The sequence below is a fragment of the Cynocephalus volans genome, chromosome 5 (genome assembly GCF_027409185.1).
Source record: "Cynocephalus volans isolate mCynVol1 chromosome 5, mCynVol1.pri, whole genome shotgun sequence".
Classification (NCBI taxonomy): Eukaryota; Metazoa; Chordata; class Mammalia; order Dermoptera; family Cynocephalidae; genus Cynocephalus; species Cynocephalus volans.
In genome coordinates this window covers 44,595,079-44,664,834 of record NC_084464.1, presented here as the reverse complement: position 1 = coordinate 44,664,834, position 69,756 = coordinate 44,595,079, and the positions used below count along the sequence as shown (strand labels likewise).

Genomic DNA, 69,756 nt, shown 5'->3' with positions numbered 1-69,756 from the left:
CATATTTATTGGTGTATAGTTGTTCATAATAGTCTCTGATGATCTTTTGTATTTTGGTGCTATCTGTTGTAATTTCTTCATTTGCATTTCTGATTTTATTTATTTGGGTCTTTTCTCTTTTTTTCTTGGTTAGTCTGGCTAATAGTTTGTTGACTTTGTTTACCTTTCCAAAGAACAAACTTTTTGTTTGATTAATCTTTTGTATTATATTTTTAGTCTCAATTTCTGCTCTGATTTTTATTATTTCTTTTCTTCTACTTATTTTGGGTTTAGTTTTAGCTTGCTTTTCTGATTCCTTGAGAAGCATTGTCATGCTGTTTATTTAAGATATATATATATTTTTTATATAGGCATTTATTGCTATACAGTTTCCTCTTAATACTGCCTTGGCTATATTCCATAGGCCTTGGTATGTTGTGTTTCTGTCTTCATTAATTTCAAGGAATTTTTTGATTTCCTTCTTAATTTCTTCTTTGACCCATTGGTTGTTCAAGAGCATGGTGTTTAATTTCCGTATATTTGTGTAGTTCCACAAGTTCCTCTTGTTATTGATTTCTAGTTTTATTCCATTATGATCAGAAAAAATACTTGGTATGATTTTAATTTTTTTAACTTTTTGAGACTTGTTTTGTGGCTTAATATATGGTCAGTCCTGGAGAGTGTTCCATGTGCTGATGAAAAGAATGTGTATTCTGCACCTGTTGGATGAAGTGCTCTGTATATGTCTGTTAGGTCCATCTGGTGCCATTTAAATCCAATGTTTTTGTAGCTCAGAACAAAATGCCTGAAACTGGATAACTTGTAAAGAAACAACATTTATTGCTTACAGTTTCAGAGATTGGGAGGTCCAAAACCCAGGGAACACATCTGGTGAGGGTCTTTTTCTGGTGGGTGGAGACTCTTCACAGCAATGCAGGATGTTACATTGTGGACAGCTTGAGTGAGAGAGAGCTATCCTGCCCATTGCTCTCTTTATAAAGCCATCAGAACATGCCCATTACCACCCATGAAACCATCAACTTATTACTCCATGAATGGATCGATCTATTCATGAGGCATGGTCCTCACAATCTAATCATCCCTTAAAGGGCCCACCTTTCCATTACCATAATAGGATCAGAGATGAACTATTTGGGTTTAATCTATGTGGTGTCTTTGAGCTTCCTGGATTTGAATGTTTATATCTTTCCCAAGACTAGGGAAGTTTCAGCAATTATTTCATTAAATGAGTTTTCAATATCTTTCTGGTGTTCTTCTCTTCTGGAATGCCCATGATTCAAATATTTGTTTGCTTAATAGTATCCCATAGATTTTGTAAGTCTTATTCATTCTTTTTTATTCTTTTTCCTTTTTTTTTTTTTTTGTCTCCGTGTGTTATTTCAAAACTGGTATCTTTAAGATCAGAAAATTATTTCTTCTGTTTGAACTAGTTTGTTGTTGAGACTCTAGGCTGTATTTTTATTTCATTCAATAACTTTTACAATTCCAAGATTTGTATGATTTTTTTAATGATATCTATCTCTTTGTTAAATTTCTCATTCAGACCATGATTTGTTTTTCTAATTTTGTTGAGCTGTTTGTTTGTATTCTCTTGTATCTCAGTAGTTTCCTTAAGGTACTTAATTTGAATTTCTTTTCTGGCAAGTCAGCAATTTCTGATTCTTTGGGATCAGTTACTGTAGTGTTATTTTGTTTTCTTGGTGGTGTCATGTTGCCTTGTTTCTTCATATTTCCCTGCATTCATATCTGTGAATTTGGTGGAACAGTCACCTCTTTGAGTTTAGTAGAGTGGCATGCATAGGGAAAGAGTTTCACTGGCAAAAGCATCCTAGAGTGCCAATTAGGCAGGGTGCAATGGCTTTGTTCCAGATGCGTGCAGTAGTGTAGACTCTGTGTGGTTTCTTCAGCTGTAATCCACTTTATGTCTGTGAGTGACTCAGTGATCTATGATTGGGAGGTTTGTGGTGGCAGTGGCCCAGCTTTGCTGGGGGAGGGATCACTGGGTTGGTTCACAGGTTGGGGGTGTGCACATGCACGTTGTGGGTCATTCAACTCAGGAACTGGGTCACTGAGGATTTGGTTGCTAGATCGATTCTCAGGCTGGGAGTGTGGGCATATGGAATGTCATGGTCTCCAGGACTGGTTTTCCCATTGCAGAGTCACTGCGCTGCTTCTCTGACCAGGTGTGGGCCATCAGGGGCATGTCAGCCAAGTTGTTTCTCACTTGGATGCATGTGTGTTTGATGACTTAAAGACTTGGGGGTGTGACAGCTGAGCTGTTTCTCTGAGCCAGGGGCATGTGTGTGCTTTGGCTTCACTAGCTGAGTGTGGGTCTGCTGTTGGCCCTTCCACTGTGCCACTTCTTGTGGTCCAATGCAAGGTCATGCTTCCGTCATTGGTTCAGGAGCTGATCTGCCAAGTTTAGAGCTGATGATCTGCCTCTACAGAAGTGGGCAATGCTACTAAGTGGGGCTTCAGTGAGGGGGCCTGTCTAGCTGCTTCTCAGGTGGTGGGCAGAGTTGCTGGGCAGGCCTACAGTGATGGGGACTGACTAGCTGCCACCCAGTTAGTGGGCAGCACCACTAGATAATCCTGCAGTGAGTGCGCTAGTCCAGCCACTTCTTGGGAAGTGGGTGGAGTTGCTAGGTGGGCCTACAGTGAGAGGGCCTGTCCAGCTGCTTCTCAGACTGTTAGCAAGGCTGTTAGGAAGGCCTGCAGTGAAAAGGCCCAACCATCTGCTTTCCAGGTGGTGGGCAGTGCTGTTAGACAGACCTGCAGTGAGGGGGCCCATCCAGCTGGTTTTGGGTGGTGTATTGGGCTTCTAGGCAGGCTTGCAAAGAAGGGGCCTATCCAGCTGCATCTGGGACTGTTGGCAAGGCTGCTAGGTGGAGCTGTTCAGGACTGAACTGCCTGGTTGCTTCTCTAGGAGGGCACAGATGCACTTTATTTCCACTGGCCATAGGGCATATTCATTAGGGTGGAGACCTGTGAGCAGTTTTTCCAGGTTGGGGGCTCAGGCACATGCAACTCAGTCAGCTGATAGGGCTGAGGTGTAGGGGGAAGATTGTATGCCCAAGGAGAGTATGCGTATATGATCTTTGGCTAGGGATGTGGGGGTGTGTCAGTTCAGCAGGAGTAGGGCTGGCTTCCCAGACTGCAGAACTAGAGTGACAGCCACTGTGAGGCCAGGCTTCAAGCCACCAGGATGAGGATGTTGTAGCCTCTTGCATGAGTGTGCTGGGATAAGGGCAGAGCCTTAAGGCTGGAGAAGTGCTGTGGCTACTGGCCCCAGGGCAGGGTGCATTTTTCTGGCAACAGCTCTGGTTTTAATATGGCGCTGTCATGCAATGGTTGGGTCATGAGGATAGTGGGTGGGAAGTACATGTTTGTGCTACTGTCCTAGAGCAATGCAGTGTGTGTATTCTAGGCCCCTCCTCATATTTGTCTCCAGGCTTGTCCTGCTAAAGGATCTGCTGGCCTCCATGGTAAGGATGTGGTTCCTCTGTCCTTTGGCGGAGGAAAACATGGAACCACGTGGGAAAATTCCTCTTGTGCCATTCCTGGTGTTGGAAATGCAGTGGCTGAGGCCATGTGCCCCTCTTTCCTCTATATGCTGCCATCCTGGGTTTTTGTGCTGCACAGGGATCTCACGAGTCTCCTACTGCACTCCTACTCTCTCCCACAGATGCTCCCATCAATATTTAGCTGTCTGTTAGCTGTTCTAGTCTTTCTATGTGGGAGGAGCATGCCCTGGGCACCTCTAGTCCACTATTTTTGGTAATTTTATTTCTTCTTTTTTTGAAATGCAGTAGTACAGATTTATTCAGTATGTAGACAATATCTGATGTGCACATGGATTCTTTTAGGTTGCCATAATTCCACCTCATTCATTCATTCATTTACCACATTAATTTTTCATGTAACACATAGTTTTTAATTTTAATTTTTATTGAATCATAATTGATTATACATATTTTGGGGGTTCAGTGTGGACATATGTTGATCAAATCAGTACTACTAGCATATATATTGTTACGAATTGTACTTATTCTTTATGCCCCTTGTCCAATATCTCCCCATCCCCCTTTCCGTCCCCTCTCCCCTCTCTAATTACTCTAGATTTCTTCTCTCCCTCTGAAAGTGTAATGGTTACTCTGTTGATTTGTTGCCTAGATGATCTGTCCAATGCTGAGAGTTGTGTTTAGGTCCCCCAATATTATCGTAGAGCAGATGCTTCTTCTGTCAGTCTGGAATGTGCTTTGTGGAGAGAGACAACCTCTTCTTTTCTTTGGTTTCTGCTCGTGACTCCCCTTGTGTCAATGCACTCCAGTGGCTGGCGGACCATCTGCATGGTGGTTGTGGCATCTAGCCACTTTCACGGCAGCCGTGGTTATTGTGGTGGCTGTGGTGGGCCACCCACATGGAGGTGATGTTTTTGACATGCCCCAAGGCGCTGGTGGTGTGCCTGGTTGTGTGTGGGGGGGTCCTCTCCCTGGCTCCATACCTCAGGTCACTGGGCGGGCCCCCAGGCCCTGGCAGTGTGCCTGGCTATTTTCTATCCTTTAGCTTTCAAATTGCCTATATCATTATATTTGAAGTGCATTTCTTGTAAATAGCAAATAGTTGAGTATATATTTTTAATCCACTGGGCCAATCTCCATCTTTTCTAATTGATATATTTAGGCCATTACATTTAAAGTAATTATTGTTATGTTAGGGCTTAAATCTGACATTTTGTACTTTTGCTTTCTATTCTCTTTGTTTTTCATTTCTTTGTTTTCTTTTTCCTTCCTACCTGAACAACTTTAAGAATTCCATTTTAAGTTATCTATGGTGCACTCAGCATCCGGGAAATGCAAATCAAAACCACACTGAGATACCACCTAACCCCAGTTAGGATGGCTAAAATCCAAAAGACTGTACGATAAGTGCTGGCGAGGTTGCGGAGAAAAAGGAACTCTCATACATTGTTGGTGGGACTGCAAAATGGTGCAGCCTCTGTGGAAAATGGTATGGAGGTTCCTCAAACAACTGCAGATAGATCTACCATACGACCCAGCTATCCCACTGTTGGGAATATACCGAGAGGAATGGAAATCATCAAGTCGAAGGTATACCTGTTCCCCAATGTTCATCGCAGCACTCTTTACAATAGCCAAGAGTTGGAACCAGCCCAAATGTCCTTCATCAGATGAGTGGATACGGAAAATGTGGTACATCTACACAATGGAATACTACTCAGCTATAAAAACGAATGAAATACTGCCATTTGCAACAACATGGATGGACCTCGAGAGAATTATATGAAGTGAAACAAGTCAGGCACAGAAAGAGAAATACCACATGTTCTCACTTATTGGAGGGAGCTAAAAATTAATATATAAATTCACACACACACACACACACACACACACACACCAGGGGGGAGGGGCGAAGAAGATATAACAACCACAACTACTTGAAGTTGATACGACAAGCAAACAGAAAGGACATTGTTGGGGGGGAGGAGGGAGGGAGGGAGGTTTTGGTGATGGGGAGCAATAATCATCCACAATGTATATCGACAAAATAAAACTTAACAACAACAACAACAAAAAACAAAAAAACCCCGGAATTCTATACCCAATAAATAATAACTCTCCAAAAAAAAAAAAAAAAAAAAGTTATCTATGGTGTGTGTGTGTGTGTGTGTGTGTGTGTGTGTGTGCGCGCGTGTGTGTAGCTCTTTATGTAGTTCTTTTAGTGGCTGTTCCAGGTATTACATTATATTTACACAACTTATCTATTGGTGTCATCATTTACCAGTTTGAGTGATGTGTAGAAATCTTATGTCCCTTTATGTCCTTTTACCCTCCCCCACTTACAATTGTTTTAAATATTTCCTCTACATACATTTACAACCACATCATACAGTATTATAATTTTTCCTCAATCATAATTTAGATAACTAAAGAAGAGAAGGAAAGTCCATTTTTTTGACCCATGTTTTTCTTACAATATTCTTCCTTCCTTCCTGATGTTCCAAGGTTCCCTAATTTAGCCATTTTTTAAGGGTAGGCATGCTAGTGACAGATTCTCTTAGTTCTCCTTCATCTGAGAGTGTCTTAATCCCTGGATATTTTGCTAGGTAGAAGATTCTAGGTTAACAGTTCTTGTCTTTCAGCACTTAAAAAATGTCATTCTACTTCTTTCTGGCCTCCACAGTTTCTGATGAGAAATCTGCTGTCATTTTTCCTGCTTTAGGTAAGTGTCATTTACTTCTTGCTGCTCCCAAGATTTTTTCTTTGGCTTTAGTTTTCAGTGAATTACGATGGTTTGGGTTTGGATTTCTTTGTGTTTGTCCTATTTGAAATTTATTCAGTTCCTTAAATCCGTAGGTTTATGTCTTTTGACAAATTTGGGAAGTTTCCAGCCATATTTATTTGAGAACTTTTTCAGTCGTACCCTCTTTTTCCTCTCATTTTGGGGTAACATGAACCTTAGATCTTTTGTTACAGCCCCAGTGGTCCCTGAGGCTCTGTCCATTTTTTCCAGTCTGTTTTCTTTCTTTTGTTCAGATTGGGTAATTTTTATTGTCTTGTCTTCAAGTTCACTGATTCTTTCCTCTGTCCCTTCCATTCTGCTGTTGCACTCTTCTATCATGCTTTATATTTTGGCTATTGTATTTTTCAGTCCTAAAATTTCCATGTGTTTTTCTTTGTATATCCTATTTTTATGCTGAAACTTTCTATTTTTTTATTTTTTTCACTTTCCAAGGTGTTCATAATTGCTCATTGAAGCATTTATAATGGTGGCTTTAAAATCCTTGTCAGAAAATTCTAGCATTGTACAAAATTTCAGTTTCAGCATCTATTACTGTCTTTTTCCATTTGGTTTTATATATTTGCAGTTCTTGTTAAATGAGAGTCCTTGTCTGATTTTGATATCAGGGTGGTGCTGGCCTCACCAGGGTGGTGTCAGGAAAAGTGAGTAGGGAGCCAGGATGTTCATGCCCTCCTGGTGGAAATGAGCCCCCTCTATGCAAATCCGCAAAGCATTGGTGGAGACCTAGACTTCCTCCCCAACCCAGCAATAATGAAGTATCTGTTTTTCTCTCCTCTGGGGTGGTGTCAGACAATGCCTACTGGAGAGTCAAGATTTTCATCACCACCCAGAGCTAATCAGGCAACCACCCCTGACTCCTATTTCCCACACCTTTTCCCCACTCTCCCATCCTGGTGCCAAAAGAGGTCATGTGAGAAATCGTTAAGAGGCACTGCAGAGCAACCCAGCTTCCCTCTTGGAACTGCAGGTCCTGCCAATGACCACAATGACCTCTCCCAGAGCAGCCCACTCCAACAGGGGAGCTGCAGAGCACCCCAGGGTCTTTCATGTGGAAACAGGGCTCCACCCATGACTCCAGTGACCTTGACCAGAGTGGCCCACTGTAGCTGAGGAGCTGCAGAACAACCCAGTGTCTCTCTTGAGGGTGTAGGTCCCTGCTCATGGCCCCAGCGACCTCACCCAGAACAGCCCACTTCAATAGTGAAGCTTCACAGTGCCTCAGCATTTCTCTTGGGGGTGCAGGATCCCACCCACAGCCCCAGTGACTTTTCCCAGTGCGGTCCGCTTCAGCTGAGGGGCTGTAGTGTCTCTCTCAGGAGTCCGAGATTCCAGCAGCAGCCCCAGCAACCCCAGTTAGGTTCACCAACTCCTGCTGAGGACGTGCAGCATTACTCAGAGCCTCTTTTGGAAGTGCAGGACCCATCCTGGAGCCTCAGTGACCACACTCGGAGTCACTTGCTTAAGCTGAGGAGCTGCTGAGCAGTCCGTCATCTCCCTCAAAGTTCAAGGTTCTGGCTGCAGCCCCAGCAATCCCACACAGGGTTTCCCATTTAAGCTGAGAAGCCGAAGAGCACCACAGCACCTCTATGGAGGGCACAGGATCCTGGCCAGAGCACCAGCAAACCCACCCAGGATCACTAACTACAGCTGGGGAGCTGCAAAGCACCCCAATGTTCTCCCAAGAGCCCAAGACCTTGCCCATAACTCCAGTGCCCCAGCTCAGTGTCACCCACTCCAGCCAGAAGCAGCTGAGTGCCACAGTGCCTAGGACATACAGGCACTCATAGACAACTGAATGTTGAATATAGTCAAAGAAATCACATGGAGGCTACGCTACTGCAGTCGCCTGGAACCGAACCTAAAACACCCTACCTCATTAACACTATAGAACACGTCTATAGGATAGAATGTCTCCCTTCAGAAGCTACTCCAGGGAATTAGAAGAAGCAATTGTTTCATCAGATGCTGAGACATCAACATAGGGATACAAGAAACATGGTGGGGGTGTGCGCATGTGTGTGCGTGCACGCACACCTGCGTGTGTTAAAGGGTGTTGGGTGCCTTGTTATAGCCTGGTGAGGGTGGATGCCTAGGCTCCTCACTTGGCCTTTGCTGGAGGAAGTGGAGCCACAGTTTTTTCAGTGCTGTTCGGCTGGAGTAGAGCAGAAAATTTTTTGTCTTGCTAGGCTGCATTTTGCCCCTCCACCCCCGCCCTTTTCTCCTTCTGGCTTTTGGTGTTTCTGGGCTACTGGCTTCTTTGGGTCCATGTCTGAGACGCATGAGGCAGAGAGAAAAGCCAGGAACTCACCATTGTGTGGTTTTTTGGGTCCTGAAGTTCCTAGTCAATCTGCTTTCTTTTCTACACCTTTCAGGGGTCTTATGTTTATTTTATACATAATGCCCAGGGTCTTTAGTTGTACTTAGCAGAATAATAGGAAAAAATACATTTATATCTCTCAAAAGCAAAAGCCTCCCCATGCATTTTGAAGTTGACAACAAAATTTTTATAATAAGTTTAAATAAATGCAAGTTTATGGTCAATTTTGGCATTTAAAAAATAAAATTGTTCCATCATTTAAAAAAATGTATGCAAGATTTTATACGTGCCATCATGTGTTTCATAAATATAAACATTCAGACATTTTGTATTGTTCCTTTTTTCTTAATTCCACACTCAACGTGCCCACTAGAATCTAAATTTATACTTGCAAATTTATTTGGTCAATCACCATATCACACTTCTTTGCAACAACAAAGTCAATATAAATTTAAAGTTTCTGTGGCCATGAAGTTCTAAAAGTTAAAATGTTTTCTTCTGTTTAACATATTATTGCATTTAGGGATAGTACACAATAGATCAAAACAGTATACATTTATTACACATTTTGATAAACAATCATAATCATAAAAAGTAAAATTATATTGGCAATGAGTCTCATTGAAATAGATAGGACTTTTTTCCAATTAATTTAACGTATGCATGGATGAATAAAACTTATTTCTAGCATTTTGGGACCCTGATGACATGAACATTACATCTTTTATTATAGCTCCACCGGTCCCTGAGGCTCTGTCCATTTTTTCCTCAGTCTGTTTTCTTCCTTTTGTTCAGACTGAGTCATTGTTACTGTTCTATCTTCAAGTTCACTGATGCTTTCCTCTGTCTCCTACATTCACTGTGCTTTATATTTTGGCTATTGTGTTTTTCAGTTCTAAAATTTCCACGTGTTTTTCTATGTATATCCTATTTTTACGCTGAGACATCCTTCCCCCCCCATTTTTCAAAGTGTTCTTAATTGCTATTTGCAGCATTTTTATGATAGTGGCTTTAAAATATTTGTCAAAAATTCTAGCATTTAAAAAAATTTCAGTTTTGGCATGTGTTTATTGTCTTTTTTCATTCAGTTTGGTATATTTCTGGCTCTTGATATGACAAATGATTTTCAGCTGAAACTGGACATTTAAAGCATTATGTTATAAGGCTCTGGGACTTCTTCTGACACTGCTCCTACAGGGCAGGAAGGTGAACTTCCTTCCCACCAAGTAGCGATAGCATCAGTTTTATTCCTTGCTTTTTAAAAATAAATTTTATTGTGCATATTTAAGGTATACAACATGATGTTATGGGATGCATATAGATAGTAAAATGGTTACTACTGTGAAGCAAATTAACATCCTTCATCTCACATAGTACATCTTTTTTTATTGTGTCAGGAGCAGTTAAAATGTACTCACTTAGCAGTAATTAGCATTGATTTTATTTTAAACTTTCCTTATATATATGTAAGTACTTAGAAATTTTATGTACATAAGTAAGTAGATGGGAATGAATGGAGTTCCATTATGGCAATTTTGCTTAATTAAATTTCTGCAGAACTGTATTTCCTAAATCATGCAATAAACTATCATCAAAAATTATTTTAATAATGAAATCACTCACAACTTGAATAGATCCTCTTTCTATTTTGTTGGAAGTAGAGTATTGGAAATCACCTGACTTACAAAAAGGATTTGTTCCCCATTACTAGACTCATTCATTGTGCCAATTTGTGGGAAGTAAACCTAAGTGTAAACATATGTGTTTAATCTAATTAAGTGATCACAAGAGATTATTTTTTTAGCTATAGGCTTTTGTGAATTTCAGAAAATGCTTCAAATCATTTGACTTAGTTACTCTACTTGCACTCTGTAAAATTCTAAAATTTTACCTCTTTGAAAAACTTAATGTCAATAGTGATTACGTTGCTCTGCAGTATCAACTTAGGTGATTTTATGACTTTAGGCTAATTTACATTGAGTTAATTAATGAGTGACTTTTGATTACGTGCAAAATTCTTAAAAGAGAAATAAGTCATAAAGAGAAAAAATCCTGGGTCACCTAGTGGCTTTTTATGAAGTACATACTCTTGTCCCTATTTACTTTTTGCAAAACTCAAATTAAGGTGGTAAATTCAATGTGGTATATACATTAGGGTATTGTATTGATAAGGTTAGTTACATTTTAAAGCTAAAGTTGAAAACTTTAAATATGACTGTCATCCGACTATATGCATGGTTCTGTATGTTTACAACACACACATAATGATGAAATTAAAATTAATTAGCAAAAAAGGAGAGGACTTGTAATTCAAAATTGGTTTTGGAATATTCACTGTACTCTTAAAAAGAGGTAGAATAAGGTTTTTTTTTTCCTTCAGTGTAATCTGTGCAGCTAGCAGAAGTTTTTTAAGTTTATCAGAATGCTCTCACTCAATATCTTGATAATTTTTACGGATTTGTGCTAATAATGTCATGTTGTTAAATTATTTTAAGAACAAATAACAAAAGCCCTTTGCTTCTGAGAGATCTAAACCTTCTTATCATTATTGTTACCTTCTTTATGTTTATTTTAAAATGTTTTATTGTCACTGGTTATTGATAGAGCAAAAGCTATAACAATTGCTCACTCTCAGGTACCTGTGCATTTATTTTAATTGTGACCAGTTTTCTCTGAAAATTCTTTTTTGTTTTACCTTCCTCAAGCCCATACCCCGAATTCAGAATATTAAAACTGTCAAGCTATTTTTTACACCCCCAAATCTTTGGTTTTTCTCACTAGGTAACCGCTACCACTTGGCCACTAGGTGGCGCTAAAGGCCTAATCTTTCACGTTATAAAATGTAGGACGGTCGAAGTAATTAGGCTTTATGTATTTTAAATTAATTCTGTACTATCAAGAGCTAACCTGTGTGTCAAACCCACAATATGGTAAAAGATGAAAAATAAGAAAATAGGAGCTCAACCTTTTCTAGGTTAATTTTGTCCAGGTAAAAATATTAATATATTTCTGAATTCTCTATCGTGTTCCACTGGATTAGAAATCAAGTCGAAGGGATACCTGCACTCCTGTACTTACCGTGGCTGTATTCACAATAGCTAAGATTTAGAATTAACCTAAATGTCCATCAAAGGATGGCTGGATAAAGGAAATGTGGTATATATATATATATACACACACACACACACATACACAATGGAATACTACTCAGCCATAAAAAAGAATGAAATTCTGCCATTGGCAGCAATGTGGATGAACTTGGAGAAAATTATGTTGAGTGAAATAAGCCAGGAGCAGAAATAGAAATACCATATGTTCTTATTCATATGTGGAAGCAAAAAAAGTTATCTCATAGAAGTAGAGTAGAATAGTAGTTACTGGAGACTAGTGGGGTGGGGGATGGGGAGAGGGTGGTCAGTGTACACAAAATAGCAGAGAGATAGGAAGAACATGATCTAGTGTTCCATAGCAATCTAGGGAGACCACAGTCAACAGCAAATCACTGTGTGACTTCAAGTAGCAGATTGAGAGGATGTTGAATGTTCCTAACACAAAGAGGTGACAAATGTTTGAGGTCATGGATATGCTAATTACCCTATGATCATTGCATGGTGTATAAATGTACCCAAATATCATATTGTACTCCAAAAATATATAAAATTATCATGGGTTTATTTAAAAAAAATAAAAGAAAAAATTTTCAGAGACAGAAGTAGATTAGAGGTTATCAGAAACAGGGGCAAAGAAATAACAAGAAGTTATTGCTTAAAGGGTACAGAGTTTATTATGTTTAAGATGATGTAGTGGATTGAATTATGTCCCCCGCAAAAGTCACTGAAGCTTGAATTGTATCCCCTACGTTTTATGTATTAGAAACTTAGCCCCCACTGTGACTGTTAAGAGGGTGGGAAATCCTATTATGGTCATTGAAAGGTGGAGCTTTGAAGAGGTGATTGGATTGTAGGACCTCGAAGTAGTGAACGGATTAAAAGTGGTGGTCAGGGGCGTGGTTCTGAGGGCTTTAAAAGAAGAGGAGAATCTGTCTTTCTCTCTGCTTTGATCATCTTGCAATGTGAGACCCTTGGGTCACTGTCACCACCACCAGATGGACTATGGACTTCCCAGCCTCAGAAACTGTAAGCAATAAATTTCATTTTTCTTTATAAATCACCCAGTTCTGTGTATTCTGTTTTAAGCAACACAAACAGACTAAAACAGATGATGAAAAAGGTCTGGAAACAGACAGAGGTAGCAGTTGCACAGCATTGTGAATGTAATTAATTCCACACAATGGTATGTTTAGAAACGCTTAAAATGGAAATTCTTATGTTATATGCATTTTACCCTAATCAGAAATGGAAAAAAACATTATTAATATATGTTTTGGTGACTGCATGTATTTCAGGAAGGGTAAAAACATACTCTTGTTCATGTTCCAAGTCTGGCACAGTGACTGTTAATACATTAATTTATAGGAAGATTTTGTTTCTGGGTTAAGATACACTTGTCGATTGGTGGTAGGACTCCTCATACACACGTATAGGATGGATCAGAAGACCATGGAAAGTTGTCAGTGATCCCGTTGTCTAAACTGTGCTCTTCCCTTTGGAGGAACGACTGGTAAGTCCTGTGAGATAGTGACGTATGGAAGATTATATACTCTTCTATTCTGATATTCTCGGTTGCTGTAATAAATTAAACAGAGCCATCTGGTCTTGTCATAAACAGATGCTTTGTGCTTTTTCCTCATGCTTGCCTGAAGGCTTGACTATAAGCCACTCATTAAAAATTGAGTCTTTTGAGAGAAGCAACAGAAAAAGACAATCTCAGCTGCTCAGTGGAAGTGACTTGACCAGGTATTCTTGACTCTTGGTATTGCAGGGAATAGACTTGAAAGAACAAACTTACCAGTTTAAACTGACATTGTCACCTACTGACATCAGTCAGATTGTACCAGAGGACTTAAAAATTGGACTTTATACAACTGTTTTAGTACAGAAGCAGATGAATTCATTAACATAGTTTTCTAGCCCAAGATCGATGGAACAAAAAATAAGACTGGATAAAATTGTTAGAGGATGTTTAATTATGATGATTTATCTTTTTGCAATTGGTCATAAATTCTTTTATTTTGACATGTATAGTGCATTGTTTCAATACATGTATATCCTGCACAATGATTCACTTATGGTAGGTAGCATAGTTTTGTACCTGTTAATCCATCTCTTCTCCTCCCCCTCTCCCCTTTGAGTCTCTGGTAATCTTTATTCTACTCTCTACTTCTCCTATAGTAAATCTTAATATAGATTACAAGGTATAAATACTCAGGAGACATTAAGGATGATTATGACCTTATTAATTGGAATTCTGACAAATGCTTTTACAATATTTTAAGCTTAGGAAAATCTCAGCTATCCTTTGTTAAAGGACATTGAGTGAAATTTTGCTTTTTATAACACTTGTACATCTATAAATGATCAAACATTTTTGTAGACAGCATCACTGATATTATATGAGGATTCCATAGAAAACTTGGTATATAGTTCTTTTCTGCAAATAATATGCCTTTTATGGGGAGCTTTATTTTTTGATAGTAATGTAGTAATGTGCAGTGGTTCAACACTCTTTCTATTTACAAATTTGGAAACGTGCTCATGCCAGAAATGTCACATTTAAAAGGAAATCTCATTCAGTTGGGTATTAAAATATTTAAAAGCAAAGCAAGGAATTCAGTTCATATGTGGAAACAAATCTTACAAAGCCCTCCTAGGACACTGGTTCATAGCTTATTGAGTTTCCACCTGACAGGTGGAAAAGGATGTTACTCTGACAAGCCAGGATCTCTGGTGAACTTTGGGCATCTCAGGAAATGGAATTTCTCCACAGTTATAGGCAATGCAAGCAAAATTCTGAGGATGTGAGTTGAGGGAGGGTTCTCAGAATAAATGAGTTGATGAGTGACAATAAAAATATTCCTGGTTATGATTAAAATTATGACCTTTTTGGGTAAAGGCTTCCAGACAGTTGTGACCTGTCTGGCCTTAATATCGTAAGACCTTTGCTTTGTTAACTATACAATAAGGAGGTCTTTACATCTTAATCCTAAAGCAGGCCAAATATGAGACTATCATATTAATGAGGCTGAATTTGAATATTTCTGAAGAATCTTATTTGATCAATTATGTACCTTAAGGTCAGGAATTATGTAGGAAAAATGTCCCCAAATTAGAAATAAACAAAATTGTGCTTGCTTGATTATCTGATATCATCCTTGAATATTTTCTCATAATCCTGCCTGATCAAAACCTGAGTGTTTTAGGGATTGTAACTTTCCTCCCAAGAACCCAGCCGGTCCTGTATGATTAGAGGTTAATCTGTAGAAAGCTGATAAAGTATGACGGCTTTGCTTTTTCTCTGGTAAAGAAGATAATGCCATGGTTATGATTTTCTTGCCTGTAGTACATCAACCATTTTGAATCTAATGTAGTAACCTTACCTTACTGACTACATACATCTCGTTTTTCAAGTACTCTTTGAATCAAGTCTCCTGGTTTCCTCATTAATGAGTTTGATAAAACTTTGAAAAGTCTAACAAATTTCTCTCAGAATTAGGTGTTCAGAGTGGAAATGCTGGAACAACAGATGGGAGGCTCGTCTTGCATCTGTAAAGGCCCAAACTACACACAGGACAGGTCTGGAAAGCCACATTCCTGCCGCTGCCCGGGGCCTCTAGATGTTGCTGTTTGTTGTGTTGTTAGGAACGGGGCTTCCCTGAAACCTCTGCTGAATACACCTCCTGAGCCACTTCTGTTCCAGGGACTTCACCTTTTTACCACTGCTTCCCCCAAAGCCAGTTGCTGCTTCTGTCACCTTCGTCAGAGGAATGAACACAAGGTCGATCCCCATTTCCTCCTGTGGCTCACTTTTGAAGTCGCAGGTGGATGAACTTGAGTGGTCGGACCTAGTTCCTGTATTTGTGTCCTAGCTTCAAAGTGGGCTAGGGGAAGTGAGTTTTCCCATTTCTACTATAGGGAGGCAGAGCTCATAAGGTAGGGGACATTTCACAGTACGCTAAAGGTGTTCAGATGTGATGGGCAGCCAGGGGGCACACCCCGTGTCCATACACTCCCTTTCTAAATCCTCAGCTTCCGCTGAGCCCTTTAATTACATTCCCACCAGCATTTGTCTGGTGCCCATCCTCGCAGGTGCTGTGTGGGAGAATAAGTGCTTTGGTTTATGTGCTGCATTGGTGGCTCCTAAAGCCCAGTTAACTCACTGACTCGCAGAGATAGTAAAATGCTTGTTTTTGTTGTAAGCCATTTCGTTTGGGGGTGGTTTGCTACACAGCAATAGATAACTGAAACATACGAGTATGTGTGCATTTTTCTGTGTGTCTGGCTTCTTCACTCAATAATGTTTCTATGAGACTCATCCATGTTGTTGAAGCCTTAGTGGTTCATTCATTTTCATTGTTTATATGGTTTTTTGCTGTATAAATACTCTACATTTTATTTTTCCATTTACTGTTGAAGAACTATTTTGTTAAACCATTTGAGAGTAATCTGTGGACATTATGACACTTCACCCCTAAATATTTTGTCATGTATACTTTAAGAGCAAGGACATTTTTCCTGCATAACTACAATACCATTGTCATCCCCAAGACACTTAAAATTAATACAGTATTATCAAATATATAATTCATGTTAAAATTTCTCGCCTTGTCCCAATAATGCCCAATAGTAAATGTTTGTTATTTTAAGCTATTAAATTTTGGCATCAGTTGTGATATAGCAATAGATAACTATTGCTTCTTCCAGCAGGGACTTCCGAGAGGAATTGGTGATTCATAGTTCTCAGAATTCTCTGTGTCTGCTCATATGTCCCCATTTCATATCGCAGAGTCCCAAATCCATCCCAACCAGCTGCATTAGCTGAGCATAAGAGCCCCTGTAGGGTTATGCAATTAACATTTCTACAACTTCACAACCTTCATCATCAGACCTTAGGCTTGACCCTCATCCATATTTGTGCTAGGTTACAAGAGAAAAGGTATCCTGTAAAACTGCAATAGAGAATTTTACAATTTTTCATTCATGTCTTGAGTTTGGATTAAAAGGTTTTAATTTATTCTTTTTCCTTTGTATGCTTTCTAAGGAAGTATGAAGACCTAGCCTATGCAGGTTGGGACAAAAACCTCAACTGAATCACCTGGTATTTGTCTGGTACTTATCCTTGTCTAAAACCCTGTCGTATGTTACCTTGGATGTAAGGTTGGTTCAGCTCTTCAGTGATGATTCAGCTGTCCTAACTATTTAATACTGAGTTAATTTCCTTCCTCAACACTCCTGCCACATTTACCTTGAAGTTTCACCTCGAGTTTTGTGATGGTTAATTTTATGTGTCAAGTTGGCTAGGCTATGGTTCCTGGAGATGTGGGTAACAGTCTACATGTTGCTGTGAATATATTTTTTAGACGAGATTAACACTTAAATCAGCAGACTTTCAATAAAGCAGATAACCCTCTCTAATGTGAGTGGGACTTCCAGTCAATTGAACGCCTACGAGAAAAAGTCTGAGGTCCTCCAAGGAAGAGGGAATTCTGCCTCCAGATGGCCTTTGGACTCAACTGCAACATCGACTCTTCCCTGGGTCTCCAACTTTGTTATAGAATTTGAACTTGCCAGCCCCACAATCATATGAGCCAATTCCTTAAAATAAATCTGTCTATATACACATCCTATTGGTTCTGTTTCTCTGGAGAACCCTGACTAATGCAAGCCATTTCCTAGAGAAGGCTATTTCCTAGAGAAATCCACCCTCTCCCAAGTCAACAGTTTAGATAAAAATCAAATCCCCATACATCATCTTTTAGTTTTTGAATGCATATATACTTATGCTATATATGGAATTCTGTCATAAACATTGTTGGGTAAAGGTGAATACTGCTGAACCAATCTCCAATGTTTTGAATAAGTCCAAAGGACTTTTCTTGTATTCTATACCCATAGCCAACAGAGTTAATTTGGTAAGAAGAACAAAGATAATCCATATATTTTAGTCTGTTATATGAAATAGAACATGCTTATTAGATTCTAAAAGATTTATAAATAAAAAAATAAGTACATATACATTGGAGAGAGAGGCTGCAGATATAGGGAGGAATCTGAGTAGTAGGACTCTTAATCCCTACTCTCCCTTTCTAAATCCTGATCTTCAATTGAACACTCTAATATTTAGTTGGTTGGGAAAAATGGGAAATTATCTAATATTTGTCATGGAAATACAGAAAAAATTTCTCTCAGAGCTATGATTTTCTTTCAGTCATTGATTTTTTTTTAACCTCAGATGCAAATGGTGGAATTAATTATATTCCTCCGTTTATGAAATATGGCCATCATTGGTCCATATAAAATCTTGTGTTTATTATTTATTCCTTTTTATCCACATTTTTCACTTCCAATTTCCTTCCTCTCACTAAAGGCGACCATTCTAATGTGTTTTATATGTATCTCTTGTTGTATGTATTCTTGCAAAATGTATATTGTTTCATGTGTACATATCTTTAAAGTGAATGGTTTTGTGCTAAATAATTCATTGTTTTTCTTACCCTTTCGTTTTAAAGATCCATCCACAATAGTGTGTGTACATTTAATGTACTTCTTTTAACTTCTTCACAGTACTCCAGCCTGTGAATTCACAACGTTTTTCCTGTTTCTGTCTGATAGACATGAAGGTTGCCTCCACTTCCTTGTCACCACAAATAATCTTACAGATAACAGCCTCATGCAAGTCTCTTTACGGAGGACATAGGACATAGGACAGTTGAGGGGGTGGAGTGGAACTGTTGGGTCATAGAGTGTTTTGCACACTTAATTTGATTAAGAATAACAAAATTCTTTCCAGAATGGCTGTGCCAGTTGACATTTTCACTAGCAGTGCAGGAGGCTTCCTTCACCCCTATTTCCTCACCAACGTTTGGCATTATGTCTCTAGTGTTTTCCGGTCTATTAGGTGTAAAGTAATGTATCAGTACTGTTGGAATTTGTCTTACCGTGATCATGACTGAGTTTGATTTTCTCTTGAAATGCTCATTACTCTTTTATGTTTTCTCTTAAAACTCCATATTTATAAATCCCAAGAGTATAATCTCCATGTTTATGTCCTTTGTGCATTTTTCTCTAGGGGCTGCTACCTTTATGTTATTGATTTTCAGATATTTATTGTATATTCTAGGTATTATCCCTGGTTGGTTTTAGATAATGTAAATGTCATCTCTCATTCTGTTTTTTGTTTATAAGTATTGTCCATGTCTCCTTCATTAAAAAAACTCTTTAATAAAATAATAAAATATTTTTCAGTATGAATCTTGGAGGTTTATATGAAGAAGTTCTTCCCTTCCACTGGTCACAAAGATAATTTTTTACTTTTTATTCTACTAAATTTAAGGTTTCACATCATTCCTCTTTTATGACTTGAACTCACCTGTAGTATGCTACTGTATGTAGCACAGGTCAGCATCCAGTTTTATTTTTTTTATATAGTGAGCCATTTTTCCTAATAACGTTTACTAAATAATCCATCGTTTCCTTATAACTTATGGTGCCAACTTTCTTACATATTAGACTCCTGTATATATATGGGTTTGTTTCTTAGCTCTTTATTTCCATACCTCATTTTGGAATTCTGTTCCCTTGTTAATTAATCTTTTCTTTATAACTACTGGATTTATGGTATGTCTTTTTTTACAAAATAAAAATAGAAAGTCTTCCACTGAATGTCTTAATATTTCTTAAGACAGTGTCCCTTTTATATCGTTCTTTTTAAAAGGATTGCTTAGCTATTTGAGAAAACTTACTCTATTATATATATTTTAGAATAAATTTCCTCAAAAAGGTCAAGTGGGTTTTCAACTGGAATTATATTAAATTTAAAGATTAATTTTGTGGGGGACAACTGATATCTTTATGAGACTGTGGTCCTACCCAAGAACACAAAATGACTCTCCATTATTTAAAATCATATTCAATGACTTTTTTTAGAGTTTTACATTTTTCTATGAATTCTCGATTAAGTCAGTTGCTGTTTTCTAGTTTTTTGGTTATTGTAAATAGTTTCTAATTTTTATTGTATTTCCTATTGGTTATTCTGGTGTAGGGAAATATTATTAATTTTTGTAAGTTGTTCTTATGGCTAAAAACCTTGATAAATTCTTTCAATAGCTGCTGCTTCTGTTTTTTTCCTAATAGTCGCATGATCTTCAAATAACAATAGCTTTATCCAGTCCATTCATTTCTTTTTCTTTCCTTGTGCATGAGCTGGAAGTCCAGTGCTATGTTAAACTAGTAATTATAGTGGGCATTCTTGTCTTGGGCACCTAAGATTTTTCTATTATGTATATTGCTTGTTATCGATTTTTTGAAATAAAATATTTACCCAGATAAAAAAGTTTTATTTGATTCCTGGTTCCTTAAATGTTTTTGAAAAATCATAAATGGATATTTAACATTGTCAACCATTGGATATTTAACTTTTTCTTTTTTAGTCTATGAATATGGTGGATTATAATAATAAATGTTATTATATTGAGTCATCCTTGCATTCCAAGGATTTTCCATTTGATCTTGATGTATTATTATTTTTAGTACTGTTTAATTCAGTTTGTAAATATTTATTTTTTTCCATTATGTTCAAGGCCTATTATTTTCCTTCCTTGAATTTTCCATACTTCGATTTGGAATCAAGATTACACTAGCCTGATAAAATTAACTGGGCAGCTTTTAACCTTTTTTCTATTTTCTAGAAAAAAATGCATTAGATAAGCATTGCATGCTCCTTAAATGTCTGATGGACTCAGCTGTGAAATCATCTGGGCACTTTAAAAAAAAATTTTTTTATCAGAGGCTGTTGAGAGCTTTTCCCATTTTTTCCGTATTTACTGGTATAGGCAAGTTTTGCATTTCCTCTTGTGCTAATTTTGGTACATTGCACATTTCTAAAAATTTACCTCACCTAGGTTTTCAAATTTATTAGCATATGCTTCTTCATAATACTCTTTATTATATCTCTGTTGTATCTGTAGCTAGACACCCATTTTCATTGTGTTTTGTTTATTCATTTTTTTCTCTTTCTTATCCACGATCAGTCCTGTTCTAAGTCTGAAAATCTTACAGATATTTTTAAAGATGCAGCTTTTGGCTTTGTGAATCTTTGCTTCCTGGTTTTTGTTCTCTATTTCACTGCTTTCTATCCTTGTCTTTATGATTTCTTATTTCTTCAGTTTTGCTCAATTGCTTTTTCTAAATTTTTGAGAATTTTTAGGTCACTTATTTTTAACATCTCTTGTTTTAATAAATGTATTTGAAGCCACTTAAACTCTTTCTAAGTACTGCTTTAGCTGCATCCCACAATATTTGATATGTAACATTTTTACCACCTGGCTCCTTTTAAATCCATGTTATTTATCAATATTTTGTTAGTATACAGACCATGAGAACTTTAGGTATCCTTTTGTTATCAAGTTCTAATTTTATTATAGTATGTTGCAGAACATAGATAGTTCAAAGATACTGATACTCTAGAATTTATTAGAGTTTCCTTTATAAAATAATGCCTATTCTATTTCAGTAAGTTCTGTGTAACTTGAAAAATTATGTATACAGAACTGGCCAGTTAGCTCAGTTGGTTAGAGTGTAGCCTTGTAACAACAAGGTCATCGGTTTAGATCTCTATAACCCTACACACACACACACACACACACACACACACACACACACACACACACACACACACACACACACACACACACACACACACACACTTTGTTTTATCAGATGGATTTGTTTTAATGAATTTATAAATCCTGTAGCTAATTTTATTTCCTTTTTTGCTTTCACTACCCTGTGGCTCTGAGCCAACTGTTTTTATGCACTGATAGCTGGCTGATAAATTTGTGTTCTGTTAAACCAGCTCTCTGGGGAAAAAACAGGAAGTTTTGACTTGTAGCATTGCTCATGCTGATTTCTATAGTATAGATACTTTCAACATGGTTAATATCAAGTTACCAAAGGTTTACAACTACCTTGCAAAACTCCTGAATCTTTTATTATCTGCTTATGCTAGCTAGTATAAGACAGCTCCAGCATACCACTTGTTTTTTCTTAAAAGACACTCATGTTATAAATTAGTTTTACCCTTTGGCTTCACTTATTTTCTTAGCTTTATTTTCCCTTTGCCCCATTACTACTTCTCCTTCTTCTTCTAATATGCCTGTCCCTGTAAGCTGCTACAAACTCTTTTTGGAATGAAGGGTACAAGGACACAATTATTTGGCCAAAAAAAAAAAAAAAAAAGTAATAAGCCTTCTAATTTTAAAAGGTTTAAATCTTAGTTGAGGGTATGGCAGGTTGGCTCAGCTGGTTAAAGCACAGTGTTATAGCACCAAGGTCAAGGGTTCAGATCCCCATACCCGCCAGCCACAAGGAAAAAAAATCTTAGAAAATCTTAGTTTAGTTCTTAAAGTCTTTGCTGTGCTGTTTAGGGTGTGTCACATGCATATGAAGCTCAGGGGTAACCGTGTACTCATGAAGGTTCAGACCTAGAATTAGGGAATCCCCTTCTCCAGCTCTCTCATTTGGGAGATTCCCCTACACTCTCCTGCCCACAGGGGCCCCTTTTTCTTGGTTCCTCTGGCCAAAAAGATAGTGTTTCTCTTGGAGTTTTAGCACTTGTGCTAGCACCGCAGTGCAGCCCTGTACCTGAGGCCTGACTTCAGAGCAAAGCTGGGAAAGGAAAGGAAAAAAATTGAAAAACCACCCCTGGGAGGGTTGCTTCTTCAAGTTTAGACTCTCTTCACAACCCACCTGCTTTTCTTTACTTTTCAGAGTCCTCGAGTACTTGCTTTTTGTATACTGTTCAGAGTTTCTAGTTGTGACAGGGGGAAAGATTGGCTCTTAAACAATCATTTTAAAATTCAAAATAAATATCATGTCTAGAAACAATTCGAGGCTCTTGTAATTTTACATTTTTTCCACACTCTCAAGGGCATATGATTGCTTTAGAGCACTCTGAATTTGTATGTTTAGCCTGACATCCTACTAGTACTTCTGTTAAATATGCCTGTTAACTGCTCACTTATTAGCAAAATGGCATTCAGTGTTAGAGCTGTGAATTACCTTGGAAATCACCAACACTTGCTTTTGAAAGAAGAGGAAATGAGGGCTCACAGAAGGGGAATAATTTGTCCTGTCCTCAGGAAGTGCATGGCAAAGACAGCACCAGAACTCGGCTTTGTTTAATACAGTTACTCAGGTATCTTGTAACAACTGCCTAAGTGCCAACAAACGTGCTGGGCTAATTATTGCAGATTTCAAGGAGATGCTATGTGAGGCTTGAGGGAGAGGAAACTTTTATGTAGTGGCAGAGGAAAGGCGTACAATAAAATTAAATCCCAGATCCCAGCTTCTGAACTTGTTCTGTGACCTTGGTCAGGTGACTTAATCTTTCTAAGCCTCCATCTATCCTTAAACAGAAGTAGTAATACGTATATAGGCTTTTTGTTGTTTGGCTTCTAAGAGATAAAATTTATAAAGCTTTTAGCCATGGCTGGCTTAATAAATGTGGCTTTTTTTGATTATCCTTATTACTCTCTGAAATTCACAGTGCCCCCAAAATATTTAAGCATTTTCATACATTGATCTTTCATGTGAATTAAAGCATTATGAAAGGAATTCTTTTACATGTGAGTTTGCTGTTGCTCTTGGCTGATTTTCATGTGTGTAGCTGTCTTGTCCACTGATCAGTCTTAGCCTTAAAGGAGTGGGTCCAACTCCTCCCATCTCCTCACTTGTACCCTCAACCCTTGGGTATCAGAATGAGAATTTTTGTTGTTTGTAATATTTCAAAATCACTCAGTACAACATGCCTGTCTTGCATGGGGCTCTTTCTACTAGTATACTCTCCCCTTCTTTCTCTGGGAAAGATGTTTTAGACCTGGGACAAAATAATTAAAAGGGTATGCTGACATCTTGGAGGAAAGAAGCCCCCTCCCCTAAGCTTCATCTCTCTGAGCACCCATTTCCCATTGACCATTGACCATACTGGGATCTGGTCCGAGAGAGTTTATTACAAAACAAGGAAGGAAAGTCTGAAGAAGATTCAGTCATCATAGAATTTCGGCAGCTCGTTGCCCAAGATTACTTGATGGTCCACACCAGCAGCTGTAATAGTGACCAGGTAGATGACACCTCCACTAGAGCCATCCCGGCTCATGGCCAGAGCGATAGCTGCAGAGGGTTTCAAGTGGGAGACAGGGAGAGAGAATGGCTTGGCTTCAAAAATCTTTTCGTTCCCCTCCCGTCCATATGCCCACTACCAATTTCACCTCAAAATCCATCTTCCAAATTTGGAACTAGATAGAGGTAGTGGTTGCACAGCATTGTGAATGTAATTAATTCCATGCAGTTGTATATTTTTAAATGCTTAAAATGGCAATTATTATGTATGTTTTACCACAATAAAAAAAAATAGGGGAAAAAGAAAAAAAATCACATCTTCCAGAGAGGCATGCTTAGTGGTGTGCTGGTAAACCACCTTAAAAAGAAAAATCCTTTGTATGTAGCATCTGCTGAGGTCCATGGTATAAATACTCCCACCGTGATTGATTTCAAGTTACAAATAGCTTAACAAGCAGCTCACAAATCCTTGGATATTTAACAGTCAGTTCTCATGAGTTGGCCCAAGCCAGCCCCAGTACACCACTCGTTCTTACGGTGACTGTATATATTAATTTGGTTTACCCAGAACAGTCCTGATTTATCCCTGTTGTCCCAAAGTCCCAAATAGTTTAGCATTTATCCTGCCCCCTTTCACTCTCAAAAGAATCCCAGTTTGATCAGTAAATTAAACGGTCACCCATGTATTCCTCTGCCTATTCTTCATAATCTACTTCCTTTCCATGTTTAAAAACCCTCCCCAGGTACCCAGCCACTTGGTTAGTTACCATCTGTGGTGAAGCGCCTGCACTCCTCAGGAGACATGCCTGGTTTATATGCTGCATCCACATAACCGTAGATATAGGTGCTGCCAGAGCCACCGATGGCAAAGGGCTGTCGAGTCAGCATTCCTCCCAGTGTTCCATATACCTGGGGGAGGCATCCTCAGGTCAGACTAAAGGATCATCAAGTCTCTCCTTCCCACTGAGACAAGCAGGTGGTCTCTGTACCAGTATCTCATATCCGCAGTGGTTGAGACTGTAGCATGCTTTTAGAGGCAGTGTCTTTGGAGCTCATTGCTAGAATGACATATGACCCCCATCTCCATCTATAGGGGAGTGGGGAAGTCCAAGGTGGGGAGTGTGTTGGGAAGGACTCACCTGGCCGCCTTCATGCTGGTCCCAGCCAGCTACCATGAGATGTGCAGACAAGTCCTCCCGATATTTGTAGGTGATATTCCTCACCACGTTTGCAGCAGCCAGAACAAGTGGAGGTTCTTCCAGTTCCACCCTGAAGGAAGTGTTAGGAATAAAGGTTGATATAATTTTAAGTGTCACCTTCCTGTGCCATTACCATCGTCCCCACCAAGTAACACCTGAAACCTACAGCTGCAACAGTTCAAACTCTAGCTTCCCTCCCACATGCACAGGAGAACTAGGGTCCCACACCACCAACTGGTAAGCAGCTTAAAGTTGTTCACCTTCTTTCACTCAGCCCCTCTCCCCATCGCCCAATGACATAACTCTTTTGGCTGCAAGGGCTCTGCCCTTATGGGTAAAAGCAGATAAGCTTTACTTCTGTCCCAATGACCCTGATTTTTCATACTGTAGCTGCCTGATACTTTGGTGTGCTACTTCATAATTTTCTTCCTGATTTTCTATATTAGGATAGTGACTTACAGTTTCCAAACTGCTTTCACATACATCATTTGATTTTCAAAATAACCATCTGGCCAGATAGGGTAGATACTACTATCTCCACTTCACAGTTGCAGAAAATGGCTTAGAGAGATTCAGGTGCCAGTTCAAAGCTAACAAAAGCAGGAGCTGAAACAAATTTTCATTTCCCAATGCAGTGCTCCTGGAACAGGACACCGTATAGGGGTTCAGGGTTGGGGGAGCTCTAGCGGGTGTGGAGTCAGGATCCCGGAGCTTCATACCCATGGAGCTCCAGCTGGTAGGTGGCCATGTCAGCCACAGCCTGAGCGTCGGCTGCTGAACCAGAGAGTGCACAGTAGATGCGCTGGTGTAGGGGGGACAGCTTGTCAAACACTCGGTTCACCACCGCCTCTCTGTCAGGATGGGGTCAACAGTCATCTGTGTTAGAGTTGCAGGAAACTTTGAGGTGGATCACCCAATATGTCTCAAACTTACTTGACAAGAGAATAGCTGAAACTTAATGCTTAGGTTAAAGCTGGAAGGAAAAAATTGTCTCAGATAAACAAATCACTGCAAGTATTCATAAAAATTAGACTTAATTTATAATGAAGCAAAAAGTACTAAGTTAAGAAAAATGTGTCTGATCAAGTTTTCTTTGCTATTAACCATCTTAAGGGAGTTATATCCTATGAAACATAATGCAAGTGATATCGATCTAATTCCATGTACTCATTTTGCACATGAGGAAACTGGCTAAGAGGGGAGAGGAGACAAAATTCATACGACACGTGATAAATGAGAAACCAGATATCTGCTTGACAGAACCAACTTTTTTATCTCTAACCATCGATGGAAGGACGCCCCCTCACAAATCTATCTGCTGTCCCCTTCTCAGATCCTATTCCTTTACACTGGTCCATGTACACTGCAGAGACAGACCACATTCAGACCCCAGATACTCCTCCATGAATTCAGACCCAAGCACCCACCCAATATCTTATTATAGTGGCTTTTCAGAAAGGTCAGCTCCATTTCCCCAAAGCTCCACCCTACCAGTATTTTTGTGAATGGGTAAGAAAAATGTATATTTGGGGTTATTAGCCTTCTTCCAAATGTATATCTTCACTGGTACTCACCCCGCAGACACCCGGGAATCAGAGCCCACCACAACACCTCCATCAAACTCCACTGCCATGATGGTTGTCTGCAGAGACACAGAATATGGAATGTCAGAGCAGGAAGGTCCTTGATCCGCTCATGTTACAGAAGAGGAAACATTCCCAAAAAGGAAGGTGGCTGGCTTGGGGTCACACAGTAATTCAGGCCAGAACTGACTCCCAGTACAGTTTTTTCCCTTCACCTTTCCACTTTCTTCATTGCTTCTTCTGGCCGCAGGGAACTGTCACAGCCTGGCTGTGATACAACACAGAAAGAGCCGTATCCATAAGCCCCAGTTTCCTAAGTGGAATCCTTTCCACTCTGAAGAGAGAGGTGGGGATGAGCTCCTAGAGACAGAAGTGCTCCCTCTGAGGGGTGGGTTCAGGGGAGAACCTCCCAACCCCAGCGAAGAAGCCCCACAGTGAATTACCTCCACCACATGTGCTCACTGTCTGTGCACATGTGCTACAGACCCAACACACAGCAAGTTCCTGTGAACCTGGGAAACAGGGTCAGGTCTTTTTTTGGCCCAGAATCCTCCACCCACCTCCACCTAATCAAAAGTGAGTTCATTCATCTGCTGAACGGTGTAAAACATTGAGGAGGTCAGTGGTTAGCATGGCCAGGAGTCAAGGCAGGAGGGAAGTGACAAGCAACACACAGATGATTTGCAGTGAAAGTTTCACTGAATGGGTTTCTGATCAAGAGCTAAATAGATATATCAGTAGCCAGGGGAAGAGCTCTGTACCAAGAGAGGATTTGATTGGGGAGTTTGAGCTGACTTTTCTAGGTCAAGAAAAGAATCAAGGAAGAGTGGGGAAGAATAAAGCTATACTTTTCCTACTCCTGTTGAATAAGAAGGAGCCTTCAAGATCCTGGATTTAAAAGAGGAAACTGAGTCATAGAAAAGGCAAATCATGTATCCAAGGTCACCCAGAATAAATAGGAGACCTGGGACTAAATCCTAGATCTAACTCCCATCTCTTGTTTTGACTTCTGCTTCCTACTTTCCACTGCTCATTTGGCAGTGAGGAGAGATTTTCCAGCTCATAAATGGTTTTACTGCTACCTTTCTCCCCACTCCATAAGTTACTCTGGCCCCCAGAGATACTACCCTGATTGCACTTTCGGACATACTGACCTAGGGAATAGAGGGACAAAGAACAGGGGTAACATCCTTGAGGCTATTCTTCTATAACAAAGCCGCCCCAAGCCAAGAGTGGTGGCAGTATTCTGAGCGCAGAAGCCAGCCAGTCTTGGGGCCACCACCTGCTCCAGGCACCCATCCTGAGCAGGCGCATCCACCCAGCGGGCGCATGGGAGCGGGTAGGGAAGACACAGGGAAGGGAGAATGGCAGCACCTGGGCCAAGCAGGAGCCTTCTGGGGTCAGGATGGGGAAGGGCATCACGGGCTCACACAGAACCCCCATTATCGGTGCTTTGGGCTACGAGTTACCCAGGGAGAAGTACATGGAGGGTGTGTCTGAACAGCTGGTCCTTCTCAGTAAGTGCCCATATTCTCTTCTCCCAAGTGCTGTTCTACCACAATCAGGGCCCCATTTTCTCATGTGTTTGCACCGTCCCCAATCCCCTCTCTTGATTTAACCAGCCCCCACTGTCTAGACCAGAGTGAAAGCGAAAGCGCTTTACAGCCGCTTCCCCTTGACGCCTCCGGTTAAGCGCCAAAGCACCCCCTTCTCCGCCAGCCTCGCGTGCCCCGTTCCTTCACGGACCCCTAGACGACCCACTTCAGAACAGGGACACCCTGTGTTCACTGCGGAGTGCAAGCACTGGCTGCCGCAAGCCACCTTCCTACGTTTCACTTCTTGGCGGTTCCAAGATCCCGCGCCCGCTCCACCTCTTCCACCCCTTTGCTAACCCTCGAGCCCAGACCCATTACCCCGGTGTGGACTTCTCCGGCCCGGGGTAAGTCCGGGGTTGGTGCTCCCGCCCGCAGCATCTCAGCGAGGCGCCGCGATGCTCGCTGCTTGGGGCACTGGTTTGCGACTGGGACGGCGCGCTGCGCTCAGCCCATAGCCCCGCCCCTTCACGAAGCCCGCCAGGGGGCGCTGCGTCCTCTCGGTGAGGCACTAACCTGTGCCAGGCAGATCTGCCCGGAGACAGGTGACGAAAGAGCCCCGCCCTGAGGCTGTGGGGAGAAAGTTCCTGCAAGTGGATGTGGAGGAGGCGGGAAGATGAAGTAAGGCTGTGCCTGAGAGAAAGTAAGGGAGAAAATGGGGCACCAGGATTGCTCCCCGGAACATCAGATCTGATTTCAACGCCTGCTCCCCAGATAGTTTGGGCGGGCCACTTTTGGAAGTGGGCGGATCTAGTGAGCCAGCGGCCGCTTTCGATTTCCCCTAAACGGCTGCACTTCTCGCTAGCGCGACCAGGATCAGCCGGTTCCTGGGACTTTCCGAGAGGCCCGCCTCGGCCCGCCCCTACTCCTCCCCCAGCCGCGGGTCCCGGCGGACTCCGACAGCGCCCAGAGACCCCGGCCCCGCGGGGACAGCGGAGAGTCCCAGGCCGGGACGGGACCCGGGACAGCGCCCGCGCGCCATGGCCAGCTCAGGGTTCCCCGCTCCCTGCGGGTGCTTTTCTGTCTCCCGAGCTTCCCTCGCGTGGCTGGGGGCAACGCTGCTACTTCTCGCCGACTGGGTGCTGCTCCGGCACGCGCTGCCCCGAATCTCCCTGCTGGTGCCCACGGCGCTGCCGCTGCTCCGGGTCTGCGTGGTGGGCTTGAGCCGGGGGGCCGTGCTGTGGCTGGGGGCCCGCGGGGTCCTCAAGGCAACGGCTGGCTCCAAGAGCGACAGCGCCAGGGTCCGGGGATGGCTGGCGGCTCTGGAGCCCCTGGCGGCGGCGCTGGGCTTGGCCCTGCCTGGACTCGCCTTGTTCCGAGAGCTGGGTTCCTGGGGAGTCCCCAGGGACGCGGACAGCACCAGGCTCCTGCACTGGGGGAGTCGCTTGGACGCCTTCGTGGTCAGCTACGCGGCGGCACTGCCCGCAGCCGCCCTGTGGCACAAGCTCGGGAGCCTCTGGGTGCCCGGCGGTCGTGGGGGCTCTGGAGACGCTGTGCGTAGGCTTCTAGGCTGCCTGGGCTCGGAGATACACCGCCTCCCGCTGGTCCTGGTCCTGTTGGTCCTCTCCTGTCTTGGTAAGGGGGACGCAGGGCAGAGGGGAGGATGCAAGGGGACTGGGCAGGAATCAAGAGTGATGCTCAGTGAGGTAGAGTAGCGTGGGTTCTGGGAATGTGGGTCAGGGGACGGCGACCCAGCTCGGGTCCGGGGACCACTTCGTGCAGAGGAAAGAGCACCGGACTGGGTGGGAGGCAGGAGTCCCGGGCTCCAGTCCCGTCCCGGGCTCCAGTCCCACCCCAGGTCTTGTTTCACCGCACCACGCCGCCGTGGGCAAATCCTTCCCTCTGGGGAAGAGCGTCCTCATATCTAACAGGACGGTGTTCTACTCCATCATCTCTGTCCTTCTTAACTAAACCCCTGAAAGGTCTGGCGGGGAGACCATGGGCTGTGATTTCCAGGGCAGCCTATTCAGGCGCGGGAACGTGACCCGTGTCCTCTTTCTGCTGCTGCCTTCCGCGATCATCGTGAGAGGAGAGGCGTCGAGGGCAGGCTGATTGGAGCTGGCCTGCTTAGACTTCATATTTGTGGCTGACCAATCTCTTCTCTCTCTCCAGGGGAGATGGCCATTCCATTTTTCACGGGCCGCCTCACTGACTGGATTCTCCAAGATGCAGCTGCCACTGCCTTCACCCGAAACATAACTCTCATGTCCATTCTCACCATAGCCAGGTCTGGGGGCTGAGGATGGGCAACCTTAGAAAACAGGGAGTTGGAAGATGGGGCTGATGTCCAAAATGCATTTGTGTGGGGATACCTGGGACCTTCGCTCTGTCTCCTGAGCACACCTCTACCCTCCTTCTCCCTCCTCTCTCTAGTGCAGTGTTGGAGTTCATGGGCGATGGGATCTATAACAGCACCATGGGCCGAGTGCACAGCCACTTGCAAGGAGAAGTGTTTCGGGCAGTCCTGCGCCAAGAGACAGAGTTTTTCCAACAGAACCAAACAGGTTTCTCATGGAACTTATTATATACCCGTGTACTGTTCATATCCCCATATTTCTGCCCCATACTTCCCTATAACCTTGATCACTAACCCCCACAACACATACGCATTGTTATTTCTTATTCTTGACGTACCTCAGTAGCAAAATGTTGTCCTCTTTACCTTAAAAAAACACGACTTTGTGTTTTCGTTCAGGACTTTCCCATACGTCTATTCCTATGTGTCCCTAGATAGAAACTACAGAACTTCAAACCTGGAAATTTTGAGATCATGGGTTGAACTGCCTCATTTTACAGAGCAGAAAATTGAGGCCTAGACTTTCAATGCTAAAACTGGTATGTTCACATATGGCTGGAGACAGGCTTGGAGTTAGAACCTCAGTCACTTGGTTCCCAGTGTGGTGCTCATTACAGATTCCTGGGCTGCTTTTTTAGCGGCACCCTTCCTTCCCCTCTATCTCTGTTATATGACCAGTTTAAGCTCTCTCTGCCATGTTTATAGCACGGGATATTCAACTTCTTTAAGGAACAGAAGGCTTTCAGAGGAACTGTAATTTACATGTGCATCCATTTCTTTATAGTTATAATGAAGGGCTCTGACCAGGCTTTTCCTCTCTAACACTCATTCTCTGTGCATTGAGATTCCCAAACCTCCCCAAGTCCCTAACCTTGGCTTCCCTAGCCTCCTTGGAATCTGTGTTGCCCACCCTATCCCTGGCACCCTGGCTCATTGTTCCTTCCTCTCATCACTCTGAACCTGTCTCTTTCACTCCACTCTCTCCTTTCTGACCCTGGCAGGTGCCATCACATCTCGGGTAACAGAGGACACGTCCGCCCTGAGTGAATCTCTGAGTCAGGAGCTGAGCCTATTGCTATGGTACCTGGTGCGAGGGCTGTGCCTCTTGGGGCTCATGCTCTGGGGGTCATTGTCCCTCACCATGGTCACGCTGGCCGCCCTGCCTCTGCTTTTCCTTCTGCCTAAGAAGCTGGGAAAGTGGTTCCAGGTACGTCCAGGGAGTTGGCTGCACCTACACAGACCCTCATCTCCAGACTTGGCAGACTCAGTTCCTCTCAGATTGTATTCAGTACAACTTTCTTGGTATCCTTACTGATTCTCCATCTTCATGGAACTCCTTGTCCCTATAGTTCATGTTCCCAGATTGCTCAACATCCTTCATATTCCCTGTCTTCTCTTCTAACTCCTGCCCACCATCTGTCTTTAAGAATATGATCCCCCACCCATTGGGTCATTTTCCTCTCCCCTGGATCACTTTAGTATCAGAGGACATAGCTGTGTGCCTTTCTCTTCTCTTCTGTCCCTCTGCCTCTCACCTTTAATTTCCAACTAGTTAATTCAGGTATTAGTATCCCTTATGATTTGCCAACCATGTGTGACACCTCTTGTCCATGTCTCCACAGTCACTGGAAGTACAGTTGCTGGAGTCTCGGGCACAGTCCAGCCAGGTGGCTATTGAGGCTCTGTCAGCTATGCCTACAGTCCGGAGCTTTGCCAATGAGGAGGGTGAGGCCCAGAAGTATAGGCAAAAGCTTCAGGAAATGAAGACACTCAACCAGAAGAAGGCCGTGGCCTATGCAGTCAACCTCTGGACCACCAGTGTGAGCACCTGGAGATGAATACCCATTCCCTCATCCCTAAGATGCCTCAACTCCATTCCCTTATCCACGACCCTGCTCCCACTCCTCCTCCACTGGGAAATAGTTGGTTCAGTGTTTTCATCTGAGTGACCTGAGGCTTAATTACTCCACTCAGTGTCCCTAACCTCCTCCCTCTTTTTAGGGATGCTAGGTGCCTTCCTTTTACTATGGTACACAAAATCTATGTGTCAAACACATGGATTAGAGTGATGCCATGTCTTCCAGTTCTAGGGCCTTCCTTTGCCTCTCAGGGGCAGCTCAGGGAGCCATAAATTCCTACACGTGGGCCCACTTCATGCTGATACTGTATGGCTGTGCTAGTGAGAGCCATGGGAATAATGGAAGGCAGAGATGAAGGGCATCTATGATGTGATGGAAAAAGAACTAGACTCGTAATCGGAAGTTCCTGCCTTGATTCTGCCATTTACTAGCCCTGCAACCATGGGCAAGTAACTTACCTTTTCTGAGACTGTTTCCTCATTTTAAAAAAATGGGCATGATATAACTTTCTTTATAGGGCCCTTGATATGAGTTTTAATTGACATCACATTCATGAAGCCTTTTGTGAAGAGTAAAATCATACCCAAACAAGGTGGTAATGGTGATGGTAATGAAGATAATGGTGACTTCTGTGATGTGCATTTGAGTCAGTTTCTGTGGGCTCCTGATGGTTTTCCTCCTTTCTGCCTATTGAGCCTGCTGCTGTTAATTGGGGGAGGGGGATTTTATATCTCCTTTATGCTAATGACTCTGGTTTTTTGTGTACCCTCTAGATTTTCTACCACAATCCCCCTTTTCTGTGGTCTCTGTACAGATCTCAGGGATGCTGCTGAAGGTGGGAATCCTGTACATGGGTGGGCACCTGGTGACAAGTGGGGCTGTGAGCAGTGGGAACCTTGTCACATTTGTTCTCTACCAGATCCAGTTCACCACAGCTGTTGAGGTGAGGTCCCTCCCGTTTCACTCCCCGGTGCTATTCCTCCCCCCATTCCATCACCATCTGTCCACTTTCCTTCTGTTCTTTACCTGCTCATATCACGTAATGCTGGCAAGCAGATTAGGGCTCCCCACACTTTCTCACTATTCACACCTCCTTCCAGGTACTGCTGTCCACCTACCCACGTGTACAGAAGGCTGTGGGCTCCTCAGAGAAAATATTTGAATACCTGGATCGGACCCCTTGCTGCCCACCCAGTGGTCTGTTGACTTCCTTAAACTTGGAGGGTCTTGTCCAGTTCCAAGACATCTCCTTTGCCTACTCAAACTGTCCAGATGTCCCAGTGTTGCAGGTACAACCTACCAATCCCTGTACTCCGCTGACCCCACGCTTAACTCTGCCATCCTAAGTTTTCTTCCTGCATGTAGCCTGCTTATCACCAAGCACAGATCCTTCCTAACTTTTTAAAGGCAGTAATAAGCATCATCTGTTCCATAAATCTTTCCCAAACTCAAGTACTAGTTTGGGATCCCAAGGAGAATGGCAGAAGAGGTTTCAAAGAGAAGTTTCTTACATTCCAAGGAATTGTTGCAGCAAAATCCATCCCCAGTCTTCCACACTTTCTTTTTATTTCCATTTGTGTTTCCTAATGTAATTTTTGCCTGTTTTCTGGTGGTATTTGATATCAAGTGTGTGGCATAGTGGTGCTCGGTCTTCACCCTTGTCTTTGTCTCATCTTCCATTTTCACTATTTGGGGAGGCATCATCCCATAAACCTGTATACGTGGGAGGGTAGGAGTTTTCTCCTTTCTTCTCTGGGGTAAGATGTCATGCTATGTAACAAGACAATGACAGTCTCAAGGTCAGGGGCCTTGGTCTGACTCTTATTGTGCGATTCTCTGGCCTCCAGGGGCTGACATTCACCCTACGTCCTGGTGAGGTGACAGCGTTAGTGGGACCCAATGGGTCTGGGAAGAGCACAGTGGCTGCCCTGCTGCAGAATCTGTACCAGCCCACCCAGGGGCAGCTGCTGCTGGATGGGAAGCCTCTTTCCCAATATGAGCACCACTATCTGCACAGCCAGGTGAGCAAGAAGGTGGCATGGGGGAGGGCAGAGAGCATCAAGTAAGAAGACTGATCACTCTTAAAGGAGGGTTAGGGAATGATAGGAGACCTCGGGTGGAGATGGGGGTGTGGTCAGGAGAGAGAGCATGTGATTTTGCAATATGCTCTCAATAAAGATTTTGAATTGTCCATCTCCAGATAACCATACTCCTGTGTTCCTTGTTCTATGACTGTTCATAATTTTTTGTCTCAGGTGGCTGCAGTGAGACAAGAGCCACAGCTATTTGGAAGAAGTCTTCGAGAAAATATTGCCTATGGCCTGATCCAGAAGCCAACTATGGAGGAAATCACAGCTGCTGCAGTAGAATCTGGGGCTCATAGTTTCATCGTTGGACTCCCTCAGGGCTATGACACAGGTACTCTCTCCATCCATCTCATCACTCATCATCTTTACCTTTACTGAAACCCCAGTAGTCCTGCCTTCACTCTTAAATCTCTCCTGCCCCATGGACATCAATTCGAAGTTGTAAGGTCTTGTTCCTATGGTCTCTTCATCCTCACATACTCGGAACCCCATTCACCTTCCTAGAACCTCCCCTATCCAGCTGCATCCATCAGTCCTTGGTGTGTCTGTGTGTGTGTCTGTGTGTGTGTGCGTGTGCACATGTGGCTATCCAGCTCTCATCTTGGCTTTTATCTCTGCAGAGGTAGGGGAAGCTGGGAGCCAGCTGTCAGGGGGTCAGCGACAGGCAGTGGCCTTGGCCCGAGCACTGATCCGTAAACCACGTGTCCTTATCTTGGATGATGCCACCAGTGCCCTGGATGCAAACAGCCAGTTACGGGTGAGAGTCATCTGAATGCCTATATCCCACCCATCTTGCTTCCTTTACTTATCTCGTGATAGTTAAACTAATAGCATAATTATACAAACCAGTCCTTTAAATTCTTTGTTCCCATTAGCTTCTCCCCAAGACACCTAGAACCAGTTAAAAGAGACTATCTACAGCCTCTGAACCTTTAAAGCCAAACATAAGGAAAAGACTGTCCTAAAAATATTAATATTAATTAAGCTTGTACTATGTGCCAGACATTACTAGGCCCTTTACATGTACCATCTCATTTATTCATCATGGATTCTTGTGAGCTGGGCATTGTGATCCTTGTTCTCCAGATGACAAAATGGAGGCTAAGAGAGGCTGAATAACCTGCTAAAGGTCATACAGCCATTGAATAGCAGAGCCTGTACCCAAATTCAGGTCTGCCTGACTGAAAAGCTCATGCATTTTACTACTAAGTTATATTTGATTAAAATCTAATATAAAAATTCCCAATCCATAAGTAGAGAGGAGAGACATTCGATACTCTTTACTCTTCTTTTATGGGTTTTGCCATAGGACTCTTACTTTCATCCCACTTTTGCCACCTCATGTATACAGTCCTTAACAAAACAAAGGTTTGGCAGAGAAGCACTCAGAATGGGAATCTTCGGTGTCTTTGTTGTTGTTGTCAGAGGCAGCAGTGATCTTGTGAAGTCTGTCCCAGCTGTGGAAACACAGATGTCACCCTGGGTTGGGAGAGGTCCCTGGCTCTGACAAAGGTGTATGTCTTCTCAGGTGGAGCGTCTCCTGTATAAAAGCTCTGAACGGTGCTCTCGCTCTGTGCTTCTCATCACCCAGCATCTCAGCTTGGTGGAGCAGGCTGACCACATCCTCTTTCTGGAAGGAGGCACTATCTGTGAGGCGGGAACCCACCAGCAGCTCATGGAGAATAGGGGACGCTACTGGACCATGGTGCAGGCTCCTGCAGGTGCTCCAGAATGAAAGACTTCTTGGACCTGCACACACTATCTCCCTCCCCTTTCTTCTCTCTGTGGTGGAGAATTTGGGAGCAAAGATCCTGCCTGAGCTGCAGAGTAGACAGCTGCTTCTAGGAGTAGTTACATCCTAAAATGTAACTCCCTAGGTGATCCCTAAAATTTGCCATGCGTATTACCTCTTCACCAGGCTCCACTTGATAATGCCGACTTTCTGGAAGAAAACCAGGATTTATAACTTTTTAGTGTAACTGGGTTTAGAGCCAGGGTTGATGCTTTGGTGTGAATAGCACTCTGAAAATGAGGAGAAATATTCAGAAAGTACAGAAAGGGATCAGCTACTTTCAGTATGACCAAAGACATGTGCTGCCCCATAAATACCCTGTGGATTCTTGATATTTATAATAAAATTGGTGTTTTGTACTGTGGTTTCTCGTGTTTCCGGCACGCGTAAAGGCCCATTGTCTTTCGCAGCGAACTTTTCAGCAGCCTGGTGTCACCCTCCTTTAGCATCCTCAGTGTTTTACAGCCCTAGGTGCACCATCTTCTCCCTTAAGTTTTCTATTTCCTGAGTCCCCCCTCCACCTCCCCATCCCCCCGCGCCCGCCGCCAAGGAAGAGCAAGGTCCCCGCCAGGGCGCCAGCAGCTGCAGCTCAGAGCCGTGACCTTCCTGAGGTGGAAGACGGAGGGCGCGCGGCCAGAGGAAGTGCGAGCGCGCGCAGGGGCTGGCGGCGCCTCACACTTCATCCGCGCCGGCTCCGGTCCCTTGTGAAGGGCTTATGCGGCTCGGAACTGGCACCTGCCGGGGGAAACCTCAGGGTGGTGGGCAGGGTTATCTAGTAAATCTCTCCCATTGGCGGGTGGGCAGAGTCGTGTGACGTTAGCAGTTGCTGGGCAGATAAGGCCAGAGCAGGTTGCGAGGAGGGGCGGGGCTCAGAGAAATTAAGCTCAGCAGCGTCCCGCCAAGCAGAGGGCAGCTCGCGGTGGAGCAGGGGAAGACAAAAAGGGCATGTTCTTGTGGGTGGCCGCAGGTTAGGGAGACCGTTGAACCGGGAGGGACCCTAGGAGGGACCACGTCGAAAGAGTCAGAGACTGCGCCCTCTCCTTGGCGTCCCTTCCCCACACGCTGCGGGTACATTCTATTGCCTGTTGCCCTAGGACCTGTTCTCAAGACTCAGAGCCCCCACGTACTCCTATCAATCCCCTACTTTAACACAATAATGCTCATTACTCCCTCTCCCCATCCCCCACCCCCACGACTTCAAACTGCTCCCAGCACCTTGCTGATTACTAGCCTTCTGGTTGAGGCTACGCCTTCAGGTGACACGACCCCACCCCACTGTATCGAGAGGATGCCCGGCCTGTAGGTGTCTCTCCTAATCTATCGCCAAGGGCTTTCGAAGGTGCTCGTCCTTGTCTTCCTTTCTTCTGACAATCCTTTACCATCGTTTCTCCGGCCTCCGTGAAGGTAGAGCAGAGAAACCCACTCCCACTATGATATCCCTGGTCCAGACAACCATCGTCCTTTTCTCGGAAAGAGCAGGGGATGTGGAAGAAATGCTGGCTCCCTCCCCTTCGAGCTGTGGCTTTCGCTTTCACTTCCTCCTCCGAGAGCCGACGGATCTCCGGGTGCCAGGCGATCATGGCTTTACTGGACGTGTGCGGAGCCCCCCCAGCGCAGCGGCCGGACTGGGCTTTCCCGGTGGCGGGAGGAAGGCATCGCTCGGACCCGGGCCACTACAGTTTCTCTATGCGATCTCCGGAGCTCGCCCTCCCCCGGGGAATGCAGGTCTGGGCTGTAAGGGAACCTCGAGGGATGAGGGGAGGAGGGCGCAGAGTAACGGAGGGTCTGCCTCGAGACTGCCCGGAGGCAGAGGCGAGGAAACGCGGAGGGAGCATCCTTCAGCCCAGCAGAGCAATATCCAGGGCCCGACCCAGGGAAGAGGCCACGTGGGGATGGGGGCACAGATTTGGGCAAAGAGTTGTAGGTGAAGAGGAGGCTCCCATAGGAAGATGAGAGCTTTCCTGCCCTTTCTCCACCACACAGGTCATGAAGACTTTTTCATGGGCTTATCATATGATATAGGGGCTGTATAGTGTCTTGGAAAGCTATGAACGTTGGCGTCTAGCCTGCCTCAGCAACTCAGTGTTGTGTGATTTAGAACAAGTCACTTAGTCTAGGTTTCAAGTCCCTCGTCTGTAAAATGAGAATACTGTTAATAAAAGGTGTTTTGTGAAGGTGGAATGATCTGTGCATGGAAAAAACCCTTAAAGTCATCCTTCAAATGTTTAGTTATAATAACATTTGTTTTCTTTCATTTCTATTGCACTGGAAAATGGACCAGGCTCGTGACATGTGCCTCTTCTTTTCCTTCTCTCAAGCCATTTCCTTCTAGAGACTCCTTATGGTTAGAGAATTTCTGCATATCTCCTCATCCTCATACTCTCTAAAACCCTTTCCTGGAGCCCCCTGCTACAGAAGTTTTCATTGCCTCTACCTCTTCTGTTATTAGCCCACTGACTTCTTCCAGTCCCTGGGTGCAGACAGAGAAAGAAACAATCAGATTGAGATGGCCCATGGCACCACCACGCTTGCCTTCAAGTTCCAACATGGAGTGATTGTAGCAGTGGATTCTCGGGCCTCGGCTGGAAGTTACATTGGTGAGTGTGTGAGCTCCAGGAGGCAGAATCTGGGGAGCTGGGCTCTCCTCTCGGCAAGAGCCCAACATCTGCACCAAAGTGAAAGTGGATGTTGATTTAGGACACACAGAACTGTGTGATCATCCCTCCTCTCTCAAAACTCCATATTCTTCCAGCCACCTTACGGACGAACAAGGTGATTGAGATTAACCCTTACCTGCTTGGCACCATGTCTGGCTGTGCAGCGGACTGTCAATACTGGGAGCGTCTGCTGGCCAAGGAATGCAGGTAAGGCAGGCTTCTCATCTCCCTTTTTCAGCTTAGTGGTCAATTCCTGGATCTCCCAGCACTGCACCTCACCCTTGTCCCATGTGGCCCATCTTAGTGCTAATAGAGTATTTCACAAAACACCCTTTTAGTGATAAAAACCTCCAAAATTTCAGACTATACTCCTGCCCATAAGCCAGATAATTTGTCAATGATTTAGCACTGACACCATCAACCCTGGTGGGATGGTATTACTTACTAGGCTTTCTTTATGTGTTTTAGATACTTTAAATTCCAAATCTTTCCCTGATGCTCAGATCCTACAAAATAATTCCTTTCAAATGCTTATCTCTTCAACCTTGTCTTGCCCCATCAAGTGGGAAAGAGCTATCTTCTACTGCAACCTCTAAATTTCAACACCCCCCCCCCAGGCTGTACTATCTGCGGAACGGGGAGCGTATCTCGGTGTCAGCAGCCTCCAAACTGCTCGCCAACATGATGTGCCAGTACCGGGGCATGGGCCTTTCCATGGGCAGTATGATCTGTGGCTGGGACAAGAAGGTGGGTGCTCTCTGTTCTCCATCTCTCCCATCATGGATGAGAGATCTGTCTCCCCATTGCACACTCCCCTGCAAGATCCGTGGCATACAGGATGCTTTGTTGTAGAACTGTTCCGGTTCTAAATGGGCTGTTTCTAGGACCATTGCATATCCCTTTTGTTAAAATAGCTCATTCAACTTTGCTTTTCCTTTTTTATTTCTAAAATTCTATGATTCTATGTCCTAATTCAAATGTTCCTGTGGTAATATTCATTCTTTTGTCACTTTTTATGACTCCCACTTGATCCTCTATGTTATCAACATCTCCCTCTCCAATTGCAACCTGGAACCTTCTCTCATCTTGTAGGGTCCCGGACTCTACTATGTGAATGAAGATGGGACTCGGCTCTCAGGAAATATGTTCTCCACTGGTAGTGGGAACACTTATGCCTACGGGGTCATGGACAGTGGCTATCGGCCCAATCTTAGCCTTGAAGAGGCCTATGACCTTGGCCGCAGGGCTATTGCTCATGCCACCCACAGAGACAGCTATTCTGGAGGCGTTGTCAATAGTAAGAGACCTGTGCTCCCACCACCATGCTTGGGGGGAGGGGGATTTAAAATTGGGAGACTCAGAGGAGGCAAAGTGTCAGGGAGGGGGTTTTCAGAGTCAGAAGAGGGGCACTAAAGTCCTTCTAATAAGGGTTTTGAGCATGTTTGAGTTGCCACCTTCCCCTTAACACCATTAACAGTAACTTGTTGAAGTGAAAGGTCACTCTGTGCTCTTTTCTCATTTGCCCAGTGTACCACATGAAGGAAGATGGTTGGGTGAAAGTGGAAAGTACAGATGTCAGCGACCTGCTACACCAGTACCGGGAAGCCCACGAGTAACGGTGATGGTGGCTGGGCAGGCCTCCTCTGGGAGAACCTGGCTGACTCAGGGACCTGGGCCAGCATAAGCCCCAGGAGAAGGAGAGGCCTAAACTGAGCCGGAAAGAGAGAAAAGGCTCAATGGTCAATGGGGGAGGGTGGAGTCCATCCCTTTATGTGTTCTCTATTTTAACCTCCTGGGTGCCCCACTAATCACAATAAAGGAAAAACGGTTATAAATGCCTTTGTCCTGTGGCTGAGTGGGGTTGGGGCTATGTTTGTTGGGCGGGGGGCAGAAATAAAGAGAAGCTTTCCTTGGAGAAGGGACTCAAACTCCTATCTAAGAAATGGGGCTTCACCAAATGTTTCTTCCTGGGTTTTCTGTTCACACTCATCTCTCCAGGACCTCAGAAAGGCTGATTATTGTTTGTGGACAGTTATTTGCAATTTCATTTAGGTTAGGGTCCCACAAGAGGCACAACCTGGAGACTCCTGTGTGGTTCACTGCTAATGGTTTGGGTGACTGGGAGTAGGGCACCTAGAACAACTGCTTTTGACTTTGTAGAGTGGGATGAAAAAGCTTCCACCTCACAGGTGTTTGATAACTGTAAACATCATACCATTTACCCTAAATAACACTTTGGAGATATTGAAAGTAAAGAAGGACATTAGGGGTTCATGATGTGTCATTAAAATGTCAGAATGGATACGGTTGGAGAAATTATAGTAATCCCCTAGTTTAAATCCACGCCCCCCCCCCCCCCCCCCCCCCGCACAACATATTTTAAAACTGAAGTGATTCACTGGTATTCACACCAATAACATTTTAAAAGGGTGGTTTGGAATCCAAGTGATCCTCTGTTTAGGTTTTTTATCTTTTATTTTTTTTTAGTTTGAGAGGTAGTTTCAACCTGGAGAGTCATTTCTGGAATAAACAAATCTGCATGTTCCATAGGTAAGCTTAAGTTTGGACAGGATCCATAGGAAACCTGATTACTGTCCTAATCCGTGTTAAAATGGACCAAGAAACAAAGTCCAGTATCTGGCATTTCCCTCACATGCTGAAGGTGCTCCCAGCATAACTTGGAGTACAAACCTGGAGGCATCTGAACATATTCCCTGCTCAAGGTGCTCTGCCGAGGACAGATGAAGATAAAGGGTCAGGGCCTCCTAAATTCAAAATCTGTAAGTGGAGACCTCCTTTGGCCTGGGGAGAGTGGCTGGATTCTTCTATTGAGGAGAGGCCCTGCATGTTTCCAGCTCAAGACCCTAAAACTGGAGCTTGCGGGAGGGGGGGGGGGAAACAGGAGGGAAGAGGAAGAAAGCACTTAAAATAGGTTCAGAGCTTAAGGTACTAATTTTGAGAAAATCCAGTGGTTCTCCTATTGCAAAGCAGCCCAATCCTTGAAACAGCTGTATTTTACTTAATGACAATTGAAATTTTTTTGCAGTTTTATATGATAGAACAATTGTAGGTAAGGCGGGGAGATTCATGTCAGCCTGGGGAGCGCGCGAGCCGCAGCTGGGGACCGGGGTGCGCCCCAACCCGGCCGCCCCGCCCAGCGTGAAGGCCTGAAGGGCCGGGCTGCCGAAGCGAAAGCGAAAGCCGCGCAGCCCGGGCGCCGCACTCGGACAGCGTCGGTAGCCGACCGCTGTGGGAAGCGAGGTCGAGAGCGATCGAGCGGACTCGGGAGCTGCAGAAAGCCCTGCGGAGCTGCGGTGCCGCCGCCGCCGGTGAGTGGGCGCCGACAGAAACCGGGAGGCGGGCAGGGACGCAGCGCAGCCCGCAGCCAGCCCCACGCCCCCGCCTCTCGTCCCTCCGGACCCCGGGAGTGCCGGGGAGCGGAGCTGCGACCGCCTGGCTCGCTGGAGCCCCGCGGCGGCAGGGGGGGTGGGGAAACGGGGGTGGGCAAGGTCAGGGGATTTTTTTTTTTTTTAAAGAATGAGTTTCGTGGTGGTCAGGCCCCCAGCTACCCCGGACGGGCGAAATGCCGCCCGTCGTCGGAGGGAGGTACTGATGCACGGGGCACCCGGGGGATCTTTCAGGATAGGATTACATCAGACGAGAAGCCGGTGGACAGGTTGGGCAGAGTGGCGGTAGGAGGACAGGGACAAGGACTGGGGCTCCACCTCCGTCATTTCTCTCCTCCTCTTCCTACCCAGGTAGCGCCATGCGAGTCCCCGACCCGAGACCCTGGGCCCTCCTGTTTCTGGTGGACGTCGCCTTTCTCTGGCTGCTTCAGGGGACTGTGGGGGCTCTGCTTCCCCAAGGGCTTTCAGGAGTGTGGCTGGAAGGGACCCTGCGACTTGGAGGGCTGTGGGGGCTGCTGAAACTGGGAGGGCTGCTGGGATTTGAGGGGACACTGCTGCCCCTGCTCTGCCTGGCGACCCCCATGTTTCTCTCCCTGAGAGCCCTGGCCTTGGGGGGGGCCTCGAGCGCTTCCTCAGTCAGAGTGGCTTCAGCCTCTTGGAGCTGGCTGCTGGTGGGGTATGGGGCCGCAGGGCTAAGCTGGGCCGTCTGGGCTGTGCTGAGCCTTCCAGGAGCCCAGGAGGGGGAGCAGGGCCCGCAGAACAACAGAGCCTTGATGTGGAGGCTGGTGAAGCTCTCCAGGCCAGACCTGCCTTTCCTCGCCGCTGCCTTCTTCTTCCTTGTTGTTGCTGTTTTGGGTAAGTCAGGAGAGGACATCGTGACTTGGAGGTGGGAAAGGGGCCTTGGCACCAGCATACTGATCTGTTATCCTTCCTACCCATTTCAGGGGAGACTTTGATCCCTCACTATTCTGGTCGCGTGATTGACATCCTAGGAGGTGATTTTGACCCCGAGGCCTTTGCCAGTGCCATCTTTTTCATGTGCCTCTTCTCCATTGGGAGGTAGGTGCTGGGCTCTTGGGTCCATTGCTAGCCCCAGATCTTTACAGGGGCCTTCACTTTTCTAACTCAATTTTCAGACCCTTTCGTGCACAAAGCACAAAATATTTATTTATTTATTTATTTTTTAATTGACGATTTATTTATTTATTTATTTATTCTTTTTTCTTTCTTTTCTTTTTTTTTTTTTTAAATTTTATTTTGTCGATATACATTGTGGCTGATTATTGCTCCCCATCACCAAAACCTCCCTCCCTTCTCCCTACCCCCTCCCCCGCAACAATGTCCTTTCTGTTTGCTTGTCATATCAACTTCAAGTAATTGTGGTTGTTATATCTTCTTCCTCCCCCCCGGTTTTTTTTTTTTTTTTGTGTGTGTGTGTGTGTGTGTGTGTGTGTGTGTGAATTTATATATTAATTTTTAGCTCCCATCAATAAGTGAGAACATGTGGTATTTCTCTTTCTGTGCCTGACTTGTTTCACTTAATATAATTCTCTCAAGGTCCATCCATGTTGTTGCAAATGGCAGTATTTCATTCGTTTTTATAGCTGAGTAGTATTCCATTGTGTAGATGTACCACAATTTCCGTATCCACTCATCTGATGATGGACATTTGGGCTGGTTCCAACTCTTGGCTATTGTAAAGAGTGCTGCAATGAACATTGGGGAACAGGTATACCTTCGATTTGATGATTTCCATTCCTCTGGGTATATTCCCAACAGTGGGATAGCTGGGTCGTGTGGAAGATCTATCTGCAATTGTTTGAGGAACCTCCATACCATTTTCCATAGAGGCTGCACCATTTTGCAGTCCCACCAACAGTGTATGAGAGTTCCTTTATCTGCAACCTCGCCAGCATTTATCGTTCATAGTCTTTTGGATTTTAGCCATCCTAACTGGGGTGAGATGGTATCTCAGTGTGGTTTTGATTTGCATTTCCCGGATGCTGAGTGATGTTGAGCATTTTTTCATATGTCTGTTGGCCATTTGTATATCTTCCTTAGAGAAATGCCTACTTAGCTCTTTTGCCCATTTTTGAATTGGGTTGCTTGTTTTCTTCTTGTAAAGTTGTTTGAGTTCCTTCTATATTCTGGATATTAATCCTTTGTCAGATGTATATTTTGCAAATATTTTCTCCCACTCTGTTGGTTGTCTTTTAACTCTGTTAATTGGTTTTTTTGCTGTGCAGAAGCTTTTTAGTTTGATATAATCCCATTTGTTTATTTTTCCTTTGGTTGCCCGTGCTTTTGGGGTCGTATTCATGAAGTCTGTGCCCAGTCCTATTTCCTGAAGTGTTTCTTCTATGTTTTCTTTAAGAAGTTTTATTGTTTCAGGGTGTATGTTTAAATCCTTAATCCATTTTGAGTTGATTTTAGTATACGGTGAGAGGTATGGATCTAGTTTCATTCTCCTGCATATGGATATCCAGTTATCCCAGCACCATTTGCTGAAGAGGCAGTCCCTTCCCCAGTGAATAGGCTTGGTGCCTTTGTCAAAGATCAGATGGCAGTAAGTGTATGGGTTGATTTCTGGATTCTCTATTCTATTGCATTGGTCAGTGTGTCTGTTTTTATGCCAGTACCATACTGTTTTGGTTATTATAGCTTTGTAGTATAGCTTAAAGTCAGGTAGTGTTATGCCTCCAGCTTTATTTTTATAGCTCAGCATTGCTTTGGCTATGCCTGGTCTTTTATTGTTCCATATAAATGACTGGATAGTTTTTTCCATTTCTGAGAAAAATGTCTTTGGAATTTTGATGGGGATTGCATTTGTATATCACTTTGGGTAGTATGGACATTTTCACTATGTTGATTCTTCCAATCCAAGAGCATGGGATATCTTTCCATCTTCTTGTATCCTCTCTAATTTCTCTCAGCAGTGGTTTGTAGTTCTCATTATAGAGATTTTTCACCTCCTTGGTTAACTCAATTCCTAAGTATTTTATTTTTTTGGTGGCTATTGTAAATGGGCAGGCTTTCTTGATTTCTCGTTCTGCATGTTCACTATTGGAGAAAAGAAATGCTACTGATTTTTGTGTGTTGATTTTGTATCCTGCTACTGTGCTGAAATCATTTATCAATTCCAAGAGTTTTTTTGTAGAGGTTTTAGGCTGTTCGATATATAGGATCATGTCATCTGCAAACAGGGACAGTTTGACTTCATCTTTTCCAATCTGGATGCCCTTTATTTCCTTCTCTTCTCTGATTGCTCTGGCTAGTACTTCCAACACTATGTTGAATAGGAGTGGTGAGAGTGGGCATCCTTGTCTAGTTGCTGTTCTTAAAGGAAAAGCTTTCAGCTTTTCCCCATTCAGGATGATATTGGCAGTGGGTTTGGCATATATGGCTTTAATTATGTTGAGATACTTTCCCTCTATACCTAACTTATAGAGGGTCTTTGTCATGAATGAGTGCTGAACTTTATCAAATGCTTTTTCAGCATCTATAGAGATGATCATATGGTCCTTGTGTTTGAGTTTATTAATATGGTGTATCACATTTATTGATTTGCGTATGTTGAACCAACCTTGCATCCCTGGGATGTATCCCACTTGATCATGATGAATAATTTTACTCATGTGTTGCTGTATTCTGTTTGCTAGTATTTTAGTGAGGATTTTTGCATCTATATTCATCAAGGATATCGGCCTGTAGTTTTCTTTCTTGGTTATATCTTTACCTGGTTTTGGTATCAGGATGATGTTTGCTTCATAGAATGAGTTTGGGAGATTTGCGTCCGTTTCAATCTTTTGGAATAGTTTGTAAAGAATCGGTGTCAATTCCTCTCTGAATGTTTGGTAAAATTCTGCTGTGAATCCATCTGGTCCTGGGCTTTTCTTTGTTGGGAGCCTTCTGATAACAGCTTCAATCTCCTTTATTGTTATTGGTCTGTTCAAATTTTCTACGTCTTCATGGTTCAGTTTTGGGGGCTTGTGTGTGTCCAGAAATTTATCCATTTCCTCCAGATTTTCAAATTTGTTGGTGTATAGTTGTTTATAGTAGTCTCGAATGATTCCTTGTATTTCAGATGAATCAGTTGTAATATTGTCTTTTTCATTTCTAATTTTTGTTATTTGAGTCTTCTCTCTTCTTTTTTTTGTTAGCCATGCTAATGGTTTGTCAATTTTATTTATCTTTTCAAAAAACCAACTTTTTGATTCGTTGATCTTTTGAATTGCTTTTTGGTTTTCAATTTCATTCAGTTTGGCTCTGATCTTAATGATTTCTTTCCGTCTGCTAACTTTAGGTTTGGATTGTTCTTGTTTTTCTAGTTCTTTAAGGTGAAGTGTTAGGTTGTTCACTTGCCATCTTTCCATTCTTCTGAAGTGAGCGTTTAATGCAATAAATTTCCCCCTCAATACTGCTTTTGCAGTATCCCACAGGTTTTGGTATGATGTACCATTGTTTTCATTAGTTTCAATAAATTTTTTGATTTCCTGCTTGATTTCTTCTTGGACCCATATGTCATTAAGTAGAATGCTGTTTAATTTCCATGTGTTTGTATAGTTTCCAGAGTTTCGCTTGTTGTTAATTTCTAGTTTTTATCCATTGTGGTCTGAGAAGATACATGGGATAATTCCAATTTTTTTGAATTTATTGAGACTTGATTTGTGACCTAATATGTGATCTATCCTGGAGAATGATCCATGTGCTGATGAGAAGAATGAATATTCTGAGGTTGTTGGGTGGAATGTTCTGTAGATATCTGCCAATTCCAACTGGTCTAGGGTCTTGTCTAGATCTTGTGTTTCTCTACTGATTCTTTGCCTAGATGATCTGTCTAATATTGACAGTGGGGTGTTCAGGTCCCCTGCTATTATGGTATTAGTGTCTATTTCCTTCTTTAGGTCTAATAGAGTTTGTTTTATAAATCTGACTGCTCCAACATTGGGTGCGTACATATTTATGATTGTTATGTCTTCTTGATGCATCGGTCCTTTTATCATTAAGTAGTGTCCCTCATTGTCTCTTTTTATGGTTTTTAGTTTAAAGTCTATTTTGTCAGATATAAGAATAGCTACTCCAGCTCGTTTTTCTTTTCTGTTTGCATGGTAAATCTTTTTCCATCCTTTCACTGTGTGAATCTTTATGGGTGAGGTGGGTCTCTTGTAGGCAGCATATAGTTGGGTCCTCCTTTTTAATCCAGTCAGCCAGTCTGTGTCTTTTGATTGGGGAATTTAAGCCTTTTACATTAAGAGTTGTTATTGAAAGGTGTTGATTTATTCCTAGCATTTTATTGGTTGTTTGGTTGTCTTAGGTGTCTTTTGTTCCTTGCTTTCTGATTTACTGTTTGGTTTCTTTGTTTGTTGGTTCCTTAGGTTGTAGATAGCGTTTTTGTTTGCTTGTTTTCTCTTCATGAATGCCACTTTTATTATACTAGTGGGTTTTGATTTTTCTTGGGTTTTTATGGCAGTGGTAGTTATTTTTCAGGAACCAAACCCAGTACTCCCTTGAGGATTTCTTGTAAAGGTGGTCGTGTGGTAGTGAACTCCCACAGTTTTTGTTTGTCTGAGAAATATACTATTTGCCCTTCATTTCGGAAGGATAGCCTTGCAGGGTAGAGTATTCTTGGCTGGCAATCTTTGTCTTTAATATTTTGAAAATATCATCCCATTCCTTTCTAGCTTTTAGGGTTTGTGATGAAAAGTCTGATGTTAGCCTGATTGGGGCTCCCTTATAGGTGATTTGACGCTTCTCTCTTGCCGCTTTTAAGATTCTCTCTTTGTCTCTGAGTTTTGCCAATTTGACTATGACGTGTCTTGAAGAAGGCTTTTTGGGTTGAATACGTTTGGAGATCGTTGAGCTTCCTGGATCTGAAGATCTGTGATTTTTCCTATACCTGGGACGTTTTCTGCCACTATTTTGTTGAATATGTTTTCAATGGAATCTCCATTTTCCTCCCCTTCTGGAATACCCATGACTCAGATATTTGATCGCTTATGGTTGTCTGATGTCTCTCTCAGATTTTCTTCAATGTCCTTGATTCTTTTTTCTTTCTTTTTGTCTGCTTGTGTTATTTCAAACAGCCCATCTTCAAGTTCAGAGGTTCTCTCTTCAACTTCAACAAGTCTGCTGGTTAAACTCTCCGTTGTGTTTTTTATTTCACTGAATAACTTCTTCAGTTCAGCAAGTTCTGCTACATTTTTTTTCAGGACATTGATTTCCTTGTACATTTCCTCTTTCAGATCCTGTATACTTTTCCTCATTTCATCATGATGTCTAGCTGAGTTCTCTTGTATCTCATTCAGTTTCCTTAGAATTATTACTTGAAATTCCTTGTCAGTCATTTCAAGGGCTTCTTGTTCTATAGGATCTAGAGTTTGAGATTTATTAACTTTTGGTGGTGTACTTTCTTGATTTTTTGTATTTCTGGTATCTTTTTTTTTATGTTTATTCATTGTGGCAGGGGGTTTCACAGTCCACCGGTTTGAGACTAATGACTAACTAGGATGTTGCTGTGGTTGCCAATTTGGTATGGCTACCTCCGTGACTGCTCAGTTGGCCTCTAGTGCCTTGTGTGTGTGGTTGCCTCGGGTCTTGGGCTTCTCCGGGGAGCCACCTTTCTGGTCAGCTTGGACTCTGCTGTGCTGGTGGATCACGTACCACAGGGTGTGTAATCTCTGTTGAGCTTTCACTTCCTGTGCAGGACTTCTCCCTGTTCCATGTGCTCTGGCCCAGGCTGTTGGATCGTGCAGTGGCGACCCCACAGGGTGTGTGGTTTCTGTCGAGTCTCCGCCTCCCTGGCCGCACGTCTCCCCACTCTGTGCGCACTGTGCTGGGCTGGGGCGTGTCTTCTGCAACCCTCGTCTATCAGCTAGGCCTTCAAGACCCTGCTCGGCACCGCCTCGCCCAGGAAGTCTGCCAGGTTTCTGGTAGCACAGACGACCGGTTGCTCTGGGTGCCTTTGTAGCACTGTGTAGATCTTTCTCCGGACTTGTTCACCTTTGTATCCCCCCGGCATAGACCGAATCTAGCGCCCAGCTGCCGCCAGCTCTCTGGCAGGTTCAAGCAGACCTGGGAACTCTCCTACCACACTATTCCCAACCAGAAATTCATTAGGCTTTTTTCCGAACTGGTGGCCGCAGAGATGGTATCTGCCTCCCAGTAACAGGAAGTTTACCGGGGGCCGGAGTCCAGGGTGTGGTGGAGTCACAGTCAGCCCGCCCATACTTCCTTGCCCTCCCGACACTGGCTGGGGATGCCCCATGCCACCAGCCCTGCCAGAGAACCGCGGAGGGAGTGGGAGGGGAGGCCGGCCCGCAGGCTCCGGAAAGCCCCGCGCCAGGCCAAGCAAGTGGGAAGGCTCAGTGACGGCCGAGCTGGGCGGAGCTGCCAGCACCTGGTAAAATGTAGGCAGCCCCGGGGCATTGAGTGAACCGGTGATGCAGGTGGGAGCCAGGTTGGCATTAGCCCCCCGAACAGAGCTGGGCCAGGGGTCACTCACAGTGCTGTGCCAGGTCGGGTGCTCACTCTCTGCCTCTGGTTTGTCACCTTCCCTGTTCTCGGCCGCTGCCGCCTCAGGCTGTTCAGTTGCGGCGTGGCTCGGGCGCTCCCAGGAATCTTCTTTAATGCCGTCCTGAAACCTCAAATCCTGAATAGGGCAGCTGGCTGCCTTCAGCATGGCCCTGGCCTCCGGGATCCTGTCTGCATCCACAGCAGCCCTGGCGCCGTGTTCCCTGTTTTGGGACTCGCTTTTGCAGCTAAGAAACAGTTCTTTTCCTGCTCCACACTTCAGAGCTGTTGCCTGTAAGTGAGGCAGCCTCTCCTGCTGGGGGCAAAGTGGCGGTCAGCCCCCACAACTGGCCAGCAGCTGCGGGCCTCCCTTAAGAGGTGGCAAGAGGAAGGTCCACAAGTTTCCCGGCTGCCTGAGGCCCAGTGGCCACCTTTTCCACCTCAGCTACTCTGCTCCCGCCGCCGCAGCCACCGCCATCTTGAAAACCCCCCAAAATATTTAAACTAAAATGTGCATCCCCAATCCCAGCCTGTGCATGTATTTATTTATTCACCATTCTGTTTCATCCATACATTCCATTTTTTCCTTCATTCACATTTATCAACATCTTCAAAGTTTACATTGTTATGGTAGATATGCATACCAGTGAATGTAGTACAAAGGAGTTTGTGTGTCAAATGGAATGCCTCTCAGTTGCCTCCTACTCCCACCCCTAAGCCTGTCTACAAAGCACCTTTCCAGGGTTATCCTCTTGTCGAGGTGGCCGGCTTCCCCCTCTGGACCCTCCTTTCCTAACTCGTCTGCCTGTCCCTGAAGATCTTACCCTGAGGCTTATCATCTTTCCTTTCAGCATCTTGACTCTTTTGCTCTTTACTTGCTTTCTCCTGTCTTTTTAGACATGCTCAGGAGCCTGCATCTCAGAATAAACAAACTGCTTGGTAGGGCTGGGACTAGGACGAGGTGAGTGGATACTTAAGGTGCAAAACTTAAAAAGATGCTCCCCAATCCCAGCCCAGCTTGATACTGCTCCTTTTCTAAGGTCATACTTCGTGTAGGACACCCTCAACACCAATCCTTCGTTATGCATTCATTCCATACTTGCTACTTTCTGCTGAAACCACTCAAAAGTGGACTTATTGACCAATCCACTGCCTTTTTTTTTTTTTTTCCCTAATCAGTCTTCAATTCTCTTTGACTTCTCTATAGCATTTGGCAAAGTATAATCTCTTATTATCAATCTCTTTCTCCAGTTAGCTTTTATGAACTCCTTTTCTACTTCCCAATCTACCCTGCCTCCTTTGGAGAACTTTCCTCCTCTGGACCCTTAAATATGGAGTTTCCTCATGACTCAGTTTTTTGATCTTTAAAAACGTTTTTGCTGTCAGCCTAACTCAGTTCATCTCTGCAGGTGACTCCCAGATCCGTATTTCCATGCTGAGATTTGGTCTTGTTAGCCCAGTTGCCTCCTTGACATTCCCATTGGACAGCCAACTCACATTTGTGAAACCATCAGTATCCTGGGCTCCAAGCACTGGTGTCACAGATGTCTTCCTCATATTCAAACACCACTTGGGACATTTTCTACTTTCAAGTTGTTTCTCCTATGGCTCCTTTCTCTCCTTTCTCACTGCAGTCACCAAAGTCTAAACCCTCATTATTTTATGTCTGACTCTCCCAACAGCCTCGTAAGTGTGGTAACTAAATTCGTATGAGGAACCTATATTTTGTAAAACACCTGCTTTCATGCTTTTATGTTTTTTATTTAACTTTTATCATAAAAATGTGGTTAGTCTATGAGGAATTCTCCAACTTGAAGGATGAAAGATGAGGACAGCATAACTCTAGGGCTCTGGAGAATGGGAGAGCAGAGAGTTCATTGCAGTTCCCATAATAAAGTGTCTGTGACCTTGGAGAGGGACTTTGGGGGCAGGGGAGGAAAGAGATCAAGACAGAGGAGAAGCCTGGAGGGACACCACTGAGGGAGGTCAGTTTAGAAGCAAGCACTGGGCCATTTCTTTTCACAGTATCTTCACTTGTATTCTTCTCATGTGTCCAGCACAAAGTGAACTCTACAAATACTCATGAATTTGTGCATGTTACGATTTTGTTCCCACATCTACCTCACCATGTCTCCCCTTTGTTCTTCCTCTGTTCGTTCCTGTGCCTCTTCTCTCTGTCTCTCTCATTTCTTTCTCTTTTGCCTCTCACGGTATGTTTTGCCCGACTGTATTTCTTTTCATTCTGGCTCTCTTCTTTGCATCTCTCTCTCCCCTTCATCCTCTGCTGTCTTTTCTCTACCCTGCAGCTCACTGTCTGCAGGCTGCCGGGGGGGCACCTTCACCTTCACCATGTCCAGAATCAACTTGAGGATCCGGGAGCAGCTTTTCTCCTCCCTGCTCCGCCAGGACCTTGGTTTCTTCCAGGAGACTAAGACAGGTGGGGCCTGGAGTCCAGGTCTGGGATTCCCCGGGACATTGCTTGCCCCTCAGTCACCCTCTGCCCGTAGCCTGTCTTCCTGCCTTCATCTGTGTGCCAGGGTCTGGAGCTGCTGTTCTCTCTTTTGGGACAGCATAGAGACGGAGCCTCCACCCAGTCTCTCTGCTAGTGAGGGAGGGTGTTTAGAGGAGGGGGCTGTGTCAGAGGGGATGGTCAAGAGGGAGTTTCTGGGGGTTCTGCAGTATGTGTGGCTTCCTCACCTGCTCTGTCCTTCTCAGGGGAGCTGAACTCGCGGCTGAACTCGGACACCACCCTGATGAGCAACTGGCTTCCTCTGAATGCCAACGTCCTCTTGCGAAGCATGGTGAAGGTGGTGGGGCTGTACGGCTTCATGCTCAGTGTGTCACCTCAGCTCACTCTTTTCTCTTTGCTCGACATGCCCCTCACAATAGCAGCTGAGAAGGTGTACAGTGCCCGCCATCAGGTACATGTGGATGTTAGGGGGGAGCGGGGGTAATTTTACAGGGGAGGAGGATTCCACATTCATAGCTAGAGGATCTCCTAGAGAGATTTTTTTCTTTTCAACCCTCAGAGAGGAAGTTCTTACAGGCTTTAGAAGGTCTATGACCCTCTGGGACTGTAAGCAAAAATAGTGTGTGTGTGTGTGTGTGTGTGTGTGTGTGTGTGTGTGAGAGAGAGAGAGAGAGAGAGAGAGATGTAGGAGCAGAGTGGGAAGAGAGGTGGCATTTTTCTGGGGTGACAATAACTTTTCGTCAGCTACTCAAAGGTGTCTATATGTACCCTCTCCACAAAAAATTAAAAATTATATATTAGAGGGTTTTAGGTAAAATTTTCTCTTTTAAAATTAGCAGAAGGAATTTGGATGGAGTGTGGTAAGTAGGACGTGCAGTCGGGAAGTCCTGAGTCTGAATGCCGGCTCCACCTTCTCTCTTTCTTTCTTATTGTGGTAAAACATATGTAACATAAACTTTACCATTTTAAGTGTACAGTCAGTGGCGTTAAGTACATTCACATTGTTGTGCAACCATCACCAACCATCCGTCTCCAGAGCTTTTCTTCATCTTCCTAAAATGAAACTTTCATTTTATCCATTAAACAGTAACTCTCATTACTCCCACCCCCCAGCCCCTGGCAACCACCATTCTACTTTCTGTCTGTATGAATTTGATGACTCTAGGTCCCACACATAAGTAGATTCATGCAATTATTTGTCTTTCTGTGACTGGATTATTTCACTTAACATACCGCCCTCACAGTTCATCTATGTTGTAGCGTACGTCAGAATTTCCTTCCTTTTGGGGCCACCCGTGGCTCACTTGGGAGAGTGTGGTGCTGACAGCACCAGGTCAAGGGTTAAGATCCCCCTATCAGTCATCTTTTAGGGAAAAAAAATTAAAGAATTTTCCTTGCTTTTTAACATGAGGTAATATTCCATCGTATGTATGAGGATACTTCAAAAAGTTTGGGGAAAAATAGAATTAAAAGATAATATGAATCTTTCCATGAACTTTTTGAAGTACCCTCATATATATATATGCCACATACTGCTCATCCAGTCATCTGTTGATGGACATTTGAGTTGTTTCCACCTTTTGGCTGTTGTGAATAATGCTGCTGTGAACATGGGTGTACAACTATCTGTTCAAGACCCTGCTTTCAATTTTTTGGGTATATATCCAATTGCTGAATCATATGGTAAATCTATTTTTAATTTTTTGAGTACCTGCCATGCTTTTTTCCATAGTGGCTGCACCATTTTACATTCCCACTGGCAGTGCACAAGGGTTCCAGATCGTCCAAATCCTTGCCAACACTTACTATTTTCTGTTGTCTTTCTTTTTTTTTTCTTTTTATAATAGCCATCCTAATGGTTGTGATGTGGTATCTCATTATGGTTTTAATTTGCATTTTCCTAATGATTAGTAACGTTGAGCGTCTTTTTACGTGCTTATTGGCTATTTTTATATCTTCTTCGGAGGAATGTCTATTCAAGTCATTTGCCCATTTTTTAGTTGTGTTTTTGTTGTTGAGTTGTAGGAGTTTTTAATATATTCTAGTCTTTAATCCCTTATCTGATATGTGACTTGCAAATATTTTCTTGCCTTTCGTGGTTGCCATTTCACTATGTTGATGAGTCCTTTGAGCACAGAAGTTTTTAATTTTGATGAAGTCTGATTTATCTTTTTTGTTGCCTATGCTTTTGGTGTCATGTTTAAGAAATCCTAGCCAAATCTAGTGTTACAAAGCTTTTCTTCTATGTTTTCCTAAGAGTTTTATGGTTTTAGCTCTACATGTAGGTCTTTGATCCATTTTGAATTACATCTCCACCTTTCTTAACTAGCTGTGGCTCCTCTTTCCTCATTCAGACACTGGGGGAGGAAGAATTACCTCAAGTGAAAGTTTAAAAAAATATTACGTATCTTCTACACTACCTAACACTGAGAGCTCATTAATATCTTGTTCCCTCCCGAATTCACTCTTATTATTCCTTCTGGAAAGATAAGTAGGGGAGAGGGAAGAACAGTCCAGTAATTTTTAGGTGGATTGGGGAACATCCCAAGGGCTGGGACAAGGCACGGGGCCTGCTGTCCTCTGTGCATCAGCCCCTACATCCTCTGTCCCGCTTTTCCAGGCAGTGCTTCAGGAGATCCAGGATGCGGTGGCCAGGGCAGGGCAGGTGGTGCGGGAGGCAGTTGGAGGGCTGCAGACTGTGCGCAGTTTTGGGGCTGAGGAGCATGAAGTCTGTCGCTATAAGGAGGCCCTTGAAAGATGCCGGCAGCTGTGGTGGCGACGAGACCTGGAACGAGCCCTGTACCTGCTGTTACGGAGGGTGAGATGACTGAGTGGCCCAGGGAAGGGGAAGGAAAGGGATGGGGACCTACAGCTGGTTCTGGTGCCCCCTGTAGCTCAATCTCTGAGGGGCAGGGAGGGAGGAGGAATGGGCAGATGTTCTCAGCCTCATCGCTTTCTTCTCCCTCCCAGCTGCTGCACTTGGGAGTGCAGGTGCTGATGCTGAGCTGCGGGCTGCAGCAGATCCTGGCTGGGGAGCTCACCCGGGGCGGGCTGCTCTCCTTCCTGCTCTACCAGGAGGACGTGGGGCATTATGTGCAAGTGAGTGAGAAGCCAAGCAGGCCGTCTGTTTTTCTCTCTGGTCTTCTGGTCCTCGTTCCTCTTAAAAATATTTGTTCCTCTTAAAAATACAAAACAAAACAAAACCTAACTCATTTTGTTATGAAGAATTTCCAATGTGCAAAAAGAATGACAAAATAATACATAATGAACCCACATGAACCCATCACCTGCTTTAACAATGACCAACTCATGGCCAATCTTGTTGGACCTGTATCCCCACCCACCTCCCCCCAACCCATGTTATTTTGAAGCAAATCCAAGATATCATATAGTTTTACCTGTATATATTTCAGTATGTACCTGTAAAATATAAACATCTTAAAAAATACTGTATTTAACCACAAAGCCATGATCACACCTGAAAAACTAACAATAATTCTTAAAATTAATCAAGTACAGTCAAATTTCCACTTGTCTTATACATGTTATATATGCAGTCATGTGTCGCGTATTGATGGGGATATGTTCTGAGAAATGTGTCATTAGGCAATTTCATTGCTATGTGAACATCATAGAGTGCACTCACATAAAACTAGATGGTACAGCTACTACACGCAGGCTATATGGTGTTTGTCCTATAGGCCTGTTTGTCCTAGGCTACAAACCTGTACAGCACGTTACTGTCCTGAATGCTGTGGGCAGTTGTAACACAATGGTAAGGGTTTATTTATCTAAACATAGGAAAGGTACAGTAGAAAGACGGTAGAGAAGATAAAAAAGCACACCTATATAGGGCACTTACCACACACGGAGCTTGCAGGACTGGACGGTGCTCTAGGTGAGTCCGTGAGTGAGCCATGAGTGACCGTGAAGGCCTAGGACACTCTGTGCACTAGTGTGTGCTTTATAACCAGTGTACACTTAGCCTACGCTACATTTATTAAAAATGTTCTTCAACAATCAATGAACTTTAGCTTACTGTGACTGTTTTACTCTATAAACTTTAATTTTTTAAACTTTTGATCCTTTTGTAATAACACTTAGCTAAAAATACACATTGTACAGCTATACAAAAATATTTTCCTTCTTTATATCCTTATTCTATAAGCTTTTTTCTATTTTAAAATTATTTTTATTTTTATTTTTTACTTTTAAGCTTTTTTGTTAAAAACTAAGACACAAACACACACATTAGCCTAGGCCTACACAGAGTCAGGACCATCGTCCACCTGCACGTCTTGTCCGACTGGAAGGTCCTCAGGGGCAATAACACACATGGAGCTGACATCTCTTGTAACAACAGTGCCTTCTTCTGGAATACCTCCTGAAGGACCTGCCTGAGGCCGTTTTACAGTGAACTTTTTTTTAAATAAGTAGAAACAGTATGCTCTAAAATAATGATAAAAAATATAGTATAGTAAATACAAGAACTGGTAACAGTCATTTATTATCATTATCAAGTCTTATGTACTGTACATAATTGTATGTACTTTTATGAGGCTGGTGGTACAGAAGGTTTGTTTATACCGTCGCCACAAGCACATTAGTAATGTGTTGTGCTGCAACGTTGGCGATAGCGATTTCTCAGCTCTGTTGTAATCTTATGGGATCACTGTTGTGTATATGGTCCATTGTTGATCGAAATGCTGTTATGAGGACTGTGTGTGTGTGTGTGTGTGTGTGTGAGTGTGTGTGTGTGTGAGTGTGTGTGTGTGTGTGTGTGTGTGTGTGTGTGTGTGTGTGTGTATACATACATTTTATAGTTTGCTTGAATCGGGATTCAGATCAGGCCCAAATATTGTGATTGGTTGATATGTCTTTTAAGTCTCTCTCTCTCTTTTTTTATATCTGTCTATCCATCCATCCATCTATCCATCTGTCATTTCCCCCTTGCAGTTTATTCGTTGAAGAAATAGGTTGTTTGTCCCACACAGTTTCTTACGGTCTGGATTTTGTTGATTGAATCCCTGTGGTATTATTTTAATATGTTCCACTGCCTCTGTATTTCCTGTCAATTGGTTGATAAATCTAGAAGCTTGTGAGATTCAGGTTTTTCTCTTTTTTTGACAAGAGTTATTTCCTATGGAGTGGTGTGTTTTTCCTCCAGGAGGCACACAGTGTGTGGTTCTCTCTTTATGGCAGCATCAGCCATTGAGGCTCAATGCCTAGATGCATGAAATTGTTAGTGTTACTCTATCATTTTTTCATTTATTAGCTGGAATACAATCTATCAAGGGCAACTTTCCCTCATTTACTGTTTGGTTACCCAGTGGTACAGTTTGATTAGGAAAGGCAGAATGAGCATTTACTTTTTTCTGTTACTAGCTTTCAAAAATGATCAGTTACTTCATCTTGAGCTTTATTTTATAATTTTGCTAGACATTTTAAAAACATCTTTATGTGTGGAGACTGTGCTAGGTCTCTGGTGGCTACAGAGATGAGTTAGGCATAATGCTTATTTTTAGAGCATTCCCTCTAATAAAGCAGACAGACTGTGCACAATTAATACAAAACAGTAATTGAAAAAGTCTGGGGCTAGAAGTAATGCTGTGTGGTACGAATGTGAACCTTACATCGTTTACATTGCAAATTGGAAACCTGGGGTATTGGTGCCGCTTTAAAATTCCATCCAAATTGCACATTTAAAGGTAGAGAATATATTTTTGGATAAGGAGGAGAAGAAGCATGGTTGTGGGTGGAGTCTGGCGAGGGAGTGTGTGAGGAGCTGGAAAGGAGGTTTCTGGGGAGGTGTGTTTGATTAGCTGACCCTTCCACTCCTGTTTTCTAGACCCTCGTCTACATGTGTGGAGATATGCTGAGCAATGTGGGAGCTGCCGAGAAGGTTTTCCGCTACTTGGATAGAAAGCCAAATCTGCCCCCACCGGGGACACTGGCCCCTTGCACTCTGCAGGGGCTTGTGGAATTCCAAGATGTCTCCTTTGCATACCCCAATCGCCCGGACCAGCCTGTGCTCAAGGTGCCTGGAAGAGGTGACCGGGAGGGAACCTGGACCCCTGGCTCTCTGCTGCATATGCAAGATCGGGCATCATGGCCTGTAGATCATTTGACTCTGAAACTGATCTTGCCCCTGCTAGGAAGAGAAAGGGAGCGATCCTGAGGGAGAAGAGGCAGGCCCCTAACTCTTCCCTGGTTTTCTAGGGGCTGTCATTCACCCTACGTCCTGGTCAGGTGACGGCGCTGGTGGGACCCAATGGGTCTGGGAAGAGCACAGTGGCTGCCCTGCTGCAGAATCTGTACCAGCCCACTGGGGGGCAGGTGCTGCTGGACGGGGAGCCAGTCTCACACTATGAGCACCGCTACCTGCACAGCCAGGTGGGTGGGAGGGAGAAGAGGGATGGGGATAGGAGAGGGGGGGCACATGCAGAGAGAGGATGGGAGATCCGCAGGAATAAACACCAGGGGTCCATTCTGAGGGAGGTAGGTGAGGAGGAAAGGAGGGTCCCTGCCGTGGGGGTTTACACACACTCCTCTGACACCAACCCTTCTGCACAGGTGGCTTTGGTTGGGCAGGAGCCTGTGCTGTTCTCGGGTTCTGTGAAGGAGAACGTTGCTTATGGGCTGCAAAGCTGTGGGGACGATAAGGTGATGGCTGCCATCCAGGCCGCCCATGCGGATGACTTCATAAGTGAAATGGAGCATGGAATACATACAGGTATCTTCTGCATACTTAAGCCTGCTCCTTAGTCAAAAGAGAAAATGGAGCTATTCAGGAGGGTGAGGGTTGTGTCCCTGTAACTCAGTGTTTGCTATTTCCCTGTCCTCTCCTCTATGCCCACTGCCCCTCCTTCCCCAACACCAGGAACTCTTCAGCCTCTCTGTCTTGCTCAGGATCGCTGTTCCCAGAGAGCAATGCCCTTCACACGGCAGCCCCATTAGGTCCCCACCCCTGTGACACTCCTCCCACCAGGCCCTCCTACCTGCTAACTGGTCCTAGTGGAAATAACCCATGGTGCACTTGTCCCTCGTCCTGGGAGAGTGTGTTGTGATCACTTGTGTCTGAGGAAAGGAATTTCTCTGATTTACTCAGATGTAGGGGAGAAAGGCAGCCAGTTGGCTGTGGGACAGAAACAACGTCTGGCCATTGCCCGGGCCCTTGTGCGGGACCCACAGGTCCTCATCCTGGACGAGGCCACCAGCGCACTGGATGTCCAGTGTGAGCAGGCTGTGAGTAGTGGGGTGACAGGGGCAAGGGTCAGTGGGACCTGAGGGGTCGTGTTTGAAGGATCGGCCTGTGCAGAATTGGACAGGGGGAGGACAAATGGCATGGAAAGAGTCTGTGCCTTCTTAGGGTTGGGGAATGAAATGGAGAATACATCCAGCTTCCCCCACAGCTCCCTTTCCCATCCTCTGGCTGCAGCAGTGCAGCTGAGAGGAGGGCGGCACAGCCCTTTCCTACCGTCTCATGCTTCACGCCTCTTTACCCTACATCACCAGGGATGGTGCCCGGTTAGGATGTGGTGTCCATCCGATTCTTATCTTTCTGAGACATTGTGATCCTATCCCTTCAGCTGCAAGACTGGAAATCCCGTGGGGACCGAACGGTGCTGGTGATCGCTCACAGGCTGCAGACGGTTCAGAGCGCGGACCAGATCCTCGTGCTGGATCAGGGAGAGCTGCGGGAGCACGCCCAGCTCATGGAGGGGCAGGACCTCTATTCCCGCCTGGTGCAGCAGCAGCTGGAGGCCTGAGGACAGGGACACTGGGCCCTTCTCAGGGCCATCTCCTCTCCACGACAGAGTAGCTCCTGGTCTGAGTTTCTTTGGGGCTTTGCCCCTGTGTAGTTGTTCCTGGAGCTGAAGGCAGGATGGAGATTTGGACCATATTTGCTTTTGGAGGGGTGGGAGTGGTGGGTGGGGTGGGTGCTGTCTGTTGCCTGTGCGAAGTAGTGTATTGTGGCATAATAAATATTTTTTAAAATACTTTTTCTTATTATATAAACAGTACACATTAATATAGAATATTTAGACAATATAGAAAAGTACAAAGAAGAAAAGTAAAACTACCCAATGTTTCACTTCTCAGAGAAATTCATGGTTACCGCTTTGCTAGCTATCCTATCAGTCCTTTATCTGTTCTTCGAGGTACAAATTAACAGACATAAATGTTCATGAGGTTGCCTTTCTGTGTCCTTCCCTGTTGCCACCGGTGTGTTATTTTGGGGAAGCTAGGGACAGAGGACGGTTCCCTAATTAACAGTGTTAATAACATTGATAATAAGCTACCATTTATAAATTTTAATATGAGTAGGAACTATGCTAAATGACTTACATATTATCATTTTTAATCCTATCCCCAACCCTATGAGGTTAGTTATTATCCTCATTTACAGATGAGGAAACAGGCTTGAAGAGATGAAATGACTTTCCCAAGGTTACACAGTGGTGGAGCTGCAGTTTGAATGCAGGCCTGACCCCAAAGTTCACACTCTGAACCAATGAATTATGTTGTATCTTGTGTCTGTAATCTCTATAGTGGATTGAATTATGTCCTCCCAAAACTCATTGAAGCTTGAATTGTATCCCCCACGTTTTATGTATTAGAAACTTAGCTCCCACTGTTAAGAGGGTGGGAATCCTGTTATGGTAATTGAAAGGTGGGGCCTTGAAGAGATGATTGGATTATAGGACCCTGCAGTAGTGAATGGATTAAAAATGGTGGACAGGGGTATGGTTCTAAGGGCTTTAAAAGAAGAGTCGTCTGTCTCTTTCTCTGCTCTCTCTGCTTCCACCATCTTGCAATGTGAGACGCCTGGGTCACTGTCGCCACCACCAAGAACCTCACCAGATGTGTTGCCTGGACTTTGGACTTCTTAGCCTCAGAAACTGTGAGCAATAAATTTTGTTGTCTTTATAAATTACCCAGTTCCATGTATTTTGTTATAAGCAATGAAAACGGAAATGGACTCATACAATCTCTAATCCATAATCAGGTTAAGCAAAACTGTTGCTTCTAGCTCCAAATAACTCTGAATTCATTATCTTCTTCAGAGAAGAGAATGGTTTTTCCACCACTGGTTCCCTTCTTCCAGCCATTCTTCATGAAGTCATTTTTCTTTCTAGAAGACACATAGGATGATGTCATTTCTGTGAAATCCTCCAAGTGCTCTTCATCCCTTTCTGCTCAGATCCTTTTCAGAGCACACAAGGGTTTCCGTCCCATCTGTCTCACCCTTTCCAGTTGCATTCAGCTCCAGCCACAAGTTCCTGCCCTCCCCAGCATCTTTGTGCCTTTGCATATGGTGTTTTCTGGCCCCTTCCCTGCACCACCTTCCCCTGATTTCCTACAGGTTCTTAAGACCTAACTCAGGGTTCAGGGCTTCCAGGAAGCCCCCTTATTTCCTCAGTCTGGAGAAAGTGCCCTTTCCACATGCTGCTTATGAACTTACCTCTTTCATGGCCCTTATTAAACTCTATCTCTCTCTCCCTTTTTTGTCCGTCCACTAGACCACAAGCTCCTGAGAAGAAGGTGGTATATCTTATTAAGCTTTATATCTGCTATCTGCTGCAGGGCCCAATTCATAGTAGACAATAAATGAAATAAAAAATTAGGTGGATAAATCTCCTTCCTCCACGGTCCTGTTTCTCAATTCTCCCTACACACACCAACCAATGAAAGTCTAATGTGCACATCACTGGTTACTGGGAGGGACTTACCTTGAAAGGTTCCTATTCTAGGAAAGAGAAACTTACACATTCCCAGAAACATTTCCGGTGATAGCAATGAACTTGCCAGAACTGCTTCCTTTGGATTTTTTCTGCCTGGCAGCTCTTAGAAGCACGGTGGGGTGAAAGTGGGGAATTTCTTATGCAGATCAGCCTTTGCTTGATCCTGCTGCTGCCCTGCTGTCCCACACCCAGCCAACTCTCAAATGTTACTGAGGGTGAAATGTGCATTTGAAGAGAGAGAAGCCTGGTCTGGTTCCCTCCTCTCCCCTCAAAATGTCTTTCTCTATTTACCAAATGGGAATAATAATTCTTGTATCCCCTAAACTATGGAAGCTGTAGCCTTATGGAAGAAGATGACAAGTGATATCCTCAGTACAATTACACTTATAGATCATAATACTTTAAACCTGGAAGGCATCTTAAAAATCACGTAGCTGTCAAATCTTACTTATGGATAGAGAAACTGGCCTGAAATCATAGAGCTAATCAGCGATAGGGCTGGGAGGAAGACTTAGGCATCCTGATAGGCAGTGCAGGAAGATGCAGTAGACCTTAAGATCCTAAGATGTCCCTTAAAACTTCTTATCTCATGGGAAACTCCCAGGTAAGCCTTATGTCAGGGACACAGAAAAATGTTCCCTGACCGTGAAAGTACTCAACCTAGACAGACGAATCCCTACAAGTGTGGTCTGTCTGGTAACCACAGTTATTAGTAACTCGGTTTGCCTCGGTGTTCTTTTGATTCCCTTCTCCTACCCCCATCATCATTTGATTTCCTTGCCCCATAATTTCCCCTTTTTCTTGTCACTTACCTTCAATATCTTTCCCATCCAGCCAGTGTTTTGCTCTTTCTAAAGGAAGATGTAAGTGGAGAGGGGAAACGTTAGGAAACTCATAGATTTCTTTGGACCCCAGGACAACCAGCCACCCCGTCTGCCCTGCCTTGTGTGGAAACAGCATTGAATTTCAAGTCCTTTATGGAGTCCAAAAGGCAGTCGTGGATCAAGAGGAGGAAATGTGCAGTTGTCAGAATTTTAGGGGAAAGAACTAGGGAATAAGGAAAACAACAATATTCCTGTGTTTTGGTGCTGACAGTGAGCTAAAGAAGCACCTGTTTGAGGCCATCTAGTGATCCTAGGGAATACCAGATTTTTATGGAACAACTCTAATCATCAGGGAACCTGATGAGTTTTATGGAATCTTATGAATTATAAGAGTTTTATGGAATCTTATGAATTATAATAATTCTGATAATAGTAATCATTCAGTGGGTATTTACTGTGTGCTATTGCTGTGCTAAGTGTCTGACGTATATCTTTTTACTTTATAGTCAAGATAATCCTATGTGGTATATATGACTATCCCAGTTGTAAAAGTGAGAAAATGGAGTTTTAGAAACATTTACTAACTTGCCTTGGTCACATGGCTAGGAAAAGGTGGACTTTGCTCAGCTTCACAATAAATCTCAAAAGAGTTGCCTACACTCCCTGTATCCTCCTGTTGTTCTTTTTAAAAGATGCTATTTATTTAAATAGGCAATATAATAATGTGGTTTAAAGTTCAAAAGCCACAAAGAAAATACAGAGGAAAGCCCTACTCCTAGCATTCCCTGCAGTTTGCCAAGTCCCCTCGCATGGGCAGTCCATGCACCGAACTTTATATCTATCCTTCCAGAGAAATTTAATGTACAGCTGATCCTGGAACAACATGGGTTGGAACTGCACAGGTCTACTTCTGTGTGCATCTTTCAAGAAATATTGTAAATGTATTAATACATTTTCTCTTCCAGGTGATTTTTTTTTTTTTTTTTTTTTTTTGTCCGCTGGCCATTACAGGGATCTGAACCCTTGACCTTGGTGTTACAACACTGAAGCTCTAACCAACTGAGCTAACCAGCCAGCCTGGCTTCCTTAGGATTTTCCTAATAACACTGTCTTTTCTCTAGCTTACTTTATTGTGAGAATATAGTATATAATACATATAACATACAAAACAACTGTTAATTGACTGTTTATGTTATCGGTCAGGCTTCCAGTCAACAATAGGCTACTAGTAATTAAGTTCTGGGGAGTCAAAAGTTATAGCGGGAGCACGGAAAAGAGGCCAGAGGAGCCCGGGTGCTGCTGGTCAGGGAGCGGCGGGGCCATCTGAAGCCCTCCGATGGCCTCCTGTGTGCTGGCCGCGTGCCTGCTGCTGCTGGCCCCTGCGTGCACTCCAGCCACACCAGCGCCCTCGGTTCACTGTGCCTGCCTGCTCCCTGGGGCACCAATGCACAGGGGTGCTGAGCCTCACACTGACTTTAGGGGCAGAGCTGGCAGGTCACAAGCCGAATTCCGGACACAGGGGGGAAAAAAAAGTTATACACGGATTTTCAACTGCATGTGGGGTCAGCACCCCTAATCCCCTGCTTTGTTCAAGGGCCAACTGTATATTTAAGCAAATATGTATGTATATATTCTTAATCTCTATTTTCATAAATAGCAGCTCCTTAAATCCATTATTCTTTACTTTTTATGTTAAAAATCTATGGCTATACAGTATTCTATTTTATGGAAGTATTATATTTCATTTGGCCTGTCTCCTCCTATTGAGGAGTAGTTATGTTATTGGAAATCTGTTGCCATTGCAAGCTGTGTCGTACAGACATTGTAATGCACATGTGCAAAAATATTAGTAGGATAAAATCCTGAAGGGTAGTTGCTGAGTCTAATATGTATGAGAAATAAAAGTGTCTTAGAGCAATCTAAGGAATATTTAACAGGCCCAGAGGGATATGAGCATGAGGCTTCAGTCACAGTCCCCCTTCCCCTTTCCAGGATAATTGCTAAAAAGCACATTCCAGTAACAGTTTCCAGATTAGCTGGTACCACCTGTGGGTACAGATTACCCAAATTTTATCACTAATTGTACAATGTGACCCTCTTTTTTTGTTGCAATGTTCCTGAAGTTTATGATGTAAAGAGCAACGTATAGCCAGTCACTAGTTCATATTATTACAGTAAACCACTGTAAATTCTTGACAAACAACTTTGGAACTGCCCCTTTAATATTCTCCTTTTTCCTATAAAAATCCGCTTTCAACAGCTGCCAGGTGGACCACATATCCAAGGCAACATGGATTTGGGTTTGTGCCTCCTTTGTGTCTCCAATGTTTGGGCTGTTGTTCCAAACATTGGCCCAAACAAACTCATTGTTCACATAATTTTGCCTCAGTTTCTTCCTTTAGGTCAACACACACATTATTAACTTTGATAGATAGTGCAAAATTGTCTTCATAGAGGTTGTATTAATTTACACTCCCGGGAGCAATATATGATTTTATCTGTTTCCTCATTTTTAAAAAAATTTTTTCGTAAGTAATAGACCTTATTTTTACAGCAGTTTTAGGTTTACTGAGAAATTGAGCTGAAAGTACATATAGTGCCCCTCCCCCCACATATGCAGTTTCTCCTGTTATTAAAATGTTACATTAATGTGGTACACTTGTTACAATTATGCACCAATATTGATGTATTATTTTTAACTCGGTTTTACATTAGGGTTGCCTCTTTGTGTTGTACGGTTGGTTTAATGGGTTTTGCTAAATGCATAATGTCATGTATTCCCCATTACAGTATCATACAGAATAGGTTCTCTGCTCTAAAAATCCTCTGTGCTCCACCTGTTCATCCTTCCCACCCTTCTCATATGAAACCCTGGCAACCACTATTTTTCCCCCCATTACCTCAAACATTTATCATTTCTTGTGTTGGGAACATTCCAAATCCTGTCCTCTAGCTAATTCAAACTATACAATAAATTGTTAATTATAGTTACCCCTCAGTGCTATAGAATACTAGATATTATTCCTCCTATCTAGCTTCTAGCTGTACTTTTGTACTGTTGGAAAAAAACTTCCCACTACTCCTCTTCCCCCTACCCTTTCCAGCCTCTGGTAACCGTAATTCTACTCTCTACTTGTGTGATCAACTCTCCTACCTTCTACATGTGAGTGAAAGCATGTGGTGTTTCTCTTCTGTTCCTGGCTTACTTCACTCAACATAATATCCTCCAAGCTCATCCATGTTGCTGCAAAAGACAGGATTTCATTCTTTTTTATGGATGAATAGTATTCCATTATGTGTATATACCACATTTTAAAAACCCATTCATCTGTTGATGGACACTTGGGTTGATTCTATACCTTGGCTATTGTGAACAGTGCTGCAATAAATACTGGAGTGCAAATATCTCTATGATATACTTATTTCCTTTCCTTTGGATATATACCCAGTAGTGAGATTGCTGGATCATACGGAAGTTGTATTTTTAGTTCTTTGAGGAACCTCCATACTGTTTTTCTCTAATGGCTGTACTAATTTATATTCCCACCAACAGTGTATAAGAGTTGCCTTTTCTCTGCATCCCTGCCAGCCTTTACTGTTTTTTGTCTTTTTGATAATAGCCACTCTATCTGGAGTGAGATGATATTTCATTGTGGTTTTGATTTGCTTTTCCCTGATGATTAGAGATGTTGACTATTTTTTCATATACCTGTTGACTATTTTATGTCCTTTTTTTTTTTTTTTCCTGACTGGTAAGGGGATCACAACCTTCGGCACAGTGTTGTCTGCACCACGCTTAGCCAGTGAGCACACCGGCCATCCCTATATAGGATCCGAACCTGTGGCCTCGGCACTACCAGCGTCACACTCTCCCGAGTGAGCCACGGGGCTGGCCCTTGTATGTCCTTCTTTTAAGAAATATCTATTAGGCTCATTTGCCCATTATTTTGATCAGATGATGACAATGATGATGATGATGATGATTTGCTGTTGAGTTGTTTGAGCTTCTTGTAGATTCTGGATATTAATCCCTTGTTGGATGAATAGTTTGCAAATATTTTCTTTCATTCTGCAGGTTGTCTTTTCACTCTGTTGATTGTTTCTTTTGCTGTGCAAGAAGCTTTTTAGTTTGATATAATCCCATTTGCCTATTTTTGCTTTTATTGCCTGTGCTTTTGAGGACCTCTTTATAGAGTCTTTGCCCAGCCCAATGTCCTGCAGTATTTCTCTTATGTTTTATTCTAGTAGTTTCCCAGTTTGGGTCTTACATTTAAGTCTTTAATCCATTTTGAGTTGATTTTTGCATATGGTGAGAGATAGGGGTCTAGTTTCATTCTTCTGCATATGGCTATCCAGTTTTCCCAGCACCACTTATTGAAGAGACTGTCCTTTCCCCAGTGAATATTCTTGGCACCTTTGTCAGAAATCCATTGGCTGTAAATACATGGCTTTATTTCTGGGTTCTCTATTTTGTTCCATTAGTCTTTGTGTATGTTTTTATACCTGTACCATGCTGTTAATATAGCTTTGGTTACTATAGCTTTGTAATATATTTTGAAGTCAGCCGGTTTTGTTCTTTTTGGTCAGAATTGCTTTGGCTGTTTGGGGTCTTTTGTAATTCTGTATGAATTTTAGGATTGTTTTATCTATTTCTGTGAAGAATGTTGTGGGTATTTTGATACGGATTACTTTGAATCTGTAAATGGCTTTTGGTAGTATTGTCATTTTCATGATATTAATTCTTCCAATCCATGAACATGGGATGTCTTTACATTTCTTTGTGTCCTCTTAAATTTCTTTCTTCAGTGTTTTAAAATTTTCCTTGTAGAGAACTTTAACCTCCTTGGTTAAATTAATTCCTGTTTTTTTTTTTATTCTGCTTTGTAAATGGGATTGCTTTCTTGATTTCTTTTTCATTTTGATCATTATTGGTGTATAAAAATGCTGCTGATTTTTGTATGTTGGTTTTGTATCCTGCAAATTTACCAAATCTGTTTATCAATTCTAAGAGTTTTTTGGTGGGGTTTTTAGGGTTTCCTATATATAAGATCATTTGTCTGCAAACAGGGACAATTTAACTATCTCCTTTACAATTTGAATGCCTTTTATTTCTTTGTCTGGCCTGATTGCTCTGGCTAAGACTTTCAGGACTATGATGAGTGGAAAGAGTGGGCGTCCATGTCTTGTTTCAGTTCTTAGGGTAAAGCTGTTTTCTAAATATTAATTCCTTGTTGATATTAACTGTGGGTTTTTCATAGAGGGCCTTTATCATATTGAGGTATGTTTCTTCTATGCCTAATTTGTTGAGGGTTTTTATCATGAAGAAATGGTGAATTTTATCAATTGAGATGATCATATGATTTTTGTCCTTTACTCTGTTGATGTGATATATCATGTTTATTGATTTGTGTATGTTGAACCAACATTGCATCACTGGGATAAAGTGGTGAATTTTTTTAGTGTGTTGTTGGATTCTGTTTGCTAATATTTTGTTGAGAATTTTTGCTTCTATGTTCATCAAGGATATTGGCCTACAATTTTCTTTTTTTTGTTGTGTTCTTGTCTGCTTTTGGTATCAGGGTAATGCTGACCTCTTAGAATGAGTTTGGAAAAATTCCCTCCTCTTCAATTTTTTGGAAGAGTTTGAGAAGAATTGCTATTAATTACTTAAATATTTGGTAGAAATCAGCAGTAAAGCCATCCAGTCCTGGGCTTTTTTTAATGGGAGATGTTTTTATTACAAATTCAGTAATAAACTAGTCTGTTCAGGTTTTCTATTTCTTCTTGGTTTAATCTTGATAGATTGTATGTGTCCAGGAATTTATCCATTTCCTCTAGGTTTTTCAATTTGTTGGCATAGTTGTTTATAATAATCTCTAATGATCCTTTGTATTTCTGTGTTATCAGTTGTAATGTCTCCTTTTTTTGCTCCTGATTTTGAGTCTTTCTTGGTTAGTCTAGCTGTGTTTGGTTTTTCAAAAAACCAAGATTTTTTTTGCCAATCTTTTGTATTTTTTTCTTTTGTATTGTTTCAATTTTGGTTTTTTTTCTATGATTTCTATTATTATTTTCTTCTCCTAATTTTAAGTTTGGCTTGTTCTTGCTTTTCAAGTTCCTTAAGATACATAGTTAGATTATTTATTTGAAATCTTTTTACTTTTTTGATGTAGGTTTATTGCTATAAACTTCCTTCTTAGTATTGCTTTGGCTGTATCCCATAGGTTTTGGTATGTTGGGTTTCCATTTTCATTTGCTTCAAGAAAATTTAAAATTTTCTTCTTAATTTCTTTTTTGAATCATTGGTATTTCTTGAGAATGTTGTTTAATCTATATGTATGTGTACAATTTTGAAAGTTGCTCTTGATATTCATTTCTAGTTTTATTTCATTGTGGTCAGCAAAGGTAAGTGATGAAATTTAAGTTTTTAAAATTTGTTAAGACTTGTTTTGTGGCCTAACATATGGTTAATCCTGGAGAATGTTTTTGTGCTGTTGAGAATGTGTATTCTGTACCTGTTAGAAAAAATGTTCTGTAAATATCTGTAAGGTCCTTTTGGTTTATAGTGCTGTTTAAATCCAATGTATTTTTGTTGATCTTTTCTGTATAAATTATCTGTCCAATGCTGAGAGTGGGATGTTGAAGGCCACAACTATTATTGTTTTGGAGTCTATCTCTCCCTTTAGGCCTAATAATATTTGCTTTATACATCTGGGTGCTCCAATGGTGGGTGCAGATGTACATATACAATTGTTATATCCTCTTGCTGAATTCACTCCTTTAACATTATATATAACCATCTTTGCCCATTTTTATAGTTTTAAACTTAAAGTCTGTTTTGTTTGGTATAAGTTATACCTACTC

At 43.1% G+C, this 69,756-nt stretch overlaps 4 protein-coding genes across 6 annotated transcripts; 3 read left to right on the top strand and 1 right to left on the bottom strand.

Annotated features, from left to right (window-relative positions):
• Positions 1 to 23,755: 23,755 nt before the first annotated feature.
• On the bottom strand, positions 23,756 to 28,655 carry PSMB9 (proteasome 20S subunit beta 9). Its single transcript, XM_063097907.1, has 6 exons — positions 28,570 to 28,655; positions 26,648 to 26,715; positions 25,793 to 25,924; positions 25,014 to 25,143; positions 24,642 to 24,783; positions 23,756 to 23,925 (listed from the first exon to the last, which is right to left on the bottom strand). The coding sequence occupies exons 1-6, from the start codon at positions 28,627 to 28,629 to the stop codon at positions 23,798 to 23,800; spliced, it is 660 nt and encodes a 219-aa protein (XP_062953977.1). The 5' UTR covers positions 28,630 to 28,655; the 3' UTR covers positions 23,756 to 23,797.
• A 393-nt stretch (positions 28,656 to 29,048) lies between these two features.
• TAP1 (transporter 1, ATP binding cassette subfamily B member) lies at positions 29,049 to 36,641 on the top strand. Of its 2 annotated transcripts, none has more exons than XM_063097087.1 (11): positions 29,049 to 29,823; positions 30,361 to 30,475; positions 30,622 to 30,752; positions 31,546 to 31,751; positions 32,167 to 32,364; positions 33,218 to 33,346; positions 33,504 to 33,692; positions 34,251 to 34,424; positions 34,659 to 34,821; positions 35,111 to 35,247; positions 36,019 to 36,641. In XM_063097087.1, the coding sequence occupies exons 1-11, from the start codon at positions 29,229 to 29,231 to the stop codon at positions 36,223 to 36,225; spliced, it is 2,244 nt and encodes a 747-aa protein (XP_062953157.1). In that variant the 5' UTR covers positions 29,049 to 29,228; the 3' UTR covers positions 36,226 to 36,641. The 2 variants fall into 2 exon arrangements, with proteins under 2 accessions (XP_062953157.1, XP_062953156.1); XM_063097086.1 differs by having other exon boundaries at positions 29,142 to 29,823; positions 36,082 to 36,641.
• A 1,199-nt stretch (positions 36,642 to 37,840) lies between these two features.
• On the top strand, positions 37,841 to 40,774 carry PSMB8 (proteasome 20S subunit beta 8). Its single transcript, XM_063097811.1, has 6 exons — positions 37,841 to 38,007; positions 38,732 to 38,879; positions 39,035 to 39,146; positions 39,557 to 39,686; positions 40,032 to 40,236; positions 40,467 to 40,774. The coding sequence occupies exons 1-6, from the start codon at positions 37,861 to 37,863 to the stop codon at positions 40,553 to 40,555; spliced, it is 831 nt and encodes a 276-aa protein (XP_062953881.1). The 5' UTR covers positions 37,841 to 37,860; the 3' UTR covers positions 40,556 to 40,774.
• Positions 40,775 to 42,187: 1,413 nt separating this feature from the next.
• On the top strand, positions 42,188 to 60,219 carry TAP2 (transporter 2, ATP binding cassette subfamily B member). Of its 2 annotated transcripts, XM_063097419.1 has the most exons (12): positions 42,188 to 42,268; positions 42,698 to 43,201; positions 43,291 to 43,405; positions 52,162 to 52,292; positions 52,571 to 52,776; positions 54,946 to 55,143; positions 55,296 to 55,424; positions 58,174 to 58,362; positions 58,545 to 58,718; positions 58,899 to 59,058; positions 59,434 to 59,570; positions 59,915 to 60,219. In XM_063097419.1, exons 2-12 carry the CDS (start codon positions 42,706 to 42,708, stop codon positions 60,092 to 60,094), a joined length of 2,115 nt encoding a protein of 704 aa, XP_062953489.1. In that variant the 5' UTR covers positions 42,188 to 42,268; positions 42,698 to 42,705; the 3' UTR covers positions 60,095 to 60,219. The 2 variants fall into 2 exon arrangements, with proteins under 2 accessions (XP_062953489.1, XP_062953490.1); XM_063097420.1 differs by lacking the exon at positions 58,545 to 58,718.
• The last annotated feature ends 9,537 nt before the right edge of the window (positions 60,220 to 69,756 follow it).

Bases quoted from the DNA above. Each gene is read 5' to 3' on its own strand.
- PSMB9 (XM_063097907.1), bottom strand. From the start codon at position 28,629: ATGCTGCGGGCGGGAGCACCAACCCCGGACTTACCCCGGGCCGGAGAA. The intron at 25,925-26,647 runs GTGAGTACCAGT...CCATCCTGACAG, and splicing joins GATTCCCGGGTGTCTGCGGG to AGAGGCGGTGGTGAACCGAG. The intron at 25,144-25,792 runs GTATGAAGCTCC...CACTTCCTTCAG, and splicing joins TACCAGCTGGAGCTCCATGG to GGTGGAACTGGAAGAACCTC.
- TAP1 (XM_063097087.1), top strand. From the start codon at position 29,229: ATGGCCAGCTCAGGGTTCCCCGCTCCCTGCGGGTGCTTTTCTGTCTCC. The intron at 30,476-30,621 runs GTCTGGGGGCTG...TCCTCTCTCTAG, and splicing joins TCCATTCTCACCATAGCCAG to TGCAGTGTTGGAGTTCATGG. The intron at 35,248-36,018 runs GTGAGAGTCATC...ATGTCTTCTCAG, and splicing joins ATGCAAACAGCCAGTTACGG to GTGGAGCGTCTCCTGTATAA.
- PSMB8 (XM_063097811.1), top strand. From the start codon at position 37,861: ATGGCTTTACTGGACGTGTGCGGAGCCCCCCCAGCGCAGCGGCCGGAC. The intron at 39,147-39,556 runs GTAAGGCAGGCT...CCCCCCCCCCAG, and splicing joins CTGCTGGCCAAGGAATGCAG to GCTGTACTATCTGCGGAACG. The intron at 40,237-40,466 runs GTAAGAGACCTG...TCATTTGCCCAG, and splicing joins TTCTGGAGGCGTTGTCAATA to TGTACCACATGAAGGAAGAT.
- TAP2 (XM_063097419.1), top strand. From the start codon at position 42,706: ATGCGAGTCCCCGACCCGAGACCCTGGGCCCTCCTGTTTCTGGTGGAC. The intron at 55,144-55,295 runs GTGAGATGACTG...TCTCCCTCCCAG, and splicing joins TGTACCTGCTGTTACGGAGG to CTGCTGCACTTGGGAGTGCA. The intron at 55,425-58,173 runs GTGAGTGAGAAG...CCTGTTTTCTAG, and splicing joins ACGTGGGGCATTATGTGCAA to ACCCTCGTCTACATGTGTGG.